Source organism: Microtus oregoni, unplaced genomic scaffold (genome assembly GCF_018167655.1).
Source record: "Microtus oregoni isolate MIOR12 unplaced genomic scaffold, Mior012 000063F_ref0000156, whole genome shotgun sequence".
Lineage (NCBI taxonomy): Eukaryota > Metazoa > Chordata > Mammalia > Rodentia > Cricetidae > Microtus > Microtus oregoni.
Genome location: NW_024543873.1, coordinates 5,448,753 through 5,520,841, shown reverse-complemented (window position 1 = coordinate 5,520,841; position 72,089 = coordinate 5,448,753).

The window sequence follows — 72,089 nt, the reverse complement described above, 5'->3', positions numbered from 1 at the left end:
GGTCTTCCAAGCAGAAGCACAAGAGGACTGTGACACGTAAACTCACAGAGACTGTGGCAGCATGCACAGGCCCTACACATATCCAAACCAGGTAGGGTCCCAGCACTGAGGTGGGAGTGCACACAAGCCTCCATTACTATTTCTCATTGTTAGCCACTCTCAAAATGAAAAAAATAGTTTTCTCCAACAGAGTCTCACTGGGGTATATAAGACACAATAAGGGTAGGCCCTGTGCCCATCAGGAGACACCCAATACAAAAAGAAATCAGTGGTATTTTTGGTCTCATACTGCCTTTTCTGGGCTTTAGTATTTGTCTTACAAGTTTTTTGCTTTTGTTTTTGTATTATGGCTTCCAATTTTGTGCTTTTGTGGAATTTCTGTGTGTGTAAATATATGTGTCTCTACATCTGCATGTGTTTCTTGTTTTTCTTTGGCTCTTTTTAATATTTGTTGGTTTGTTTTTATTTTTAGAGGTTGGCATGATTTCTAAATAAGAGAGAAAAAGAAAGTCTGCATATTTCTAGAGGTCAGATGGAGGGATGTGGGAGGAGCCAAGGCAGGAAAAACTATTGTCTAAATATATTGTATTAAAAGAAATCATTTTAAATTTTAAGAAATGGTTTCAGGACCAAATGGGCTCCCACATCATCATTTAGGTACCAAAATAGTTGCTCTCCCAGACCCGTTTCTGACCGGCCTCAGCTGACATAGCGAGAAGGTCTTTGGACACTCATGTTGCTAAACTACCACTTAGGCAAATTTCTAAAGGACTGTTTGACCCTTCACAAAGCTACATGTGCCTTCTGGGTTCCTTTGCCCATTTGATATTTACTATGTGAAGAAACACCAGGCACTGTGCTAGACGTTATAGAAACAAAGAGACATATGGCATTTCTCATTCCAAAATTGGGCCCAGTAGGGAGGTAAAGAAAGGAACAGATAATTAGAACAGAGAGGAATTACCATGAGAGCATAAAAGAGAGCCAGGGCAAAACCTACGGAGTGTAGGTCTGCTGTGACAAGGAGCTGGGCTTGACAACATACTAAACAAATAGTCACCAACCATTCTCATATGGCCTCCTCACAACAAATTGGTGCCCATGTGGCCAACTAAAATCCACTTAAAACCTGAGAGAGTCTAGGAAGGAATTCTAGGCACACACACACACACAAAAACAAAACAAAAAAAAAAACAAAAAAAACAGAGTTAAGCACAGCTTAATGCCGTAACTCCTTTAAGAGAGTTTTTCCTGATTCAGCGGTAGCAGAAAAAAAAAGGCATGGTTTTGAAATGCTAGCTTTCTGGATCATGCTGCCAGTGCAAATTCTGACTCTTTCTAGAGGTCCGGCTATGACGCATTTAAATGGGGTTTCTGAACAGAGTGCTACAGCTTGCTTAATGGCTCACTTAATAGATCCTCTGCATACTTAGAACTGGGATGGTGTATGTGGCTCAGAGGCAGTGAATGGACCTTTTCCACCATGTTGGACTGGGTGAAGCAAGTGCACAAGGCCATTTTTGTCCTGGCAATGCTGCAGCTTAAGTTTTTAAGAAGCACTTAGCATTTTAAGAAGCGCTCCTGAACAGTAAATAATTACAGATATACAATAGGACAGATTTAGACATAAAAGACCACTAAATAGGACAGTGATAGATTAAAGGAGTAAAGATAATAAAATAAATATTAAAAAATAATAGGGTAAAACCAAATAAGCCACATAAAAATAGAAAATTTACAGTCTGGATTATGTATATTATTGTGTTTTCTTTGAATTTTTTGACTGTGAGGAGTAATCAACATATATACTTTAAAGGTATTTTGTCTTCAAAATTTCGGTCAAGAATATGTTGCTTTGGAAAAGAGGTTCTTTTTCGGTTTCTGAAAGGATGCGAACCTGTGGGTTCATTCCAGACTAATGTGGTTTGATGGACCAAGACCTCATGAAAGGTCACCTTGAACACCCCCCAAAAAGAAAATACTTAACGCAACAAAAAGCAGGAAACAGTTTGGAGAGAACTATGCCCATAGTCCCAAATATTATTTATAAATGTCTGTTTACATTTAGAAGGGGATATGCTATAGAGATTTGTATTGATGTGGATCTTGGCTTATTGATACAGATTTAAGGTCAATTTTGTTATATGTGTATTTCTGCACTTGATTAAGGTATTGTGTTTATCCACATCATTTAAAAATTTAATGTATAATTAAGAAATACAGGCTAATAGACAAGCTTGTAGTAATGTTAGTTAGGTTTTCTAGATATATAGAGAGATATTTCAGATGGATAGATAATCTTCAAATCTTACAGAGACATTCAAAATATGTCATTGAAAATATTTTAAGAAGTTTGAACTTTTCATGACACGAGACACATCTGCTCCAGGCTGCACCAATCTATTTCAAGAGGATGAAGGATATTGAAGAGGCTCCTTATGGTGTTGTTTAGCCATTTGGACAAAAAACTGCTCTTGCCTGAACTGTTTGTTAAACTGGACTTGCAGGATCCACAGAAAAATGACTAATGTACTTGCCGAAAGGTGAGCAAGAGCCTTCGGGGTTCCTGCTTCCTGAAAAATTCTGCCAGACATTTTACAGGACACAGAAGTAAGTGACTGAAAAACTGCCAATATAGGCAGAACTGCCTTTGAAATTTTCTGCTTTATGAAATAGTCTGCTAGATACTATGGGCCTGTAGGCTGAAGATGGATGTCCCAACAGTACAGAAGAACTTTGGGTGACTGTCCAAGAAGCAAGATGTCTCTGTCATTTCTACAGTTTTGGAAGTAGATTACAATGCATTTCCTGTTTTCTTAGGTAATATTATATCCTTCTGGAGTCTTTGATGAAGTTGAAGAGTGCATAGTAATATAGTTTCCCTTAGTTATGATAAAAAATAAAGTTGATATAAATATTGTAACTATAATTCTTAATTGATACCTGTTTTGTTACATATAATTTTACTATATTAGAGTTAAAACCTTCCTTTTAACTTAAATAGAAACGGGAGGTGATGAGGGATTTCCCTCTGTATGTTGTGATTACTATTAATGAATAAAGAAAACTGGCTTGGCCTGATAGGGTAGAACAGAACTAGGCAGGGAAAGCTAAACTGAATGCTGAGAGGAAAAGGTAGAGTGGTAGGGAAGCCATATAGCTCCTCCAAAGACAGATAGCAGAACTTTAACTGATAAACCACAGCCACATGGTGATACACAGATTACTAGAAATGGGTTAAATTAAGATATAAATGTTAACCAATTAGAAGTTAGAGCTAATGGACCAAGCAGTGGTTTAAATAATATGGTTTCTGTGTGATTATTTCAGGTCCAAGCTGCTGGGCAGAAGGAAAATGAACAAGTGGTCTCCTCACAACACTCCTCTTACATAGTTCTGAGCTCTTTCATTTGAAGGGATTTCTAATAACTCTCTGGAACCTATTTCTAAGGAAGTTTCACTTTACGTATTTAAATCCTTTTAATACTGTGTCCCTATCAGGTGTTGTAAGGAGGCCACTTTTTTGTTTCCCAGCCACCCGGCAGCTAAGACTTGAAATAATCACACAAAAACCATATTATTTAAATCACTGCTTAGCCTATTAGCTCTGGCTTCTTATTGGCTAATTCTTACATCTTAATTTAACACATCTCAATTAATCTGTGCATCACCATGAGGTCATGACCTACTAACAAAGTTTCAGCATGTCTGTCTCCAGTAGTAGCTCTATGGCTTCTACCAAAACTCTGCTTTCCTTCTCCCAGCATTCAGCCTAGCTTTCCCTGCCTAAATTCTACCTTACTATAGGCCAAGCCAGGTTGTTTATTCATTAATGGTAATCATAGCTTACAGAGGGTAATTCCACATCAATTGGGTATGATTTTACCCTTCCTTTTTACTTTATTTTACATTTTATTAATATATAACTTCATATACTGATGCTGTATGTAATATTTTAATAAATATGTACACTGCACAAAAATCAAATAAGGGTAATTATTATGTCAATCATCTTAGACATATGTTATGTCCTGGGATGGAAAGCTCCAGTGCAATCACTTTTAGATAATTTGAAGCATGCATGAGTAAAAGATAGACTTTAAAAGTGTACTTCTTCAAGCAGAGAGGGAAATCACAGAAGCATCACCTTTCACGATAGCCACAAATAGCATAAAATATCTTGGGGTAACTCTGACCAAGGATGTGAAAGATCTATTTGACAAGAACTTTAAGTCTTTGAAGAAAGAAATTGAAGAGGACACCAGAAAATGGAAGGATCTCCATTGCTCCTGGATTGGGAGGATCAACATAGTAAAAATGGCAATTCTACCAAAAGCAATCTATAGATTCAATGCAATCCCCATCAAAATCCCATCAAAATTCTTCACAGATCTGGAGAAGACAATAATCAACTTTATATGGAAAAACAAAAAACCCAGGATAGACAAAACAATCTTATACAGTAAAGGATTGTCTGGAGGCATTACCATCCCTGACTTCAAACTCTATCACAAAGCTACAGTATTGAAAACAGCTTGGTATTGGCATAAAAACAGAGAAGTCGACCAATGGAATCGAATAGAAGACCCTGACATTAACCCACAAACCTATGAACACCTGATTTTCGATAAAGGAGCTAAAAGTATACAATGGAAAAAAGAGAGCATCTTCAACAAATTGTGCTGGCAAAACTGGATGTCAATCTGTAGAAGAATGAAAATAGATTCATATCTATCACCATGCACAAAACTCAAGTCCAAATGATTGAAATACCTCAATATCAGTTCGAACACACTGAACCTGATAGAAGAGAAAGTGGGAAGTAATCTACAGCACATGGGCACAGGAGACCACTTCCTACGTATAACCCCAAGCAGCACAGACACTAAGGGCATCATTGAATAAATGGGACCTCCTGAGGCTGAGAAGCTTCTGTAAAGCAAAGGACACCGTCACTAAGACAAAAAGGCAACCCACTGACTGGGAGAAGATCTTCACCAACCCTGCAACTGACAAAGGTCTGATCTCCAAAATATATAAAGAACTCAAGAAACTAGACCGCAAAAGGCTAATCAACCCAATTATAAAATGGGGCACTGAGCTGAACAGAGAATTCTCAACAGAAGAACTTCAAATGGCCAAAAGACACTTAAGGTCATACTCAACTTCCTTAGTGATCAGGGAAATGCAAATCAAGACAACTTTAAGATACCATCTTACACCTGTCAGAATGGCTAAAATAAAAAACACCAATGATAGCCTTTGCTGGAGAGGTTGTGGAGAAAGGGGTACACTCACCCATTGCTGGTGGGAATGCAAACTTGTGCAACCACTTTGGAAAGCAGTATGGCGGTTTCTCAGGAAATTCGGGATCAACTTACCCCTGGACCCAGCAATACCACTCTTGGGAATATACCCAAGAGAGGCCTTATCATACAACAAAAGTATATGCTCAACTATGTTCATGGCAGCATTGTTTGTAATATCCAGAACCTGGAAACAACCTAGATGCCCTTCAACAGAAGAATGGATGAAGAAAGTATGGAATATATACATATTAGAGTATTACTCAGCAGTCAAAAACAAGGACTTCTTGAATTTTGCATGCAAATGGATGGAAATAGCAAACACTATCCTGAGTGAGGTAAGCCAGACCCAAAAAGAGGAACATGGGATGTACTCACTCATATTTGTTTTCTAGTCATAAATAAAGGACATTGAGCTTATAATTCATGTTCTAGAGAAGCTAAATAAGAAGGTGAATCCAAAGACAAACACATCCTCATGAATATTAACCTTCATCAGGCGATGAAAGGAGACAGAGTCAGAGACCCCCAAGGGAGCACCGGACAGAAATCTCAAGGTCCAAATCAGGAGCAGAAGGAGAGGGAGCACGAGCAAGGAACTCAGGACCGCGAGGGGTGCACCCACACACTGAGACAATGGGGATGTTCTATCGGGAACTCACCAAGGCCAGCTGGCCTAGGTCTAAAAAAGCATGGGATAAATCCGGACTAGCTGAACATAGCGGACAATGAGGAATAATGAGAGCTCAAGAATAATCGCAGTGGGGTTCTTGGTCCTACTGCACATACTGGCTTTGTGGGAGCCTAGGCAGTTTGGATGCTCACCTTAGGAGACCTGGATAGAGGTGGGCAGTCCTTGGGCTTCCCACAGGTCAGGGAACCCTGATTGCTCTTCGAGCAGATGAGGGAGGGGGACTTGATCGGGGGAGGGGGAGGGAAATGGGAAGCGGGTGCGGGGAGGAGACAGAAATCCTAAATAAATAAATAAATAAATAAATAAATAAATAAATAAAGTGTACCTCTTCTCATTTAGTGGAGGGAAGGTCTGTTTGACTTTCTTTTTTTCTTTCTTTTTTTATTATTATTTATTTATTAAAGATTTCTGTCTCCTCCCTGCTACCGCCTCCCATTTCCCTCCCCCTCCCCTGAAGGCACAAGTCACAAACAATCCCACACCAGTTTGGAATTATGATTAATAGGGTGGTATTTATTTAAAGGGGAAAAACTTACAGATCACCATCCCAGACAACAGCCCTCTGCACAATCAGGAAGGAGTCTAGTCGCCCAGAAACGGAGCAGGAAGCAAAGAGAGAGAGAGGAGGGAAGTGGCCGCTTTTTTAAAGAGAGAGACCATGCCCCAATGGGCTGGTATCTCAGCGGCTATTGGCTGGAGGAGCAGAAGGACCTCCCGCAACACTCCCCCAATCAACTGCCCCTCCCTCATCAGCCAGAAGAGCAGTCAGGGTTCCCTGTCCTGTGGGGAGTCCAAGGACCTCCCACCTCCTTCCAGGTCTAGTAAGGTGAGCATCTTTGTAATTCCCTGGAATGGAAACCCTACTCTCTACCTGGAGCTGATGTGAGATACTGCTCAGTGCACAGACTCCTTCTTGGAATGGAATGTCCAGTGGAGCATCGCTCAAGTCAATGAAAGATGGAAATTCCTATCAGACAAATGCTTTATATGTGGTGGGTGCTTATTCAGTATTTGACCAATGCCCAAACTTCCAGTATTGTTTTATTGAGCTCTCAAAACTGTTTTATTAGGATATAAAGCCTGCCACAATTTATCCTCAAAGGCAATTATCTTCATTCTTTCCCATATGGCACCAATATTTTTCATTAACTTACCAAGTGTTAAAATGTACACTCTGAACTGCTTAATCAGAGGATCTTTGGGGGGGTTAGATTTTATATTTGTTCATCTGCAGTAATTTGTCAAGAAAACTGTTATTTGTCCTTAATCCATCTTATGCTTCTCTAGGTGAGAAAGAAATAGAAAAACCTGGCCTTATATTGATCTTTATGTTTTCCTTCTTTCTCTTTTTGTTTTAAACCAGGATCTTATTCTATAGTCTAAGCTGGTTGGAACTCAATATGTAGCCCAGGCCAGCTTTGAATTTATTCCCACAAGCACTGGTACTGCACGTATATACCTCCATGCCCTGCTGAACAATTGGATTCATGCTATGATTAAATAACATCTCAAAAGGTAAATTTTAAAAAGGTAAATAAAAGATTGCATTTACTCTTTCTAAGTCTACAGTAACTTGAATTAATTGCATGCCTATTACATTTAATTCACATTAAAAGTTTTAAATTGTGTTGTTGGCATAAATATAATTTACCATGATTTCTGATTACCTTAGAAGAAAAACCAAACATATATAAAACCATAGAACTGGAAGAATCGTTAATAATTTTGTGCTGTTAGGAAAATCCCCTTGAGTGGGAAAGCAAGTCACAACACATTTTGCAATGTAACATAATTACTGTGAACATGTGCACAGGAAAAGAAAAAAAGCACAAACATTGTTTATGGTCTTGAATGAAAGCTGGTATTTTTGTGGGTTTTGTTCCATTTGCTATAGTTTTCTGTGACTTTCATATATTGTGTTGCAGACAGAGATTAAACTGTTTGGGCAAGTGACTGACACTGTGTCTAAGTATGAATTGGTTTCACTGAAGGAAATCTGAACTTTTGACATGATGGGTGTTAATTCCTGCTAACTGCTAACACCTCATAATTAGATTGCAAAAGTTTTTCTTCAGACTCAGGGGATACAAAAAACTGGCAGGCTTCTGTAAAGGCAGTATTCTCAGAAGACTCAGAGACTTGAGGTTGTAGAATATAAAGCTGTTTCCACACCTTAACTCTGTGAGGAATTCAGAAGCCACAGTGGGTCATAAAAGAGCGTGCTTTAATATAGGCCAGAAGACCTGTGGGTAACTTAATAGCTACAGTTTCCAAAGTCCTTAACATTATGGGAAGTCTACAATTAAAAATGCAAAATATAAACACAAGGAAATATTCAGATTACAGAATATGATTTAGAGAATATTCATACATTGACATCTACTTTAAACCAGCAGTTTGCAAACTACAACACATGGTTTAGTACAACCCACTGCCTATTTTATAGATGAAGTCTTATTACAATAGCAGAGATCAATGCTTGGAAGAAATGACTATGAGTTGTAAAACAAACAATCAAAAATTACAGATTACAGAGAAACTGAACCAACAATTGCTCAAGATCATAAAGGAGAAGGGTTAGAAGAATGTATTCTGAAAGGAAGCCAGGATTTAAAAGAAGTTAAAGAACTCCCACCCAGGAGTGAAAGGACAGATAACACCTATAATATGAAAGTAGAGGGATGAGAAAACCAGAGACTAAAGATTTAAATGGAAGCTTAGGATAGGGAATTGGGAAGAGGAGAGGAAGGTAATAGTCAAAACAAAGAATTCATGAAAAAAGATTTATGGAAACCCACTACTCCATAAAATAATAAAAAAAAATTTAAAGAAGAGGGGCTGGAGAAATGGCTCAGTACTTAAAAACACTTGCTGCTCTTCCAAAGGACCTGAGTTGAGTTCCAAACACCCATGTCAACTGGCTCACAACTGCCTAGAACTCCAGCTCCAAGGGATCAAATGTCCTCTTCAAGACTTCATAACCGATCCTACAGGGGCTATACTGCCCAAACCGCCTCTCTCTTCCTATCCCATTCAGCTTACATCCAGATCCCCACACCCCCTGTCTCCCTCCCTCCCTCCCTCCTTTGGGGCATAGCGCCTCCCTGCCCAGTCTGCTAGGGTGCTGGGACCGAATCCGAACCGGGAGGACAAAGGGGTGGCCAGTAGCTCCTTTGTTCCCATAGCCTGCCAGCAGCGAGCGGGGTGGGCCCTTTGTTCGCGAGCTAACCAAGCAGCGCAGAGTTCCCATCCGGGCACCGAGTGAAACATCATTGTGCCTACCCGCAGCGAGCGGGGTGGGCCCTTTGTTCGCGAGCTAACCAAGCAGCGCAGAGTTCCGATCCGGGCTCCGAGTGAAACATCATTGTGGTGAGTGAGTGCTGCGGCAGCTGGGATCATACCTCAGCCCGCCCACACTTCCTGGCCATCCTACAGGGGCTATACTGCCCAAACCACCTCTCTATTACTATCGCATTCAGCTTACATCCAGATCCCCACACCCCCTGTCTCCCTCCCTCCCTCCTTTGGGGCATAGCGCCTCCCTGCCCAGCCTGCTAGGGTGCTGGGACCGAATCCGAACCGGGAGGACAAAGGGGTGGCCAGTAGCTCCTTTGATCCCATAGCCTGCCTGCAGCGAGCAGGGTGGGCCCTTTGTTCGCGAGCTAACCAAGCAGCGCAGAGTTCCGATCAGGGCAAGAAGTGAAACATCATTGTGGTGAGTGAGTGCTGCGGCAGCTGGGATCATACCTCAGCCCGCCCACACTTCCTGGCCATCCTACAGGGGCTATACTGCCAAAACCGCATCTCTCTTACTATCGCATTCAGCTTACATCCAGATCCCCACACCCCCTGTCTCCCTCCCTCCCTCCCTCCTTTGGGGCATAGCGCCTCCCTGCCCAGCCTGCTAGGGTGCTGGGACCGAATCCGAACCAGGAGGACAAAGGGGTGGCCAGTAGCTCCTTTGATCCCATAGCCTGCCTGCAGCGAGCAGGGTGGGCCCTTTGTTCGCTAGCTAACCAAGCAGCGCAGAGTTCCGATCAGGGCAAGAAGTGAAACATCATTGTGGTGAGTGAGTGCTGTGGCAGCTGGGATCATACCTCAGCCCGCCCACACTTCCTGGCCATCCTACAGGGGCTATACTGCCAAAACCGCCTCTCTCTTACTATCGCATTCAGCTTACATCCAGATCACCACACCCACTGTCTCCCTCCCTCCCTCCTTTGGGGCATAGCGCCTCCCTGCCCAACCTGCTAGGGTGCTGGGACCGAATCCGAACCGGGAGGACAAAGGGGTGGCCAGTAGCTCCTTTGTTCCCATAGCCTGCCCGCAGCGAGCGGGGTGGGCCCTTTGTTCGTGAGCTAACCAAGCAGCGCAGAGTTTCGATCTGGGCTCCGAGTGAAACCTCATTGTGGAGAAACATCTCTGGGGAGTGACATCACTGGGAAGGTACATCAGTGGGCAAGAAGACCTGATCCTATAAAAGAAGATCCAAAGGGGAGTATTGGGAGGAAGAGATGGGCAGACGCCAATGCAGGAATTCTCCCAACAATCTGAAAAACAACACGAAACAACCAGAAGCCAGTGACACCACAACAGGAGGACATGAATACCTTAATCAAGAAGAAGTAGAAAAAACTGACTTCATGAAAGTGATTGACACCCTTAAACAGCATATAAAAAAAACGCCCTTATAGAAATGGATGAGAAGTATAATAGAAAGTTCGAGGAATTGAGTAAATCAGTGAATGATATCCTAGGAAACCAAGGAAAAACAATCAAGCAGATAAAGGAAACAGTTCATGACTTGGAAACTGAAATGGAGGCAAAGAAGAAAACACAAACAGAGGGCCGACTGGACATGGAAAATCTAGGTAAACGAATAGAAACTACAGAATCAAGTATAACCAGCAGAATACAAGAGATAGAAGAAAGAATCTCAGATTCTGAGGATAACATAGAGAAAATAAACACTCTGATCAAAGAAAACAGCAAGTCCAACAAACTCTCATCACAAAACATTCAGGAAATATGGGACACAATAAAAAGACCAAACCTAAGAATAATTGGAGTAGAAGAAGGAGAAGAAGTGCAGCTCAACGGTACAGAAAATATACTTAATAAAATTATAGAAGAAAACTTTCCCAACCTGAAGACAGATGTACCTATGAAGGTTCAAGAAGCATACAGAACACCAAATAGGCTGGATCAAAAGAAAACATCCCCTCGCCATATAATAATCAAGACACAAAATATACAGAATAAAGAAAGAATATTAAGAGCCGCAAAGGAAAAAGGCCAAGTTACTTATAAAGGTAAACCTATCAGACTTACACCTGACTTCTCTATGGAAACCATGAAAGCCAGAAGGTCCTGGATAGATGTTCTCCAAAAACTAAGAGACCACGGATGCAAGCCCAGACTACTATATCCAGCCAAACTTTCATTCACTATAAATGGAGAAAACAAAATTTTCCAGGATAAAAACAAATTTAAACAATACGTAGCCACAAATCCAGCCTTACAGAAAATAATAGAAGGAAAATCACTAACCAAGGAGTCCAACAATGACCACAATAACTCAGACATCTAGAGACTCTTCACCAGCGCAAATCAAAGAAGGAAAACACACAAACCCTACTACTTAAAACGTGACCGGAGTTAACAACCACTGGTCATTAATATCACTTAATATCAATGGGCTCAACTCACCTATAAAAAGGCACAGGGTAAGAGATTGGATAAGAAAACAGGATCCAAAATTCTGCTGTCTGCAAGAAACACACCTCAACCACAAAGACAGGCACCTACTCAGAGTAAAGGGCTGGGAAAAGGCTTATCAAGCAAATGGACCTAAGAAACAAGCAGGTGTGGCCATACTAATTTCTAACAAAGTTGACTTCAAACTTAAATCAATCAGAAGAGATGGAGAGGGACATTTTATACTCATAACAGGAACAATTCATCAGGAAGAAGTCTCAATCCTGAATATCTATGCCTCTAATATAAAAGCACCCACGTACTTAAAAGAAACATTACTAAAACTCACGGCAGCCATCAAACCGCACACACTAATAGTAGGAGACTTCAACACTCCTCTCACCAATGGACAGGTCAATCAGACAGAAACCTAACAGAGAAATTAGAGAATTAATGGAGGTAATGAAGCAAATGGACTTAACAGACATCTATAGATTATTCCACCCAAAGGGGAAAGAATATACCTTCTTCTCTGCAGCTCATGGAACCTTCTCGAAAATTGACCACATACTTGGTAACAAAGCGAACTTACACAGTTACAAAAAAATATTAGTAACCAACTGTGTCTTATCAGATCACCATGGATTAAAGTTAGAATTCAACAACAATGCTACCCCCAGAAAGCCTACAAACTCATGGAAACTGAACAGTCAACTACTGAACCATACCTGGATTAAGGAAGAAATAAAGAAAGAAATTAAAGTCTTCCTTGAATTCAATGAAAATAAAGAAACAACATACTCGAACTTATGGGACACTATGAAAGCAGTCCTGAGAGGAAAGTTCATAGCACTAAGTGCCCACCTAAAGAAAACAGAGAAAGCACATATTGGAGACTTAACAGCCCACTTGAAAGCTCTAGAAAAAAAGAAGCAGACTCACCTAGGAGGAGTAGAAGACTGGAAATAATCAAATTGAGGGCTGAAATCAACAAAATAGAAACACAGAAAACAATCCAAAGAATCAATGAAACAAAAAGCTGGTTCCTGGAGAAAATCAACAAGATTGATAAACCCCTATCCAAACTAATCAAACGACAGAGAGAGAACACGCAAATAAATAAGATCAGAAATGAAAAGGGGGACATAACCACAGACACAGAGGAAATTCAGAGAGTCATTAGATCTTACTACAAAAGCCTTTATGCCACAAAACTGGAAAATGTAAAAGAAATGGACGCTTTTTTAGATAAATACCATTTACCAAACTAAACCAGGACCAGGTGAACAATCTAAACAGACCTGTAAGTCGCGAAGAATTAGAAGCTGTTATCAAAAACCTCCCTACCAAAAAAAGCCCAGGAGCAGATGGTTTCAATGCAGAATTCTACCAGAACTTCCAAGAAGACCTAATACCTATACTCCTTAATGTATTTCACAATATAGAAACAGAAGGGTCATTACCAAATTCCTTTTATGAAGCCACAATTACTCTGATACCAAAACCACTCAAAGACTCAACCAGGAAAGAGAACTACAAGCCAATCTCACTCATGAATATCGACGCAAAAATCCTCAACAAAATACTGGCAAATCGAATCCAAGAACACATCCGAAAAATTATCCATTATGATCAAGTAGGTTTCAGTCCTCAGATGCAGGGCTGGTTCAACATACGAAAATCTATCAATGTAATCCAGCATATAAATAAACTGAAAGAAAAAAACCATATGATCATTTCATTAGATGCTGAAAAAGCATTTGAAAAAATTCAACATCCATTTATGTTAAAAGTCTTGGAGAGATTAGGGATACAAGGGTCATACCTAAATATAATAAAAGCTATAGAGACGCACAGAGGTGCAGCGGCAGCGGCGCCAGACGCACAGAGGCGCAGCGGCTGTGGCGCCAGATGCACAGAGGTGCAGCGGCTGCGGCGCCAGACGCACAGAGGCACAGTGGCTGAGGCGCCAGATGCAGCGCAGCTGCAGCGGCGCCAGACTCAGCACAGCTGCGGCCAGACCCAAGCAGCTGGGACAGGCGTGCAATAAGGAGAGCAGATCGCCATACTACAATTGAATCAAAGAGGTAGGCCTTTGGTTGGCCAGGTCACTGGCACAAGGGGAGCCTGGTCCTGTCCTGAAGATCCTTCGGAAGGGTGAGAGGGTTCTTGGCCTGCAGCAGGAACCACGAAAGAGAGTGAGGGCATTTTGTAAGCGGAGCCCTTGGCCAGCAGGGAAACCTGAACCAGTTTTAACAGACCCCTTAGATAGCATCGATAGGAGGAGATGGGCAGGCGCCAAGGCAAGAACTCACCCAATAATCCGAAAAACAACATGAAACATCAGAACCCAATGATCTTACAACAGAAGTATTTGAACAACCTAACACAGAAGAAGTGGAAAAAATCGACTTTATGAAGATAATAGAGTCCCTTAAACAACATGTAAAAAATGCCCTTATACAAATGGATGAGAAGTATAACAAAAAGTTTGAAGAAATGAGTAAACACGTACATGATACCCTGGGAAACCAAGAAAAAACCATCAAACAGGTAATGGAAACAGTTCAAGAATTGAAAACTGAAATGAAGGCAAAGAAGAAAATACAAACTGAGGACCAGCTGGATATGGAAAATCTAGGCCAACGAGCAGAGTCTACAGAAACAAGCATAATCAATAGAATACAAGAGCTAGAAGAAAGACTCTCAGATGCTGAGGACACCATAGAGAAAATAAACGAACAGATCAAAGAAAACAGCAAAGCCAACAAATTCTCAACACAAAACATTCAGGAACTATGGGACACAATAAAAAAACCAAACCTAAGAATAATAGGAATAGAAGAAGAGAAGAGTCACAGCTCAAAGGCTCAGAAAATATTTTCAACAAAATTATGGAAGAAAACTTTCCCAACTTAAAGAAAGATATTCATTTAAATATTCAAGAAGCATACAGAACACCAAACAGACTGGATCAAAGAAAAACATCTCCTCGCCATATAATAATCAAAACACAAAATATACAGGTTAAAGAAAGAATATTAAGAGCTGCAAAAGAAAAAGGCCAAGTAACTTATAAAGGTAAACCGATCAGACTTACACCTGACTTCTCGATGGAAACTATGAAAGCCAGAAGGTCCTGGATAGAGGTTCTGCAGAAGCTAAGAGACCATGGATGCAAACCCAAACTACTATACCCAGCCAAGCTATCGTTCACTATCAACGGAGAAAACAAGACATTCCAGGATAAGAACAAATTTAAACAATACATAGCCACAAATCCAGCCCTACAGAAAGTAATAGAAGGAAAATCGCAACCCAAGGAATCCAACACTGCCAACACTGCCTACAATAACCCAGGCATCTAATGACCCTTCACGAGCACAACTCAAAGAAAGGAGACACACAATCTCTACTACCAAAAGTAATAAGAATAACCGGAGTAAACAACCACTGGTCATTAATATCACTTAATATTAATGGGCTCAATTCACCTATAAAAAGGCACAGGCTAAAAGATTGGATACGAAAACAGGATCCAACATTCTGCTGTTTGCAAGAAACACATCTCAACCACAAAGACAGGCAGCTACTCAGAGTAAAGGGTTGGGAAAAGGTGTTTCAAGCAAATGGTCCTAAAAAAAAGCAGGTGTGGCCATACTAATTTCTAACAAAACTGACTTCAAACTAAAATCAATCAGAAGAGACCGAGACGGTCACTTTATACTCATAACAGGAACAAATCATCAGGAGGACATCTCAATCCTGAATATATACGCCCCCAATATAAAAGCACCTACTTACGTAAAAGAAATATTACTAGAACTCAAGGCAGACATCAAACCACACACACTAGTAGTAGGAGACTTCAACACACCTCTCTCTCCAAGGGACAGGTCAATCAGACAGAAACCTAATAGAGAATTAAGAGAATTATTGGAGGTAATGAAGCAAATGGACTTAACAGACATCTATAGAACATTCCACCCAAATAATAAAGAATATACATTCTTCTCTGCAGCTCATGGAACCTTCTCAAAAATTGACCACATACTCGGAAACAAAGGAAACCTCCACAGATACAAAAAAATATCAGTGTCCACCTGTGTCTTATCAGATCATCACGGATTAAAGTTAGAAGGCAACAACCACGCTGCCCCCAAAAAACCGACAAACTCATGGAAACTGAACAGTCAACTACTGAACCACACCTGGGTCAAGGAAGAAATAAAGAAAGAAATTAAAGTCTTCCTTGAATATAATGAAAATAAAGGGACAACATACTCAAACCTATGGGACACAATGAAAGCAGTGCTAAGAGGAAAGTTCATAGCACTAAGTGCCCACTTAAAGAAAACGGAGAATGCATACATTGGGGACTTAAAAACACACCTGAAAGCTCTAGAGAAAAAAGAAGCAGAATCGCCCAGGAGAAGTAGAAGACTGGAAATAATAAAACTGAGGGCTGAAATCAACAAAATAGAAACACAGAAAACAGTCCAAAGAATCAATGAAACAAAAAGCTGGTTCTTGGAGAAAATCAACAAGATCGACAAACCCCTATCCAAACTAATTAAACGACAGAGAGAGAACATGCAAATAAATAAGATCAGAAATGAAAAGGGGGACATAACCACAGACACAGAGGAAATTCAGAGAATCATTAGATCTTACTACAAAAGCCTGTATGCCACAAAACTGGAAAATACAAAAGAAATGGACATTTTTTTAAATAAGTAACATATACCAAAACTAAACCAAGACCAGGTGAATGATCTAAATAGACCGGTTTCTCGCGAAGAATTAGAAATGGTTATCAAAAATCTCCCTTCGAAAAAAAGCCCAGGACCAGATGGTTTCAATGCAGAATTCTACCAGAACTTCCAAGAAGAATTAATACCTATACTCCTTAAGGTATTTCACAATATAGAATCAGAAGAGTCATTGCCAAATTCCTTTTATGAAGCTACAGTTACCCTGATACCAAAACCACAAAAAGACCCAACCAAGAAAGAGAATTACAGACCGATCTCACTCATAAACATCGACGCAAAAATCTTCAATAAAATACTGGCAAACCAAATCCAAGAACACATAAGAAAAATTATCCATTATGACCAAGTAGGCTTCATCCCAGAGATGCAGGGCTGGTTCAACATACGCAAATCTATCAATGTAATCCACCATATAAATAAACTGAAAGAAAAAAACCATATGATCATTTCACTAGATGCGGAAAAAGCATTCGACAAAATTCAACACCCCTTTATGATAAAGGTCTTGGAGAGAATAGGGATACAAGGGTCCTACCTAAATATAATAAAAGCTATTTGCAGCAAGCCAACAGCTAACATTAAATTAAACGGAGAAAAACTCAAAGCCATCCCACTAAAATCAGGAACACGACAAGAATGTCCACTCTCGCCATACCTCTTCAATATAGTGCTTGAAATTCTAGCAATAGCAATAAGACAACATAAGGAGATCAAGGGGATTCGTATTGGAAAGGAAGAAGTTAAGCTTTCGTTATTTGCAGATGATATGATAGTGTACATAAGCGACCCCAAAAATTCTACCAAAGAACTCCTACAGCTGATAAACACCTTTAGTAATGTGGCAGGATACAAGATCAACTCCAAAAAATCAGTGGCCTTCCTATACACTAAGGATAAGGAAACAGAGAGGGAAATTAGAGAAGCATCACCTTTCACGATAGCCACAAATAGCATAAAATACCTTGGGGTAACCCTGACCAAGGAAGTGAAAGATCTATTTGACAAGAACTATAAGGCATTGAAGAAAGAAATTGAAGAAGACACCAGAAAATGGAAAGACCTCCCTTGCTCTTGGTTTGGGAGGACCAACATAGTAAAAATGGCAATTCTACCAAAAGCAATCTATAGATTCAATGCAATCCCCATCAAAATCCCATCAAAATTCTTCACAGATCTGGAGAAGACAATAATCAACTTTATATGGAAAAACAAAAAACCCAGGATAGCCAAAATAATATTATACAATAAAGGTTTGTCTGGAGGCATTACCATCCCTAACTTCAAACTCTATTACAGAGCTACAGTATTGAAAACAGCTTGGTATTCGCATAAAAACAGAGAAGTCGACCAATGGAATCGAATAGAAGACCCTGACATTAACCCACAAACCTATGAACACCTGATCTTCGATAAAGGAGCTAAAAGTATACAATGGAAAAAAGAGAGCATCTTCAACATATGGTGCTGGCAAAACTGGATGTCAATCTGTAGAAGAATGAAAATAGATCCATATCTATCACCATGCACAAAACTCAAATCCAAATGGATTAAAGACCTCAATATCAGTCCGAACACACTGAACCTGATAGAAGAGAAAGTGGGAAGTACTCTACAGCACATGGGCACAGGAGACCACTTCCTATGTATAACCCCAGCAGCACAGACACTAATGGGCATCATTGAATAAATGGGCCTTCCTGAGGCTGAGAAGCTTCTGTAAAGCAAAGGACACTGTCACTAAGACAAAAAGACAACCCACTGACTGGGAGAAGATTTTCACCAACCCTGCAACTGACAAAGGTTTGAACTCCAAAATATATAAAGAACTCAAGAAACTAGACCATAAAAGGCTAATCAACCCAATTATAAAATGGGGCACTGATCTGAACAGAGAATTCTCAACAGAAGAACTTCAAATGGCCAAAAGACACTTAAGGTCATGCTCAACTTCCTTAGCGATCAGGGAAATGCAAATCAAGACAACTTTAAGATACCACCTTACACCTGTCAGAATGGCTAAAATAAAAAACACCAATGATAACCTTTGCTGGAGAGGTTGTGGAGAAACGGGTACACTCACCCATTGCTGGTGGGAATGCAAACTTGTGCAACCACTCTGGAAAGCAGTGTTTCGGTTTATCAGGAAATTCAGGATCAACCTACCCCTGGATCCAGCAATACCACTCTTGGGAATATACCCAAGAGAGGCCCTATCATACAACAAAAGTATATGCTCAACTATGTTCATGGCAGCATTGTTTGTAATAGCCAGAACCTGGAAACAACCTAGATGCCCTTCAACGGAAGAATGGATGAAGAAAGTATGGAATATATACATATTAGAGTATTACTCAGCAGTCAAAAACAAGGACTTCTTGAATTTTGCATACAAATGGATGGAAATAGAAAACACTATCCTGAGTGAGGTAAGCCAGACCCAAAAAGAGGAACATGGGATGTACTCACTCATATTTGGTTTCTAGCCATAAATAAAGGACATTGAGCCTATAATTCATGTTCCTAGAGAAGCTAAATAAGGTGAATCCAAAGACAAACACATAGGCATCCTCAGGAATATTAACCTTCATCAGGCGATGAAAGGAGACAGAGACAGAGACCCACACGGGAGCACCGGACAGAAATCTCAAGGTCCAAATCAGGAGCAGAAGGAGACGGAGCACGAGCAAGGAACTCAGGACCACGAGGGGTGCACCCACACACTAAGACAATGGGGATGTTCTATTGGGATCTCACCAAGGCCAGCTGGCCTAGGTCTGAAAAAGCATGGGATAAATCCGGACTCTCTGAACATAGCGGACAATGAGGAATACTGAGAATTCAAGAACAATTGCAGTGGGTTTTTGATCCTACTGCACGTACTGGCTTTGTGGGAGCCTAGGCAGTTTGAATGCTCACCTTACGAGACCTGGATAGAAGTGGGCAGTCCTTGGGCTTCCCACAGGTCAGGGAACCCTGATTGCTCTTCGAGCAGATGAGGGGGGGGGGACTTGATCGGGGGAGGGGGAGGGAAATGGGAAGCGGTTGTGGGGACGAGGCAGAAATCCTTAATAAATAAATAAATTAAAAAAAAATAAAAAAAAATAAAAGCTATATACAGCAAGCCGACAGCTAACATCAAATTAAACGGAGAGAAACTCAAAGCCATCCCACTTAACTCAGGAACACGGCAAGGCTGTCCACTCTCACCATACCTCTTCAATATAGTGCTTGAAGTTCTAGCAATAGCAATAAGACAACATAATGGGATCAAGGGGATTCGAATTGGAAAGGAAGAAGTTAAACTTTCATTATTTGCAGATGATATGATAGTGTACATAAGCGACCCCCAAAACTTCACCAAAGAACTTATACAGCTGATAAACAGCTTTAGTAATGTGGCAGGATACAAGATCAACTCCAAAAAATCAGTCGCCCTCTTATACACAAAGGATATGGAAGCAGAGAGGGAAATCAGGGAAGCTTCACCATTCACGATAGCCACAAACAGCATAAAATATCTTGGGGTAAATCTAACCAAGGAAGTGAAAGATCTATTTGACAAGAACTTTAAGGCATTGAAGAAAAAAATTGAAGAGGATACCAAAAAATGGATGGACCTCCCTTGCTCTTGGATTGTGAGGATCAACATAGTAAAAATGGCAATTCTACCAAAGGCAATTTATAGATTCAATGCAATCCCCATCAAGATCCCATCAAAATTCTTCACAGATCTGGAGAAGACAATAATCAACTTTATATGGAAAAACAAAAAACCCAGGATAGCCAAAACAATCCTATACAATAAAGGATCTTCTGGAGGCATTACCATCCCTGACTTCAAACTCTATTACAGAGCTACAGTAATGAAAACAGTGTGGTACTGGCATAAAAACAGAGAAGTCGACCAATGGAATCGTATAGAAGACCCGGATTTTATCCCACAAACCTATGAACACCTCATTTTCGATAAAGGAGCTAAAAGTATACAATGGAAGAAAGAAAGCATCTTCAACAAATGGTGCTGGCACAACTGGATTTCAACCTGTAGAAGAATGAAAATAGATTCATATCTCTCACCGTGCACAAAACTCAAGTCCAAATGGATTAAAGACCTCAATATCAGTCCGAACACACTGAACCTGACAGAAGAGAAAGTGGGAAATACCCTACAACAGATGGGCACAGGAGTTCACTTCCTATGTATAACCCCAGAAGCACAGACATTAAGGGCAACATTGAATAAATGGGACCTACTTAAACTGAGAAGCTTCTGTAAAGCAAAGGACATGGTCACTTAGACACAAAGGCAACCTACTGACTGGGAGAAGATCTTCACCAACCCCGCAACAGACAAAGGTCTGATCTCCAAAATATACAGAGAACTCAAGAAACTAGACTTTAAAATGCTAATTAACCCAATTAAAAAATGGGGCACTGAACTGAACAGAGAATTCTCAACAGAAGAAGTTCAAATGGCCAAAAGACACTTAAGGTCATGCTCAACTTCCTTAGCAATCAGGGAAATGCAAATCAAAACAACTTTGAGATATCATCTTACACCTGTCAGAATGGCTAAAGTCAAAAACACCAAGGATAACCTTTGCTGGAGAGGCTGTGGAAGAACGGGTACCCTCATCCATTGCTGGTGGGAATGCAATCTTGTGCAACCACTGTGGAAGTCAGTGTTTCGGTTTCTCAGGAAATTCGGGATCAACTTACCCCTGGACCCAGCAATACCACTCTTGGGAATATACCCAAGAGATGCTCTATCATATGACAAAAGCATTTGTTCAACTATGTTCATAGCAGTATTATTTGTAATAGCCAGAACCTGGAAACAACCTAGATGCCCTTCAATGGAAGAATGGATGAAGAAAGTATGGAATATATACACGCTAGAGTACTACGCTGAGGTAAAAAACAATGACTTCTCGAATTTTGCATGCAAATGGATGGAAATAGAAAACACTATCCTGAGTGAGGTGTCCCAGACCCAAAAAGATGAATATGGCATGTACTCACTCATAATTGGTTTCTAGCCATAAATAAGGACCACGGAGTCTACAATAGGTGAACCTAAAGAAGCTAAGGAAGAAGGTGAACCCAAGGAAAAACATATAGTTGTCCTCTTGGCTAAGAATCTTCATCTGGTGATGGATAGAGATAGAGACAGAGACCCACATAGGAGCACTGGACTGAGCTCCCAAGGTCCCAAGGAGGAGCAGAAGGAGGGAGAACATGAGCAAAGAATTCGGGACCACGAGGCATGCATCCACCCACTGAGACAGTGGAGCTGATCTATGGGGAGCTCACCAAGGCCAGCTGGTCTGTCACCGAGGAAGCATGGGATAAAACCGGACTCTCTGAACATGGCGAACAATGAGGGCTGATGAGACACCAAGGACAATGGCAGGGGGTTTTGATCCTACTTAATGTGCTGGCTTTGTGGGAGCCTAGCCAGTTTGGATGTTCACCTTCCTAGATATGGACGGAGGGGGGAGAACCTAGGACTTAACACAGGGCAGGGAACCAGGACTGCTCTGTGGACTGGAAAGGGAGGGGGAGAGGAGTGGGGGGAGGGGGAGAAGGGTGGGAGGAGGGGGAGAATTGTGGGAAGAGGGGAAGGGAAATGGGAGGCTGGGAGGAGGTGGAAACTTGTTTTTTGTTTATGTTTTTTTTTCTTCTTTTCGCAATAAAAAAAAACAAATTGAAAACACATTTTTTTTCATACACCACCATAATAAAAAACCAAAGCTGAAAAAAAAAAGACTTCATAACCATGTATATACACAAGTAGCATCAGTCACTCAGATATACACACATACACACAATAAAAATAATATTTTAATAGAAGAAATTTTGTTTTTACAGAATGGATGAGGAAGAGGAAGAAAAGGAGTCTGAACCTTATATGGGTGAACAACGCTTTTCCCAAATAACATGAGTTATCGAATAATAATCTCAATACCAAGTATGGAATACCTCCCTACAAGTTATTGTAGCCTCAGAAGCCCCAGTCATCTTGGTTACCCATCATCTGCTATTTGATAAGACACTTTATTTTAAGGACACAACACAGTTCGATAGCAGTAAATAATGAAGTCCCTCTGGAGCTGACTTAGAACAGTCCTACCTCTGACTAACATTCACAGTGCCTAAAGGTGCTGTGCAATCCTCTCTAAGAGAACAGTCCTGTGTGGACTTACATGGCACTGGACTGTGCATGCTATAATACCAACCTTCGAGACAAGATGTGTTCACTGGTACAAGAGTATAGTCAGTGTTTGGGACAGGGGGTTAATGAATCACTTTGTGATTGTATGTGAGGTATGCTGCACAAGAGGGAACCCATGTCTGGTACTATAAACCTGATCAAAAACCCACGGTTCAGAACATTAGAGAACTCATGAAGGAAGCTACTACAGTCGTTTTGAAAAATGACTATTTCCTAATTTTCTGAGAAATCGTCATACTGATTTCAAAAGGGCTATACAAGTTTGCACTCGCACCAGCAATGGAAGACTTTTCCCTTATCCAACATTCTCTCCAGCATAAACTACCATCAGTGTTTTTGATCTTGGCCATTCTGACAAGTATAAGATGGAATCTCATAGTCATTTTGATCTGAAATTCTCTGATGGCTAAGGATGTTGACCATTCCGTTAAATGCCTTTTAATCATTTGAGATTCATCTGTTAAGAGTTCTTTGTTTAGATCTGTACCCCATTTTTATTGGATTATTTGTTCTTTTGATGTCAACTTTCTTGAGTTCTTTGTATATTTTGGAGATCAGTCCTCTATTCAATGTGGTGTTGATGAAGCTCTTTCCTCAATCTGTAGGTTGCCATTTTGTCTTGTTGACCATGTCCTTTGCTTTACAAAAGTTTTTCAGTTTCAGGAGGTCCCATTTATTAATTCTTGTTCTCAGTGTCTATGTTGCTGGAGTTATATTTAGGAAGGGGTCTCCTGTGCCAAAGAGTTCAAGTATACTTCCCACTTTCTCTTCTATGAGGTTCAGAGTGGTTAGTTTTATGTTGAGGTCTTTGATCCATGTGGACCTGAGTTTTGTGCATGATGATAAATATGGATCTATTTTCACTCTTCCACATGTTGATATTCAGTTATGCCAGCACCATTTGTTGTATATTTCTCAGAAAATTAGGAAACAGTCTTCCTCAAGACCCAGCAATACTGCTTTTGGCTATATACCCAAAGGATGCTCAATCATACTTCAAGGACATGTGCTCAACTCTGCTCATAGCAGCATTATTTGTAAAGCCAGAACCTGGAAACAACCTAGATGCCGCTCAATTGAAGAATGGGTAAAGAAAATGTGGTGCATTTTTACAATGGAGTACTACATGGTGGTAAAAAAAAAATGACATCTTGAAATTTGCGGACAAATGAATGGATCTAGAAAAAGCCATATTGAGTGAGGTAACCCAAACCCAGAAAGACAAATATAATATATATTCACTCATAAGTGACTTTTAGTTATAAAGCAAAGAGAAACCAACCTACAGTCCACAACTCCAGAGAATCTAGACAACAAAGAGGACCCTAAGAGAGACATACAAAGACCTACATAGGAAGGACAAAAGACACAATCTCCTGAGTTAATTGGGAGTATGGGGACACAAGAGAGGGTAGAAAGGGAGCGGAAGGAAGGGAGGAGAGCAGAAAAAAATGTATACCTCAATAAAAACAACAAAAAATAAATTTGTTGATCCATAGTCAAAAAAATAAAAATAGAGGACGCCCAGCGCAGCCGGCAGGGACCGACTGGGACAGGCTGGAAACGGCTGGGACCAGAGCAGCAGAAGAGGACACAGGCTGCTGGCCGCGGGAACAGACCCAGCAGCAGAAGCAGGCAGCAGGCACCACGCGCAACACCGAGAACAGATCGCCCCACTACAATTAAACCAAATAGGTAGGCCTTCAGTTGGGGAAGTCCCTGGCAAAGGAGGAGCCGGGTCCTATTCCTGAAGACCCTTCTGAGGGGTGAGAGAGATCTAGGCCCCCAGCAGGAACCAGGAAACAGAGCAAGGGCATTTTGTAAGAGGAGCCCCTGGCCAGCAGGGAAACCTGAACCAGTTTTAACAGACCCCTTAGATAGCATCGATAGGAGGAGATGGGCAGGCGCCAAGGACAGAATTCACCCAATAATCTGAAATACAACATGAAAAAACAAGAACACTATGATCTTACTACAGAAGGTCTCCAACACCCTAACACAGAAGAAGTGGAAAAAATTGACTTAACAAAGTAGTAGAATCCCTTAAACAACATGTGAAAAATGCCCTTATAGAAATGGATGAGAAGTATAACCAAAAATTTGAAGAAATGAGTAAATACGTACATAATACCCTGGGAAACCAAGAAAGAACGATCAAACAAGTAATGGAAACAGTTCAAGAATTGAAAACTGAAATGGAAGCAAGGAAGAAAACACAAACTGAGGACCAGCTGGATATGGAAAATCTAGGTCAACGAGCAGAGCCTACAGAAACAAGCATAATCAATAGAATACAAGAAATAGAAGAAAGAATCTCAGATTCTGAGGACACCATAGAGAAAATAAATGCTCTGATCAAAGAAAACTGCAAAGCCAAAAAATTCTCATCACAAAACATTCAGGAATTATGGGACACAAAAAAAAGACCAAATCAAAGAATAATAGGAATAGAAGAAGGAGAAGAGTCACAGCTCAAAGGCCCAGAAAATATTTTGAACAAAATTATGGAAGAAAACTTTCCCAACATAAAGAAAGATATTCCTTTGAATATTCAAGAAGCATACAGAACACCAAACAGACTGGATCAAAGGAAAACATCCCCTCGCCATATAATAATCAAAACACAAAATATACAGTTAAAGAAAGAATACTAGGAGCTGCAAAGGAAAAAGGCCAAGTAACTTATAAAGGTAAACCGATCAGACTTACACCTGATTTCTCTATGGAAACAATGAAAGCCAGAAGGTCCTGGATAGAAGTACTGCAGAAGCTAAGAGACCATGGATGCAAGCCCAGACTACTATACCCAGCCAAGCTTTCGTTCACTATAAATGGGGAAATCAAGACATTCCAGGATAAGAACAAATTTAAACAATATGTAGCCATGAACCCAGCCCTACAAAAAGTAATAGAAGGAAAACCGCAACCCAAGGAATCCAACATTGAAACCACTGCCTACAATGACTCGGGCATCTAGCGACCCTTCACTAGCACAACTCAAAGAAGGGAGACACACAAATTCTACTTCCAAAAACAATAAGAATATACAGCATAAACAACCACTGGTCATTAATATCACTTAATATTAATGGTCTCAATTCACCTATAAAAAGGCACAGGCTAAGAGATTGGATACGAAAACAGGATCCAACATTCTGCTGTTTGCAAGAAACACATCTCAACCACAAAGACGGGCATCTACTCAGAGTAAAGGGTTGGGAAAAGGTCTTTCAAGCAAATGGTCCTAAGAAAAAAGCAGGTGTGGCCATATTAATTTCTAACAAAACTGACTTCAAACTAAAATCAATCAGAAGAGATCGAGAGGGACACTTTATACTCATAACAGGAACAATTTGTCAGGATGACGTCTCAATCCTGAATATTTACTCCCCTAATATAAAAGCACCCACGTATGTAAAAGAAATATTACTAAAACACAAGGCAGACATCAAACCACACAACCTAGTAGTAGGAGACTTCAATACACCTCTCTCAGCAATGGACAGGTCAATCAGACAGAAACCTAATAGAGAAGTAAGAGAACTACTGGAGGTAATGAAGCAAATGGACTTAACAGACATCTATAGAACATTCCACACAAATAGGAAAGAATATACCTTCTTCTCTGCAGCCCATGGAACCTTCTCGAAAATTGACCACATACTCGGAAACAAAGGAAACCTCCACAGATACAAAAAAAAAAAATATCAGTGTCCACCTGTGTCCTATCAGATCACCACGGATTAAAGTTAGAATTCAACAACAATCCTACCTCCAGAAAGCCTACAAACTCATGGAAACTGAACAGTCAACTACTGAACCACACCTGGGTCAAGGAAGAAATCAAGAAAGAAATTAAAGTCGTCCTTGAATTTAATGAAAATAAAGGGACAACTTACTCAAACCTATGGGACACTATTAAAGCAGTCCTAAGAGGAAAGTTCATAGCACTAAGTGCCCACTTAAAGAAAACAGAGAAAGCATACATCGGAGACTTAACAGCACACCTGAAAGCTTTAGGAATAAAAAGAAGCAGATGCGCCCAGGAGGAGTAGAAGACTGGAAATAATCAAAATGAGGGCTGAAATCAACAAAATAGAAACACAGAAAACAGTCCAAAGAATCAATGAAACAAAAACTTGTTTCTTGGAGAAAATCAACAAAATCAACAAACCCCTATCCAAACTAATTAAACGACAGAGAGAGAACACACAAATAAATAAGATCAGAAATGAAAAGGGGGACATAACCACAGACACAGAGGAAATTCAGAGACTCATTAGATCTTACTACAAAAGCCTGTATGCCACAAAACTAGAAAATGCAAAAGAAATGGAAATTTTTTTAGATAAGTGCCACATACCAAAGCTAAACCAAAACCAGGTGAACGATCTAAATAGACCTGTTAGTCGCAAAGAACTAGAAACCGTTCTCAAAAATCTACCTTCCAAAAAAAGCCCAGGACCAGATGGTTGCAATGCAGAATTCTACCAGAACTTAAAAGAAGAGCTAATACCTATACTCCTTAATGTATTTCACAATATAGAAACAGAAGAGTCATTGCCAAATTCCTTTTATGAAGCTACAGTTACCCTGATACCAAAACCACACAAAGACCCAACCAAGAAAGAAAATTACAGGCCTATCTCACTCATGAATATCGACGCAAAAATTCTCAATAAAGTACTGGCAAACCGAATCCAAAAAAACATTAGAAAAATTATCCATTATGATCAAGTAGTCTTCATCCCAGAGATGCAGGGCTTCTTCAAAATACGAAAATCTATCAATGTAATCCAGCATATAAATAAACTGAAAGAAAAAACCATATGATCATTTCTTTAGATGCTGAAAAAGCATTTGACAAAATTCAACAAACCTTTATGATAAAAGTCTTGGAGAGATTAGGGATACAAGGATCATACCTAAATATAATAAAAGCTATTTACTGCAAGCCGTCAAGCTAACATTAAATTAAATGGAGAAAAACTCAAAGCCATCCCACTAAAATCAGGAACACGACAAGGATGTCCACTCTCGCCATACCTCTTCAATATAGTGCTTGAAGTTCTAGCAATAGCAGTAAGACAACATAAATGGATCAAGGGGATTCGTATCGGAAAAGAAGAAGTTAAGCTCTCGTTATTTGCAGATGATATGATAGTATACATAAGCGACCCCAAAAACTCTACCAAAGAACTCCTACAGCTGATAAACACCTTTAGTAATGTGGCAGGATACAAGATCAACTCCAAAAAATCAGTGGCCTTCCTATACACTAAGGATAAGGAAACAGAGAGGGAAATTAGAGAAGCATCACCTTTCACGATAGCCATAAATAGCATAAAATATCTTGGGGTAACTCTGACCAAGGATGTGAAAGATCTATTTGACAAGAACTTTAAGTCTTTGAAGAAAGAAATTGAAGAAGACACCAGAAAATGGAAAGATCTTTCTTGCTCCTGGATTGTGAGGATCAACATAGTAAAAATGGCAATTCTACCAAAAGCAATCTATAGATTCAATGCAATCCCCATCAAAATCCCATCAAAATTCTTCACAGATCTGGAGAAGACAATAATCAACTTTATATGGAAAAACAAAAAACCCAGGATAGCCAAAACAATCTTACACAACAAAGGAGCATCTGGAGGCATTACCATCCCTGACTTCAAACACGACTACAGAGCTACAGTATTGAAAACAGCTTGGTATTGGCATAAAAACAGAGAAGTCAACCAATGGAATCAAATAGAAGACCCTGACATTAACCCACAAACCTATGAACACCTGATTTTCGATAAAGGAGCTAAAAGTATACAATGGAAAAAAGAGAGTATCTTCAACAAATTCTGCTGGCAAAACTGGATGTCAACCTGTAAAAGAATGAAAATAAATCCATATCTATCACCATGCACAAAACTCAAGTCCAAATGGATTAAAGACCTCAATATCAGTCCGAACACACTGAACCTGATAGAAGAGAAAGTGGGAAGTACTCTACAACACATGGGCACAGGAGACCACTTCCTACGTATAACCCCAGTAACACAGACATTAAGGACCTCATTGAATAAATGGGACCTCCTGAGACTGAGAAGCTTCTGTAAAGCAAAGGACACTGTCGCTAAGACACAAAGGCAACCCACTAACTGGGAGAAGATCTTCACCAACCCCACAACTGACAAAGGTCTGATCTCCAAAATATATAAAGATCTCAGGAAACTAGACCGTAAAAGGCTAACCAACCCAATTTTAAAATGGGGCACTGAGCTGAACAGAGAATTCTCAACAGAAGAACGTCAAATGGCCAAAAGACACTTAAGGTCATGCTCAACTTCCTTAGTGATCAGGGAAATGCAAATCAAGACAATTTTAAGATACCATCTTACACCTGTCAGAATGGCTAAAATAAAAAACACCAATGATAGCCTTTGCTGGAGAGGTTGTGGAGAAAGGGGTAAACTCATCCTTTGCTGGTAGGAATGCAAACGTGTGCAACCACTTTGGAAAGCAGTATGGCGGTTTCTCAGGAAATTCGGGATCAACTTACCCCTGGACCCAGCAATACCACTCTTGGGAATATACCCAAGAGAGGCCTTATCATACAACAAAAGTATATGCTCTACGATGTTCATAGCAACATTGTTTGTGATAGCCAGAACCTGGAAACAACCTAGATGCCCTTCAATGGAAGAATGGATGAAGAAAGTATGGAATATATACATATTAGAGTACTACTCAGCAATAAAAAACAAGGACTTCTTGAATTTTGCATGCAAATGGATGGAAATAGCAAACACTATCCTGAGTGAGGTAAGCCAGACCCAAAAAGAGGAACATGGGATGTACTCACTCATATTTGGTTTCTAGCCATAAACCAAGGACATTGAGCCTATAATTAGTGATCCTAGAGAAGCTAAATAAGGAGAACCCAAAGATAAACATATAGGCATCCTCCTGAATATTAACCTTCAGCAAGCGATGAAAGGAGACAGAGACAGAGACCCACATTGGAGCACCAGACAGAAATCTCAAGGTCCAAATCAGGAGCAGAAGGGGAGAGAGCACTAGCAAGGAGCTCAGGACCGCGAGGGGTGCACCCACACACTGAGACAATGGGGATGTTCTACTGGGAACTCACCAAGACCAGCTGGCCTGGGTCTGGAAAAGCCTGGAATAAAACCGGACTCTCTGAACATAGCGGACAATGAGGACTACTGAGAACTCAAGAACAATGGCAATGGGTTTCTGATCCTACTGCACACACTGGCTTTGTGGGAGCCTAGGCAGTTTGGATGCTCAACTTACTAGACCTGGATGGAGGTGGGGGTTCCTTGGACTTCCCACAGGACAGGGAATCCTGATTGCTTTTCGGGCTGAGGGGGGGGACTTAATTGGGGGAGGGGGAGGGAAATGGGAGGCGGTGGCGGGGAAGAGACAGAAATCTTTAATAAATAAATAAATTAAAAAAAGAAAAAAATAAATAAAAATGACATGAAAAAAGAATGAAATTGTCAAAGAAGTACTAACAATATTCTTTATAAACTATCAAACTGCATTTGAAATATTTACGTTTATACCCAAAGATTCATGCTGCTCTCAACCTGCTAGAGAAGCCTGTGTCTGTGGTGGGCAGCAGTCAGTGCAGAGATGCATCACTAAGCGCTAAGGAGAAGTGACTGAGCTCTCAGCCCTAAATGAAACAGCTATATCCCCTCCCCCAAGGTTCAAGGAACATAACAGAAAGATGGCAGGCAAAAAATGATTAGAAAATGGGGAGGAGTGCTGTGAAATGCTGTCTTTCAGGCTGGACAAGACCATAGCACTCATAAACTTGCAGCAGTCTTGGTTACCCACAAGTACAAGATTGAATCAGTCAACACTCTCCCTTGGATAAGGGAGGGGTTCATGTATTTTAAAAGATTACTCAATCTAGAGTGAGGAAATTTATTTATCATGGTGCTTGACTTGTAGAAAGAAGCCAAGGGACACCATAGCTCTACAGTAAATTAGAGATGTCAGCATATGCTTCTATAAGGACAATTCTGAAACATGTAAAGCTATTGTTCCTAAACTATAGCATGCCAATTAAAACATGACTACCATTTATGTTTGTAATTCAGTTTGCATTCACACCCATTCATTTCCATCTCTTCTATGACTGCAGGCTTATTCTACATGACTTTAATGGGAAACTACAATGTTGAATTCTTCATTTTCCTCAAGCCCCTTCATCTTTCAGTCTTCTTCAAATTGTAGGACCTGTGAATCACTTTTCCAAATCCTTTTTCTCTCTTAGATTTTTATAATGTTTTCGACCCATTCCAGCTACAATTCCAGTTTTACTATCAATTCTCCACCAGAGGAAATGATAAGAAATAAGCAATAATCTGGCCTCGTGATTGCATGTCATAGCCCAAATTAAGGGTACATAAAACAAGCTTAAATTTTTAAGATTTATTGTATATTAAGAACTTCTCTCATTGATTAATGGATGGATGTTATATTGGAAGAATGTTCCTAGTTACATGTCCATGATCCCAGTTCTATTTAACATTTTTATCAAATAACTTCAGTAAAAAGCCAAATGTGAAATTTGTCAAATTCTTGGTAACACAAATGAAACAAGAAGTTAAAGGTAACGATTTGGGTGGCAGAATTAGCATTTAAAAATACCTCAGTGGAATGAATTGCTGAGTCAAGCTTCAAAAGATGGAGCATTGTTGGGCAAAGGGTAAAACTGAGCCCTGAGGTTAAAAGAAAATCAACTGTACTGTCATAGGGAGTATACTAAATGATTTGCAAGAAGCTCACTTAAGAAAAACTGTCTCCGTAGTCTCACACTGCAAAGCATATTACTAAGAATAACTGTCTATCCTAGATGACTTACCACGGGAATACTGGTACAGTCCATCTCAGGAGTTGATCTGGGATTGTGGTTGAGATGGCATGCAATTCTATCATCTGAGATGAGAGAAAGAAGACCACAGCATCCCTAATATAGAGGAAGACATTCTGACTATGAAGTTCATGCTGTAATGTGTTTCTGTGGTAGTCCCAAATCCCGCAAAGTGATTTTTAGAAATTTCTAGAACATAAGATTTCAAGTGTTAAAATGACAACATTTCTCAACAGACCACAAGGATTGGACACAAGTACCTCCCTTTAACCAACAAGGATTTGTGCTTCCTATGCTGTCAGGCTAACCCTGTCTCAAGTATTCTTTCCCTGTTCTTTAGCATGGATGTTTTCTTTGTGTCCTTTGGTCTTACCACAAGTGTCTCCTTCCTAGAAACCACAGCCCAATGATAACAATTTTATTTCATAACTTTCTTTTGACCCTGTTTTATTTTCCATATTTAAATCGTTAATAACAAACTATAATGATGCATGCTACTGTTCAGCTAACCCCAGTAGAACATAAGCCTATTCCTTTGTTGTTGTTCATTGCTACATCCTTACCAACTACACTAAAACTTGATACATAGGAAAAATTCAATAAATGTTTACATAACTTTCCACCTTCTCTTTTCTCCCTCTAGCCTCTCCCCAGGTACCTTTTCTCTAACCCCCCCCCATGTACCCCACTCAAATTGATAGCCTCTTTTTCTTAGATTATTTATTTACTTAATTAATTCATTTTACATACCAACCATATGTCCTCCTCCCTCCCCTCTTCAACCTCCTCCACCTCCCCTACCCCCACCCACTCCTTAAAGAGGGTAAAACCTCTCATGGAGAGTCAGCTAAGTCTGGCATATGGAGCTGAGGAAAGACCAAGTCCCTCCCCACTGCATCAAGGCTGCACAAGATATCCCACCATAAGGAATAGGCTCCAAAAAGTCAGTTCATGCACCAGGAATAAATCCTGGTCCCACTGCCAAGAGAACCACAAATAGACTAAGCCACACAACTGTCACTCACATTCAGAGGGCCTAGTTTGGTCTCATGCAGGCTCCCCAGCTGTCAATCCAGAGTCCATGAGCTCCCACCAGCTCTGTTCAGCTGTCTTTGTAGGTTTCCCCATCATTATCTTGCACCCCTTGTTTTTCTTAGATTATTATTTTACACACATACATAGAGATGTGTGTATATACCTAAATATATAAGTACAACCTGGCACGTCCCTTTTTGTTGTTGGCAAACATGGGTTCAAGGCTGACCACTCTTCACTGGACAGCCGATAAGGGGACTCATTTCTGGAAGAGACTTATTCTCCTCCCAGCAGTCATTAGTTGCCTGTAGTTAAGTGGTGAACCCCCACAACCCAACCTTCCACATTAATATGTGCACTGGTATTGTCATGGCTCCAGTTTTGTTTATGCAACCACTTTTAGCAGATTGTTTCGCAGCGCACATCCTGGTATGCTGGCTCTTACAATTTTTCTATCGTTCTGCTCCCTCTGCAGTGGTGCTCCCTAAGATGTAAAATCAGGAACTATGGTATAGATATATCCATTGAGGCTGGGCTCCCCATGGCCCACTGGTCTCTCCATAGTGGCCAGTTGTGCTTTTCTATAGTGGTCTCTCTTTGCTGTTAACAGAAGCTTTGTTGATAATGGGTGGTAGCTTCACTTATCCAGAAAAGGTGACCCATGCCGGGCGGTGGTGGCGCACGCCTTTAATCCCAGTACTCGGGAGGCAGAGGCAGGTATCTCTCTGTGAGTGTGAGGCCAACCTGGTCTACAAAGGGAGTTCCAGGACAGGCTCCAAAGCTACAGAGAAACCCTGTCTCGAACAACCAAAAAAAAAAAAAGGAAAAGGAAAAAGGAAAGGTGACCCATGCACAAAGACGGTTGGCAGGCACAAGGGTGAAACTAGACTTGTAGATTTACAGATGCCAGTGGGTTGTAGTAGAGCAAGGAATGCTTGGTGTTTTTTAAGTGGATGGGCAAATAGATAAATTAATGATGTCTCATAACCATGAAACATATATTGAATTCTCTCCTATAAAAAAAAACACTCTGAGAAAACCATCATGAGAAAATAAAAAGCCCACGTAGCTGTACATTTTCAGATGAGAATACACAAGCCAGCATGAGGATGGGTCTAGAAAGCTGTCAAGGTTACAATGTAGGAAAGCTGCCGCCAATTGGAAATTATGAAACTGCCGGGTAAGTACTGTCCACGCCAAGGATAGCTGAGATTGGGTTGCATGCATACCTTGGGCACTGCTCTTAAAGTGATAAGGTTCTCTTTTTTTATCATAAAGTTTGGAGATTCTCTGATTCTGGTTTAAAAAAAATACCATCGTATACTTTAAAAATTGAAAAATGAGAAAATAGAAAAACATCTGTGAACTCACAGCCAACTCCCTTTCCCAAAGATCGGCCCCAGCATTTCGTTCTATTAGGAACTACTAATTCCTAATGCAGTAATTTTTCTCCCAAGATTCCATCCATATCATTATAATTAAGTCCACAGGATCATTTCCCTTCAATGTTTCTTTAGAGCTCTGAAGAATTGTCAGCAAGGCAAATCCCCAGTTTATAAGATGCCTCGCTTTTAGCAGAATGAGACTTTCATCGGGTGCCCAGAGAGCAGAAGCCTTCCATCTCTCCAGTAGCTGGTCTCTGTGCCAGTTTTGCCATCTTCATTAGGGAAGCATCAACCATGTCCTCTCCACAATATATCCTTAATGGCACTGCAATGTCTCGAAATTCGTGTGCCTCTGCCAATATTCAGCAATTTATTCGCTTTCAGATTTTTGACAATTTCCATGAAAATTTAAGATATTTTGAATCTACCAGGTGAGAACGGATAGAAGCAAAAATTATTGTGAGGACATGTAGAAGTGACCCATAAGCTGCGGTGTAAAAAGTCTACTAGCTCTCTGAAAATACTCTTTTTGCTACATATTCTTTGTATTAAGAAGCTAAAGTTTAAATTTTTGTGAAAAAAAAATTGTATAGCACAAAACCTGCCACAAATTAAGGCCCTCTCTACATTTCATCATGTACAGAAAGAGGAGCCCATGACAGACTACTAGTAACTAGTGTATTGTGGGAGGGAGTGCCATTTTCCTCAGTGGGATAGCCATTGACAAATTGCCTCAATGTAGTCAATGGCAGCCCCATTAAAAAACAGTTTATAATTATATTATGTGGACAAATGTTTTACCTCCATGTATATAATGCACAGCATCTATGCCTGGTACACGCAGGAGATGCAAGAAAGAGTCAGATCCCTTGGAGCTGTAATTACAGATGGCTGTGAGCCACCATGCGGCTGCTAGCAATCATACCTGGGCCCTCTACAAGAATATCAAATGCTCTTAACCCCTGAACCATTACTCCAGGCCTGCAATTACAAATTCTTTTTTTTAGAATATGAAAATTTGTTACTGTGTTTCCATTCTCAAAATTTATGATCTTTGTCTTTCCTTCTTGCCTTTGTATGGGGCCAAAAGCTCCATTGGCTACTTTAACAAATTTAAAGCAGACTCCAGGAATATCACCTTTTCATGACATTTTCAACCAAATTCAACAACCAGAACTTAATGGTTTTCCTCAATGAAGGTCAATCAGCCATCACTACACACGAAAGTTGTGGTGTTCTTGTCCTTCCTGATGAGCTGCACCCTGACACACTTCCTGATAGCAGAATTTGGCTGCTTGGCTTCAAACCCCACTTTTTCTAGAACAATACCCTTTGCATGAGACACAACTTTAAAAAGATTGGCCTTTCGGGGCTGTGCCCAAGTGGGCTTTCTTGTGTTGCTTACCATGATCCCTTTGGTGACTATGTAGCTTCCAAGCAGTACAGAGACCATGACACTTGCCCATCTTTCCAGTACCACTGGTTCTAGAGAAAACCATTTATAAATTCTTCTTTTTTTTTTTCGAGACAGGGTTTCTCTGTGGCTTTGGAGCCTGTCCTGAAACTAGCTCTGTAGACCAGGCTGGTCTCGAACTCACAGAGATCCGCCTGCCTCTGCCTCCAGAGTGTTGGGATTAAAGGTGTGCGCCCGCATCACCCGGCTCATTTATAAATTCTTAAACCACTCAAAGAGTATTGAAATTTCAAAAACTCACTCTTATATTTGAATTACGACTTTTCATAACTATGCTGAAATATGTGTGATCTGTAAAGATTTGGACAAACACCAATATTTTAAAAGAATCTTGATGTATACAGAAAAGACATCTCTATTTTTTATGTGGCTGTGAACAGAGTGACAGAATTTTTGGACACTCCAAGAAAAAATATCATTTAATATTTGCTCAGATAAAGAAAAACTGCATATCACGAACTGGCATTTATACTATTATTATGTATGCTGGAAAATTATTTTATTGTTTGTTGGAGACCAACCTTTTTTGATAGCTTGATTATGAGCCGCCTTTGTGTAAATGAAAGAAAAGATATTCAAACGAGTAAAAATAAATGTGCATGATTCACCAGCACAGCTAACTCGAGATTTTCCAGCTTCATAACCACAACTGATACGAAGATTTATCGTCACAGCTGCCTGCGTTCTTCTTTTCCTTGGAGCCAAAGGAATCAAATTTCTTTCTGGAGATTAGTCATGTGTGGGGGTGTTGCCAACTGCAAAATATTTGTTATGAATGAGGTGCACTTCTCTGCTCCTGTCCTCCAGCCCCAAGTCAGTGAGTAATTTTCATCTCTTTGTGTGTCTTTCCCGCCTACCATCAGGAACGAATTTTAACGACTTACGCAGTCAAACTTTCTTTAGTTGTTACTCTAACCTCAAACTTCAGATTGTACTGTTTCTGCAACATGATAAGCTCCCAGAGAAAGGGAAGACAAAATGGCATTTGGACACATGCTTACGAGAATGAGATTGAAGCTGAAGGAACACCATATATAGGCATTGAAAGCAGAAAAGGGGTGAAAGCATCTTAGGTGACTAGGAATGTGCCAAGTACTCTCTTGAGTTCCCTTTCTACACAAATTGAACACTTCAAACGAGTAACTAATAATGTCACAGAGTGTCAGCATGGTTTCTTTTTTCTTATGGACTGTTTTGTGGAAACTCTATCATTCTCATAACAGTCCTACCAGGGGTTAAGTCATAGTTCCATTTCGCATAGGAAACAAGTAAATTTTTCAAAATTACACAATTTATTAGTGGCTAAAAGCATTTATGCTTAGATCTAGCTGGCTCCCTAGCTTGTTCTCTGTTTTTCAATATTCTGTCTTGTTTATAAAGAATTACCCAATTATATAAGCACTAATGTAAGTACACAGTTTGAGAAAATCGATGCTGTGCCTACATAAGAAATGCATAAAACCAAAAGGGACTTCCATTGGTCATTTCTTTCATGTAAAATTAATGAAGCCTTTTCCTTTTTAACACCTTTGGAAATATGCATTTGAAGTTTGGCTTGTACCTAATCACAATCTGGCAACCGTTGTCTCATGGGATTCTTCTATTCTTTAAACCATATGGTGCTAGTAGGATGGAACTTACTATGCTATGTTCAATTAAAGAAAAAATACTAAAATAATCGAGAATGAGAGTTCAATAACTCCACCAATGGCTGTGTTTCTATCATGTCACTTTGGGTAGGACTGTTTTGCCATTGAATTTAATGGTTGCTTTACCTACACATGTTGTAATTTAGAATGCCAGGTTTTTTAATATGACATGTAAAAAGAATAATAGCAAAATGGTGAAGTAGTAGAGAAGTTCCCAGCATTAAAAGGGAGATACTGGAGTTTGTGTGTTTGGTTTTTTGGGGTTTTTTTTGTTTGTGTGTTTGGTTGGTTGGTTGGTTTGTTGTTTTTTTTTTTTTTTTTTTTACATTTTTGGAAAGGAGGCATAGTATATTTAGCTCTGTAATAAATATAAAGTCAATCATTTAGCTAAGATCATTTATGACAGTAATTATTGTTCAAATCAATACTAATGATTGACGAATTTGCTCAAATACAAGCACCCTTATTTGGTCTCTAACAGGGCAAAAACTTAATCAGTTATTCATAGTCATTTAAATTTTTATAAGGCCAAAAGGCAAAGAGAAGATACATTTCCAACACTGAGCACTTGAACAGCTGAGCCTAACCCAGTAAACAAATGACACAAAATAATTCGAGCCCCAGAACACGAATTTCAACAGCTTATTAAAATACCTTCTCCATCCCCCTATAGATAACATTTAGTTTTGTCTCCTTTCCCCGGCACTTGAGCAAATAGGAAGTTTCGAAGGAGACATGCCTCTTTGGTGAATAAACTCATTTCCCCGGCAACCTTGAACTAAAGTTGCCTTTCTGTGTGACTGCTGGTTTTTCTCCCTGGTCACAATAGTTAGGGAACAGCCTTATTGTTGTTGCAATGAGATGGGATTCGCCACAGGCTCATCCATTTTCTTTTTAGTAATCTAGCCTTCCTTGACCTTTGATGGGACTATTGTGTACTGATCTGATGCGTCAGAGACTTGCCCACTGTCACCCCTACCAGCTGCTATGCCCAGATGACAGCCTCCCTCTTTCTAAGAATGAGTGGCTCCTTGCAGTTGTGGCTTATGGCTCATCTCCAGACCCCCTATTCCACCCTCATTGTGAATAATCAAATCTTCACGTTCATTGGCCTTGGGAACCTGAACCAGTGCCTTCTTAGTAGCAATCAGAGATTTCCTGCCCACCTATGTGGGACTGATGTCATAGTCATCTTACCCATGACCATGTTTGTCAGCATGATTCTGGGTTTACTTCTCAGCGTTTTCACTTTGCCTCTGCCCTTCCCCCTCATTTCCTGCTTCCACATTGAGGTTTCCATATGCTGAAGATCTGCTGTGTGGAGGCCAGGCTCAAAGCTTTCTCTACCTGTGAAAACCACCTACCCCTTGTCACCCATTCATGTGTACTAGAAACCTCAGTCAAAAGAACAAGCTTACTCAGTGGTATGCATTACTTACCGCCATGTTAAATCCCCCACCTTAGATCCTGGAAGACAGGCATGTAAAACTTGTGCTTAAGCAGTTAGGCACTGGGAATCAAAAGAATCCTAATTGTTCTTTTCTAACTTCTCCGGAGACCAGAAAAAGAACAGAAAATTAACCCATTATTTCAGTGCATTCGTTAAAGATTTCTGTTTATTTTATGAATATAAATGTTTTGCTTACATAGATGTATGTGTAACAAATACATGGAGTGCCCTCAGAGGCCAACAGAAGGGAGTCAGAGCCCCTGAACCTGGAGGTGTTAGTGTTTGTGATCTACCGTGTGGGTTCTGGGAACTGAATCCAGGACCTGCACAAGAGCAGCAAGTGATCTTATCCATTGAGCCATCACTCCAGCCCCTCAATGTATTTTTTATGTAAATATCATGAAAACTATTAGTGAACATCCACTTTATGGTTATCACTAGGCATCCGTTAACAAGTTGACCATAGGTATTAAATGTAGTTTTAAGGTACATTATGATCTAAAGCCATTAATATGACCAGAACGGTTCACAAAGAGAATAATAGTATAGGTTTATGAAAGTGGACACTATTCATAGTAGCCCATCACAGAGATCTTGTTTATGTCTTTAAAAATTGTGTTACTCTCATTCTTGACATTTTAATATTTTTTATGCTCTCAGTGGCTTTAAATGTTCATTTAGATATTTTTTAATTTAGTGTTGGAGAATTTCATAGATAATATATTTGAATCCAGCCCATCCCCAACTCCCTCCCCATTTACACCCTTAACTACCATTAGTTTGCATACCCAACTTCATGTATTGAGTTTTAAGCCCTCTGAGTCTATTTAATGCTGCCAGGATGAATTTCTTCTGAAATATAAACTATAGGATTTCTAAGGCATGGTATTTTTATAATCAGATATCTTTGAACTTGTCACACCAGATAGATATACAAGATGGTGCCTATAGACAACAGCATTTGTCCTTATAGAACGTTTTCTAGACAGCTGCTCCAATTTGATACTAAAGGAGAACTAGCCACTGAATTCTCATCTTTAAGTGATAATATCTGATACTAAGAAGTATCTATTGTATATACCAAAATATATCTTTTCATAAGTGGTTTTAAATAAATTACTGTAGCACTTATTAGAAATTCTTATATTAAAGTAGTTTGCATATTGTAAATATTAATGAATGTTTCACAACCAATGCTGTTTTGGCAAATATTTAATTTCTGTCGTATCAATTTCTTATAAAAATATCTAAACTGAAAATGTCATTCTTTTGCCTTCTTCTGTTTCTCTGCCTTCTCTTCCATGATGTGCCTTAGCGACCCTCTGGCCATTTCAGCTCTCACTTCTCATACAAATTTATGAGTTTTAGCATTTCTGCTCTTCCCAAGAGTCCTCATGGCCAAGGCTACAATTATCTTTCTCCTTTTTTCCATATTTAATAAGATGCAGTATGCATGTTCAAATTGTTGACAAGCAGCATTTATTTTAAAAAAAATTCTATCATGGTGACTTGTAGATTTTTCCCATTTTAACTTTGAACAACTAACTCGAGTTCCTCTGTCGAGGCAAATGGTAGATGGGTCTTGTTTCTAAAACTTCTCTTCCTCTCCCAGTATTTTCTTGGGGAGACGGCTCATTGGTTTCAACATCTTCTATCTTACCTTTTTATTTACTTTCCAAAAGTTGACCACTCGTGAGACTAAGATAACAAAATCATCAAAAGAAATGAGCACCTATAATCCTAGTACTAGGAGGTCTAACGCAGAGGAATTGAGTTGAAGTCCGGTTTGGGATATGCAGCTATGCCAGGTTCAGCCTCAGCTTATATAAAAAGAGAAACCAAGAGCAGTGGGTGGAGCTAGGTTGTAAAATGTTTTTATCACCTTTTGTCACTCCCTTGGGCAAGTGGGGTGTGACATCTGTTCTCTGAGTACTTGCTGCCCAAAGATGATGAGATGAAGTAATTAGAAAGCTATCCATTGAGCCATCCAGTCTCTTTCATTATGCATTTTCCCTTGGGCCATTTATTTACAGGTACTAAGTGGTCAGTAGAATGTCCCTGACACTTTTAAATCATACGTTGTTGGAAGCACCACATATAGAGCCAAAACTATTCGGTGGTGGATAGTGAAATCCCAAGAGTTGGGTTCAAATTCTTGCACTCCATTTATTTGCTATGGCATCTTAGGCAAATAAATTAATTGCTCTGTGTGCTGCTTCCCCTGCTAGTGGGATGAAGACAGCAATGGTACTTGGCTTATGGTAGTGTTGTTCTGATGGAATTGGCAGTCCCTAGGAAGTGCTTTGCTTCATTCTGACACATAGTAAGCTTTTAATCAACATGAAGTACTATGCTATTTTTCTGAAATCTTCCAAATATCCATATTATTTATTATCTGGTCTATTTCCTTTATGCATCTTCCACTCAAGAATGTACAGTGAGAAGACTTTCTGTCCCCTTCTCTAATTTTAGAACACAGTAATATCATATTTCCTTTTGGCTCACAATTTTATGGTTTTGCTCTTAATCTGTTTGACTCCTATTCCAGTACCTCTGACCTATGCTTGATGTATTTTAAGTAGAGACTGCCTCAAACTTAGGAATGAGTTAGGTCCCAAAGCTACTCATAAGTCATCAGCTTGGAACTTGGAGCACGTTTTCCCAGTGAGATGAGGCAGTTATATTCCAAGGGCAGTTCTCTAACGCTTATTAAAGTCACCAACCTTTCACTAACAACGTGAAGACTCTAAAACTATCAATTAAAATATAGTTATTGAAAGACAGGTTTTATGTTCCTATGTAGGATGATAATAAGTGAAGTTAGATGGGATTGCTCCTCCAAAAATATAATAATAATCTGTATTGCTGGGCATGGAAGCTCATGACTGTAATACTAGTCTTTTGGAGGCTGATGCAAGATCTGAAATTCAAGGCCAGTCAATTCTGCATAGGGAATTCCAGGATAACTAGGCTAACATAGCAACATAGCATCGTTTTAAAAACATAGCCATTATACATAGTCGGGGGCTACATAAAGTCAACTTCACACAAGTATATCAGGTACTTTGACCGTGTTTACCGTCCACTTCCTTCTACCACCTTCCCTTCCCATGATAGCCATTCATTCTCCCAGACAGTTTTGCTTCCACTCTTCATGTCCTTAGATAGATAAGATTTTATGAACCTGGATAAAATCTAATATCCAAAAATGACAGAAAATATATGATATTTACTTTTCAGAGTCTGACTATGTACTTGCTATAAAATGTCTCATTTGCAAGTGGGAAAAAATTATTCAAGGTCATAACGCTAGTCAAACATAGAGTCATAACGAATATCCATGTTTGCAGTTTCAATTGAAGAGATCCTTCAAATAACCCTTATCCAGTAGGCTAATCTGCCGTGAGGGGCTCTAGTGAGCTTAAACAGAAAACTGAAAAAATGCAACAATGAGAATCGGAGAGCGATTTCTCTACAGACTAAAAAAATAACTTGCCTGGTGCCAGGTGTGGTGGCACACACCTGTAATCACAGAAGTCAGGAGGCTGAGTCAGAGAAACTGGGAATTTGAGAGAATTCTAGGGTCCAAACCAGTTTCCAAGTCATCCTGAGTTACCAAATGATACCTTGTCACAGAAAAAAAAAATAGAGACAAAATACCTTCCTTCTGAGGACCAGTTATTTGCAATGGCAGTTCAGAGGACTGCTGATTTCTTTCTTTTTATTCTGTTGCTGCTGTTGGATAACTGGATAACTCTCCATTTTTTTTGTCCTGGAACTCTCTCCACAGACTACAATGGCCTTGAACTCACAGGGATCCACCTGCCTCTGCCTCCCACATACTGGGATTAAAGGCATGAGCACTACTATACCAAGCACAATTTTCTATTTCCATATCTGGAATCACTTATGTCTTAAATATTTACTAAACAGCTACTGTATGTTAAAAATTCAAATATAAATAAAATATCTGCTTGAGAGAGGCGGGGGAAAGAGAGAAAAAGAGAGAGAGGAGAGAACACAAATAAGCTCAGGAAAATAGTCAAGAAACAAAGAGCCACGTTTGTTGAAAACCAGAGACCAATTCTAATGGAGGCAGTCAGGAAACCTTTAATGGAAGAAATGACAGTTTTAGTGGAGTCTTTTGGAGTTTCCAGTTGGATAAAGAAAGACAGTTTTAGTGATGTGTTAAACAAGCAAAAACCCATTTGGTGTTCTGCTAGACACTGCCACCAATTCGACATAACTACAGCAAAGGGCATAGAAAGTTTCCTTGGTAATATACGTCTTGAAAACCATCAGCGAGCCAGAATCTGAGGGCACTGTTAACTGTAGTACGGAACTTGCATTTGTTTATTCTATAGGTCAGCAAACTGCAACCTGAAACACCAAATCTAGTTCTTGTACAGTTTATACAGCCCAAAAGCTACAACTGCTTTTCAAAATTTTAAGCAATAAATAAAAAGAGCCAAGGAACATTCTATAACAATTTAATGTGTTCTAAAATGTCTAAGCTACTTACTATCTGACCTTTATATAAAGAGAAACAGCTAACTCCTCCGATAGGTCACCACTGAAGGTTTTTGAAGAAGCCAGTAAAATGTTCGTCATCTTCTTTTAGAAAGATTACTTTGGCAAACAATTGTGAGTAACTAGTTGAGAATGTCTAAGACTTGCACCACACCCATTAGAAGGCACCCACAATAATCTGAGAACTCCTGCCGACTTGAACTAGACTATAACAATAAGGATTTGGCAAAGACCTGAAATGGAGCACTGTTTCCTTCCATTTTTTTTCATTTTACATGCAAATACACTCACATTCAACATGTAGGTTCTCAAAAGCTGAGTCTTTATCACAGATATAAACAGGGGGCCCAAAAGATAAAAGATCTTGCACTGAACACCCTTCATTTCTTTCCAACATTCCATGAACAAAGACAGATACAGACAGCACAGCATTCAAGGGCTCATTGTTGTCTTTCAGTCTTATGCCACAGGCCCTTCTCTGACCAGAATAGAACTCGGTGGTACATGAAATTGCATTTTGTTCAAACAAAATGCTTTTATTTAAAGATGCTAAATATCCCCTGCCTTCTTGCGTGATCTCCGAGGTTCACTGATCACCTGCCACTCCTTTCGACAGCCTTTAGATGTGTCTCATGCATCATGAATCATGCTATCATGAGACCTAACAGGAAGAGTTTGAAACACATTGCTTATAAATATCAGTGACATCAGTTTCTATATTAGAACAGATAAATGTTCACTCAGCCCATCCCTAAAACATCCTAGAATAATATTATCTATATTCTGTCCAAGAGATTTCGTGAACGTATTTTCATTTGAGCTTCACAGAAATGTAAACGTCACTTTACAGATGAGAAATTCAAGGATCCAGAGGCTAAAATAGGTAGTGCAGTTTCATGGCTGGTTAAATAGTAGAGGGAGGACTAAATCCTAGCTGTACCCTGAAGCTGGGAGATTTTCCACCGTGCTGTGGCCACAAAGGACAAAGATCCAGATATTCTCATTAACACCTTGCTCTTGCTATTCCCTCCCATTCTGAGCTGTGAAGCCTGTTGCTGAGTCACTCTCAATTTTCTGTCGGCTTTGGCATACCCTGTATTAGCCTGAATCCTTTCCTGTCTTATAGCTTCATAAAGAACTCGACTAACTGACGTGGAGGGACTACAGCCTACGTGCCTGTAATCTCTGGAGCACACAGCCACCTTCCTCTCTTCCTGGCTATGAGACAGTGGCATTTGCCTTTGCCTCCTCCTCCTATTACCCTGACTCAAGCGATTAGAGACATTTGTCTTTTGTACTTTGATTGGTTCTCTATTTCAATTCTAACTTCTTTATTCTTTTTCTGTGCTTCCCACTAGTTGGTTCTAAAATGGAAAATATCTATTTTTCTCATCAAAGCATTTGGCTTCATTTCTTTCCTTGAGAGCTTTCTTTAAATTATTTTTTAACCGTACCATATCTCTCAGACAGCTTAAAATGATAGCTGGACTTCTCCTCCCTTGACCATTTCTCATTGTTTTCAGTCCCTTCTCTTATAGGAACTTGCTCATCATCTTCTGGTTCCTTCTGCCAAATTTCCAAGCTTTTAAGAAATTAATTTCAGCTATTACCATTTCATGGCTAGAAGTGCTAGCTTTCATTTTATATGCTGGGCCTCGACTCTCTCTTGCATATAAATCCTGTCAGTTCTACTGGATGGCTTCTTTTTTATGTAAGGCTATTGCAAAATGTCAGCATATGCATCTAAATAATCTAATTTCAAGTGTCCATTTGTGCACACAGTTTTCTAAGTATTCAGCTTTGCTGCTCCGTTTCCAACATTCTCTGGCTCTGCTCCCTTCTCTGAAATGTAATTGAACTGTCCCTTTACTCCAAGCCCACTTTATTTTATGTATTTTATGAAGAATGTAAAAAGGGCATCGCCTCCAAGTTTACAAAGCCAAAGCTGTACTCCCCCCTTATTGGTATCTTTGAGTGTGTCTTCCCGTTCAGATATCCTACCTTTAATATACTGGTAAGATAATGTTAAAGCACAGATTCCACCCCTCTTTGGAAGTCTCTTCATCTTCTTTAATAACAAGAACCTGAAGTCCAGTCACTAAATAAGGGCAACTGACAAGTATTATAAGCAAGCGGCTCTGAGTGCTGATGTAGAGAAAATAGATGAAGTCCTCGTGGGTGAAGGATATGTGGACTGTTTCTGTTTCTTTAAGCTAGGTATGGTGAGAACACATTGCAATTGCTAATTTAAGGGCCTTAGCTCCTTGGAAGTTTTAAAAGCAAGAACAACATTGCAGCTCTCGAAATCGGCAGTGAAAGACTGAAGATAAAAAACGTACTGCTCTCAGAAGAGGGAAGAAGCAAAAGAAGAAGGGAGGAGAAAGGGGGAAAGAGGCAGGGAAGGAATGAGAGAAGAGTACATAATGCCTTTGGCTGAAAGCCAATAGATTCCATTTTAGATAGAGCTGAATATGAGGCGTTTGATTGAAAACCACCTGGGATGCTCATCAAATACTCAGATACATGAGTCTGTTCTGAGAGGCTGGACAGAGGTGCAGATAAATATTGGAAATAAATTGTGATGGGATTGTGGGATGACCATCCAGAAAATTGGGGGCAAAAAGCAGAAGGAACATTCATGCAGAAGATGCACCCTTGCGTGGTAGACAAAGAAATAAATAGGTTATAGAAAGAATCGTTTGTAGTGACAGCAGTGGAAGAATACAAAGGCTAACGCAGATTCAGGATTCTGACATAATTTAAAGGATATGTCAGATATATGGAAGAAAATGGTTTCTGACGATACCTAACTATTCAGTTTGCTCAGAAGAAACCTTCAAACATGATGTTACAGTAGATTGTAGTTGCAGAAGCTATATAGTAGAGAGTGAGGAATAAAAGGCATCAGTGTACACTACGTTTTTAGTGAAGCCTGAGATGAAAAGGAGGAAGGCAATGAATTCACCAGGACTATAGAACAGCAGCCTTTAAGATTAGAGGCTCTTCTGCGTGACTGTAAACACAGGGAAAGGATATTGGTACAAGTAGGAAATAAATGTGTGTTTCCATTAGAAAAGGGATGTGGGAAGCAAGAAAGAGAGATAAAGAAGAAAGGAGAAGAAAAGGCCAGAAGGACGTGAAAGTACCAGGTAAAATTGAAATGCTCTGTTGCAGTGCAAACCTGACAAATCACCAAAAGGTAGAATTACCTAGCCATGCTCTTGCTGTGGTCAGTTCTGGCATGAAAGAACGGAGGTACTTCTTCCTTAGAGGTAAAAGAAAGCTGGGGTCCAGGGGCAGAAAAGAATTAAAGTTAGAAAGGAGAGAAAGAAAGAGAAAACAAATAAAAGGAGTCTTATTCCTCTGATGGGTGTGAATTACCCACGTCTCTGTTCCTAGTTCTGGGACTAGGGCTCCATCTGTAGGAAGCCTTGGTAATTACGCTTATGTTTGGCAGATGTTCTGCACAGAAGCCTCTTGTTTCTTTCAGTAAACACCACCTTTATCCCCAGCTGTTTGTTTCTTGTGGCCCTTACAAGCTTTTTATTTTCCATTTGTCTCCTTACCTGAAAGATACTTTTAATTCATTCCCTCAATTCAAACCTCTCATTCCCACACACTTTCTCAATCTTTAATGCCTTTTTATACAAACTTTTCCTCATTACTGAAGACTCTACCTAAATATTACTGCAGATTCAGTGAGAGTCATGGAAGAGATAGTAAAAGAGAAATCCTTGAACACTGGACTTCTTTCCACTGGCAGTGATGATACTGGTTGTTGTCATGGTCAAACTAGATGGAATGAACAACAGCAACAGCAACGGGACAGGAGGTATACATGGGGGCATTTAGGAAGCCTGTCCCCTAATAAGCTCATATGAAATATCACTTGAGAAGGACTAAAATACATTTTGAAGTCTTAATAACCCAGAGTGTGTGGCAAAGTCTGGGGTTTTTTTTCTAGTCACTTAAGTAAACTGGAGACTAACTCGGTCTCTCAGAGCTGGATATGAGAAAATTCCACTCGTCAGTCCTCCACCGTCATTGTGCAGTCTCTAGCGGCTGGACAAAGTGTACCAGCGTGGAGTGCTAAAAGAAAAGCTGGCAAGCCCCCGCTGTAGCTTCTTGTTAGTCCATTTTGTGTTCTAAAGAACAGCTCTGGGGGAAATAGATAAAAAGAAAGACATTCAACAAAAGGTCACCAATTGCAGGTGCATTAAAGACCTTGAGTCAAATGAGTTTAGGTACTGACTGAGAACAAGGAGAACAAGAGACAGAAAACACGAGCAGCTTAGCAATGCCTCTACTTATTCTCTGAGATAAAGGTCTCTGCATGATAATTGCTCCCAGAACAGGGAGAGACAAAGCAGTGAACAATTACAATGCTACGTGGGAAATGCTGTAAGAGAGGAAAACAGGACACTGACGCATTTCTTTCACATTTCCTAGGCTTAGAGGATAAAGGGAAGAGGGGAGGGCTTCCTGGAAGGGGCAAATTCTGAAGTGAGTTTTGAAAGGTGAATGAAACTTCCCCTGGTAGAAACGCTGTAACTGGAATTGCACGTAGGCAAAAAAAGAGCCTGACCAAAGAAAGAGATGTGTCTGCAAGCTTGAAGTGTCTCAGCCTGGCCGAGTTGTGGTCTAAAGGGCTTGTGGGGAACAGATAGGGAGGAGGGGGCGTGGAGAAGAACAATAGAGCAGGAAGCAGGAAACAGGAAGCACAGTGAAAGGCCTTCTGCGATATTATTATTCTATATGCACTGATCCTAGTAGTTATGTTCCGTGAAAGCCCAGAATATGTATGTTTCATTCATAGGCTCACCCCCAATTCTCTAAAGTGGTACATAACGCAGAAACAGATACCCTAAAAGGAGCATAAATAAATCCCTTAAGAAGGGATTTGAAAATCATTCTGAAAGCTATTACTTCTATCTTGAAAATTTTTAGTTTCATTTAGAGATTTATCTAGTAGTCAGTTGAATATACACCTGAGTCTCAAAAGGAAATGTCAAAAATCTATATTTGGAAGTCTCCATATAGATGATACAGATATATAGCTCTGTTTTGCTTGTTACATTAATAAGTCCTCTTATATTTATTACTTAGCGACATTTGCCTAGGCCACGGTAGTCTTGTTCCCAATGTTCCCGATCACAGCCCAGTCTCTAGAAGCAATGCCTGAGAAACCCAACCAAAATGGGCAAAATTCTCTGTATTTTATACTTTGCTTCAAAGCAATCAACTTCTAACAGTATAAGGGTGCCCTCTGGTGTTCATCTTGGGTATATCCAGACTAATAAGCATAAATTCTTATATGTAAAAATCCATACATATAACTGTATTGCATAAATTATATACGTGTGTATGAATTTTAACCTTTTTGGCTTTTATATCCCAACCAAAGTTTCCCCTCGTTCCCCTCTTCCTAATTCCTCCCCCGTACCTCTTCTCTGCACTCCCCCATCCACTCCACTACTGGTGTTGCTTCAAATACAAGCGAGTCTCCTACGGATATCAGCAAGCCAAGGTATATCAAGTCTCAAGGAGGCTAGACTCCTTCTCTTCTACTAAGGCTGGATTAGGCAATCCAGTAGGAGGAATAGGTCCCAAGAGCAAGCAACAGAGTCAGAGACAGCCCCTGCTCTCACTGTTAGGAATCCCACAAGAAGACCACACTACACAACTGTGGCATGTATGCAGAGCGCCTGGGTTATTCCCATACAAGCTTCCTGGTTGTCACTTCAGTCTCTGTGAGCCCCTATGAGCCAAGTTTAGTTGGTTTTGTGGGCTTTCTTGTGGTGTCCTTGACCCCTCTGGCTCCTATAATCCTTCCTCCCCTCCCACTCTTCCACGGGATTGCCCAAGATCCACCTAATGTTTGGCTTTGGGTCTCTGCATCAGTTCCCACCGATTGCTAGCTGAAGTCTCTCCGGTAATGATTGGACTAGGCACTGATCTATGAGTATAGCAGCCTATCGTTAAGCATCACTTAATTGACTTTTTCGCCAATCTGGTTAGGTTCTATCCCAGTCTCTCGATTATCCCGCCTCTGGTTCCTGGCCCTCAGAGGTGAACTCCCTCTCAGGACATGGGTATCAAGCTGAACCAGTTATTGGTTGGCCACTCCTACAAGTAAGTTCTTCCCCAGCTTTATCTCAGTATGTCTTGTAGGCCAGGCAAATTGTAGGTCAAGGGTTATGTGGCTGTGTTTGTGTCCCGGTTCTTCCACTGGAAGCCTTGATCAGTCAAGGCTCCATATCCCCCACTGCCAGTAGTCTTAGCTAGGGTCAATCTCATAGATTCCTAGGAGTTCCCATTGCTCTGGGTTTCTAGCTGGTCCCAGAGAAACTCGATTCCAGTTGTCTGTCCCAGTGCTCTCTCCCTTCGTCCCCTCGCCTGATCCATCCTGTTCCTATACCCAGATGATACATGAGCTATATACCTCTACGTTGCTTGTCCCTTTAATAACTCCTTTAATATTTATGGCTAAGTGACCTCTGCCTAGGCCACTGTAGGCTGAATTCATAAAGAGTAGAGTTCTTCCTAATGTTCCCTATCACAGCCCAGATTCCAGAAGCAACACCTGGTAAATCTCCCAGGAATGGGCAAATTTCTCTGTATTTCATAATCACTTCGGTTTGTACTTTGATGCAAAGCAATCAGCTTCTAACGGTATAAAGGTGCCTTCTGGTGGTCATCATGGGGATATCCAGACAATCCCTACAGTGATCAGGCTACATTCTTATGTGTAAAACTACATGCATATAATTGCATCGCATATGTGTATGTGCATATATACCTTTTAATAGCCCAACCGATTAGTTACACAGAGGCCTGTAATGCCATTTGCTGAATGGAAAAACTAATTCCTGTGATCTGGGTTCTGAAGAAGCCTCATGGAGCAACGACAAGACAAATTGATCAGATTCTTATTGTAGTACAAATACCAAAGCCCTAAGCTATGAATGTAGAATGGGTGCAAAAAGAGAGAAATAAAGTCAGTCCCTGTCTTCGGACTACAGTAGCCACCTCGTCCACACGTGCAAGGACCATCACAGAAAGTCACTTTGCATTCAAATAATGGACCCATGCAAAGACACATTTATATCCTGCTACTATTCAAAATTCTGATTCAAGTTTTAGGACTTGTTCCTTCGATTATTTCTTCTATTTATGAGATTATAATATAATTCTATAATTTCTCACTTCCCTTGTCCCTTTCCAAGCCCTCTCTCTGCTCTCTTTCAAATTCATGGCCTCTGTTTTCATGAACTGTTGCTACATACGCGTAGTCAGGTTTCTCTTTGGGGCATCAACTCACAGAAAACCAACCACAGACTTCTTATTATGGAAGTTTGGCCTTTAGTTTAGGCTTGTCCCTCTTAGAACTCAAATGAACCCATTTATATTAATCTGTGCTCTATCATGTGGCGTTACCTCCTGGCTTCTCCTGTGTACCTAAATTCCTCCTTCTCTCCCTCCATGGAAGTCCCATCTATACCTGCTGCCTAGCTATTGGTCATCCAGCTTTTTATTACACCAATCACAACAATATATCTTCACACAGTTCACAAACATCCCACAACAATGTATATATGTCTATGCATGTATATTCATGTGTGTGCATATATTGTGCTTATATACATGATTGTTCCTAAATATAACCTTTTCAATCTGAATAATGTTACTCACATGTACGTTTTCTGAGCTGATCATTTGGAATTGGATAACTAACTGCTGTGTTATTCCCTAGAGAAGACTCTTCCTCCTACTCTCAGTATTCCTTTGCTACCTCTAGTTCTTTGTGTAGGGTTGAGGTCCCTTGGGCTCCTGTCCACTTGGCATGTCTACTGCTGATGTCCTTATTTGACTCACGTTAGCGTAGTCATGTTGGAGGGGCTTTATGAATGTCATTTCTGACATTACTGGAATATAAAATCTCATAGCAGACTTCCCAGTCTCTGGCTCTTACAGTCTTCCTACCCCCATTCTGAAATGGTCCCTGAGCCTTTAATAGAGGAGTGTTTTGTTCATGTGTCCATTAGCATTGTGCTTCACAACTCTGCATTTTGATTGGTTGTGGTTTTCTGTAACAATCTCCTTCTGATACAAAGAGAAGTTTCTTTGATGAGGGTGAGGACTGAACTTATCTGTATATATAAAGACAAATGTTAAGAATGGAGTTAGAAATTATGCTGGTTTAGTAGAGTATTGTTGGTTGTAGGTTCTCTTTCAAGATCCATGATTTCACTGCCCCTTAATACTTGGCTAGGTTTCCAGTATCAGGAAAAGCTCATATGTTCTATACAATCCTTCAATATAGTAGCACGTAGGAAATTAGTAGCCAAAACAGGAAATACCTTTGGTAACTCAAGGAAACAATAAACCACCCATAGCCACTGTAGGTGTCACCATCATTTAGTAATAGAATTGACCTCATCTTGCTCCCTTTTCCCTTTCATAATTTCAAACTGGAGGCACTGTAATTCTTTCTGTATGCTAATTCTCAATTATTCCATAAATCATTGTATTTAAATAAAGGAGCTTTTTTTCTAGGATCTCTGGTGTTTCTGATATGACATGAACTTTGAAGGGTAATATTCAAGGCCTTCTGCAACCATGCCTAACATTACCTGTTCATGGGTAAGCAGAGTGCAAGCAAGGTTTTTGAGGAATACTTCTTACATGTTCTGCCTTCTGTCAACTCAATAATTCAACCCATTTAAAGGAAATGGCTCCAACATAAAACATTCTTTTACATAAAAAAAGCCTCATTTCAAGAACTCAAAATTATATTTGAAAACTTTTTCTCAGGAAAACAGTAACAGAAGAATGCTTCCTTAGCTTGATAAAGAGTATCATAACAACAATAAAAACTGGCATTATTATTCTTAAAATTGAGAGATGGAAAACTTTGTGTCTGAGGGTGGGAACAAAGCAAGGATATCCATTCTTCCCATATGTTTTCAACATAGTCTTACAAAACTTAGCTAACACCATGAAGCGGTATTTGAAAAGAAATATATGTGTGATAGCAGAAAGAAACAAAACAACATATTTGCAGATGACATGATTGTTTACATCCTATATGAACACATAGAACTGATATGAGATACAAAAGTGAAGAAAAAGATCAACACACAAAGAAAAACTGTCTATTTATATTCTAGCAAGAATGAGTTGACACTAAAATTCAATAATGTAATACAAATAGCAATTACCTAAATAGTGAAGGTCTTGGGCAGGTAAGATGGCTCAGCTGGGAAAGAAACTTGCGATCAAGCCTGAAAGCCTTTGTTCAACTCCCAAACCTACATGATGGAGGGAAAGGATGCCTCCTGCAGGTCTTCTTCATGCCTATACACACAACACAACACAAAATGGTTTTGTGAAGGATTTAAGTAGAAACCTAACAAAATATAGAAATCATATGCTTGAAACTGCATAATGTTAATGATAGAAATAAAAGGCACCTAAATAAATGCAGTAACATAGGTTGTTTGTGAATTGGGAAATGATACATCTGGCAAAAATTTGAATTCTCAATAGTAAAGAGGTTAAGCTTACTAGTATAAATATACATACTTAATACAATGTCTACATAATATATACAATACATTATATAGAATTAATACAATATATACAATATAACATGTAGTTCATACTATATGCAACACATATCTGCAAAATAAACAGATATAAGTAGATTTTAAAAGATATAAATATGATATAGAAAAATTGTGCCCAGAATTCGACAGCTGTTACTTTAAAGTTATATGAAGAGTCAAAGGAAATAGAAGGCCTACAAGCAGTCTGAAAAAGTACAAGGTAAGAAGAATCAATCTACCTAATTTCAAGTTTTATCATCTAACTACAGCACAGTAATCAAAAGTGTGTGATACTGGCAGAGTGATAGACATATGGATCAATAGAACACAACACAAAACCCAGAAAAAGACACACAGAAATCTGCTCATTGATTTGCTGAGGGCAAAGGTGCAAAATCAATTTAGCAGACGAAAAACATCACTTTAAAAAATAGAGCAATTGGAAATTCATAAAAATTGAACTTTCACCAATGATTGACAATGTATACACACATGCACCCCCAAGTGTAATCGAGAACATATACATAAAACGTTATAACTTTTAGGGAGAAACATGTAAGAAAAATATTCAAGATGTATGGTTACACAGAGTTCTCAGATTTACTTGATACAAAACAAAAATTTGATAAATTACATTTTTCAATATTAAAATAATTTATTTTGTGAAAGAGTCCATTTAGTAAGTATAAATACAATGAGTTCACAGAGGGAGAAAAAATATTTGTAAATGGTTTATCTGATAAAAAATTTAATAACTATAATATACAACAAACTTACAAACTCAGTAGTGAAAAGACATATATAATCCCAAAACATACACAATCTGATTAGAAGATACACCTGAGCAGACAGTTCACAAAAGAGGTCAAACTATCATAAAACCTACATCCAGTAACTGATGGAAGCAGATGAAGTGATCCACAGCCAAGCACCAGGCCGAGCTCTAGGAGTCCTGTCGAAGAGATGGAGGAGAGAATATATGAACAAGGCGGGGGGCGGGGGGCGGGGGGCAAGCTCATGACTGGGAAACCCACAGAGACAACTGATCAAAGCTAGTCCGGAGCTCCCAGACTCTGGACTGACAGCTGGGGAACCTTCATGGAACCGAAATAATCCCTCTGAATGTGAGTGGCAGTCATGTGACTTGATCTGTTTGGGGAAACCCTGACAGTGGAATCAGGATTTATCCCTATTGCATGAACTGACTTTTTGGAGTCAATTCCCTATGGAGAGAATACTTGCTCAGCCTTGGCACAGTGGGGAGTGATTTGGTCCTGCCTCACATGGTATACCAGACTTTGTTAAGTCCCCAAGAGAGGTTTTACCCACTCTGAGGAGTGGATGGGGGATGGGATGGGGGAGGTAGGAGACAGGAGAAAAGGAGGGAGGAGGAACTGATGTGGGAGTCTTCTGTTTTGTGTTGATTTCATTGGTTAAATAAAGAAATTGCCTTGGCCTTTTAATAGGACAGAAAATTAGGTAGGTGGAGTAGACAGAACAGAATGCTGGGAGAAAGAAGCCGAGTCAGGCAGTCGCCATGATTCTCCCACCCAACACAGACACAGTTTAAGATCTTTCCTGGTAAGCCACACCTCGTGGTGCAACACAGATTATTAAATATGGGTTAAAGCAAGATGTGAGAGTTAGCCAATAAGACGCTAGAACTAATGGGCCAGGCAATGTTCAAAAGAATACAGTTTCCGTGTAACTATTTCGGGTAAAGCTAGCCTTGAGGAGCTGGGCGGGAACGCAGCCCACTGCTGCTCCTACTACAAGGAACTGGGATTGGCATGTAAAATGAAAAAATAGATAAACAGGGCTGGAGAGATGATGGCTCAGAGGTTAAGAGCATTGCCTCCTCTTTCAAAGGTCCTGAGTTCAATTCCCAGCAACCACATGGTGGCTCACAACCATCTGTAATAGGGTCTGGTGCCCTCTTCTGGCCTGCAGGTATGCACACAGACAGAATATTGTATACATAATAAATAAATAAATAAATATTTAAAAAAATAGATAAACACAAAAGAGGACAAACAATGGCAAGTAAGCCCGTAAAAGGATAAAAATCATGAAGGATGCACAAATCAAAACCCGAGTGAGAGATCACTAACACTCAAAACACAAAAAATAAAAAGTAATTCCACGATCAAAAGCCAACAAACACGTAAGGAAAGAGCAGATTTCTCATACATTTTCACCAGGGGATGCAAATGGTAGAGTCAGCCTGAAGAGAGCTTTGATCCTACTTAATGTGCTGGCTTTGTGGGAGCCTAGCCAGTTTGGATGTTCACCTTCCTAGATATGGACGGAGGGGGGAGGACCTAGGACTTACCACAGGCAGGGAACCCGGACTGCTCTCTGAACTGGAGAGGGAGGGGGAGAGGAGTGGGGGAGGGGGAGAAGGGTGGGAGGAGGGAGAGAAGGGTGGGAGGAGGGGGAGGGAAATGGGAGGCTGGGAGGAGGTGGAAACTTGTTTTTTTGTTTATGTTTTTTTTTCTTCTTTTCTCAATAAAAAAAAAAGAAAAAAAGAAAAAAAATGAAACACAACTCCTGCAGTCTCATCTGTCCGTTGTGGACCTTGCTTCATGGACAATAGGAGTCTTATTCAGCAATCCGTTGCCTGTTGCCTCTATGTTGAAGTGTAGGCACTGCTTTTTCCTCTAGTAGCTGCAGAATTTCGTGTCTAACACTGAGATCTTTGATTTGTCTTAAGATGATTCTAGTTCGGGGTGGGAGGTGAGAATCTAATTTCAGTTGTCTGCATGTACATATCCGGTTTTCTCAATGCTGAAGATGCTGTCTGTTCTTCAATGAATACTTTTGGCAACATTGTCAAAAATCAGGCAACAAAAGTTGTGCCATCTGGGACCTTCTTTCTATTCCATTGATCCCCGTATCTGCTTTTGTGCCAATATTATGCTGTGAGAAAACAATAGAAAATAAAGCTTTTCTATCCATGGCATCAGAGTCTCATTGTAAGCCATGGGCCACCTCAAGAATTACTAGTGACTTGCAAGGCTTCCTGTGTTCTCTCTTCCCTCTGTGAGGGCATGTTAATGGGTACATTTTTTTGAGGGTCTCATGTGTGTAATCACAACTTCTCTCATTTCAAGACAGCAGTGGTCATTTTATGTCTAGAGAACAGTGTTCTGCAACAAACATGACGCCCTTTGCCATGTTATAGTATGTCCAGAATAACTTCACCAGATATCGCCCTTAACTTGAACTTTCCAGCTTCCAGAAATGGAAGAAATAAACCTCTATTCATCAAACACTACCGGTCTGTGGTATTCCATTATATCAGCATGAAACAGTCTGAAATAGGCAACAAGGCAAGGAAAGTTTGGACAGCTCTGTCAATTGGAAATAGCATGGTAAGCTAAAACAGCTCAGGATCCCCTTTGATTGTTGGCTGGGGAGAAGTCTTCCCTTCCAGAACTTAGCCTGTATCACTTTCTATGACTCATTTTTACCTGTGTTGTTCAGTGTGAAAAAAATAATAGGCCACAGGGACTTGACCTTAAACTTCTCAAAATGCATAGCCTTTATGGTTTCCATGGAGATGGTTGCAGGGAAGTCAGCATAGGTCTTGCACATGACTGTGACTAGGGAGTGTGTCAGAGCTGTTTCTATGACCAATCCCACTCCACTTTCAGGAAAGTACACAGAGTACTATTCACCAGTGCTACACAATAGTCAAGGTCAGAGAAAAGGCCAACGAGCATGTCTCCATCTTTGAAGCAGCCAAGCCTACGCTGATTTGAACGAAAGCAGCAGTCACGATACAAAAATCAAGTGAAAAGACTGAGAGCTGAAAAGCCAAGTAAACTCTGTGATAAATTGGAAAAGCTAAGCAGGAGATTGGCCACAGTCCGAGGAATGGGGCAGGCAGTTCAAGTCCCCAGGTACTTGGGGAGTGAGGGCTCACCTAAATAAATTGTCTCAGCCCCACCTGATGCTCAGGTGATGCTCAGGAAAGGGAAATTTACAATTCCTTGGTCAAGATATGTTAATGATGATTACTCTTAATTGACAGTTCAATCAGGCCTAGAATTACATAGAAGATGAACCCCTGGCAATGTGTGTGAAGCAGTTTCTACTATGGCTGAATTAAGGTAGGGCGATCCACTCCAAATGTAAAGAGCACGTCTCATCTGACCTCTGTGCCAGCATCCTCATTCGCTCTACTTACAGCATTCCACTGATTTTTAATTGGCATTACATCTCCTCTCGTTATACTGGCTAGGGTGTCCTGCTGAATATGAAAAGAGGTCATGAAGATGCTGCAGAGGGGGCTCAGCAGTTAAGAGCATGCTCTACTCTTCCAGAGTACCTGGATTTGGTTTCCAGCGCACACACTGGGCAGTATGCAACCACATCCACCTCCAGCTCCAGGGGATCTTGTCAACAACTCTTATGGCCTCTGTGGGTACCTGCATTCATGTGTACAAACACCCACGACACATAAATGCATAGAGTTGAAAGTGAAACAACATTAAAGAAGACCACCTGCCTGAAAGAGGCCATGCTGGCCTCCAGAAGTCCAGGTAGGCTGCCTGCCCATAGACCTTCCCAACTCTCTTGATGTCTTCCCAGACTATCCCTAGTCCTCCCCACCCCCTTTTCTCCTTATCACTGTGTTCCAGCTCCTAACTCAGGTAGTGACTCCTTGTTCTAGAAGAAGTTATGATGACCTCCAAAAGTCAAGGTAGGCTGATCAACAGCAGACCTTCCCAACTCTCTCAGTGGTCTCCTCCACCTACCCCCAATGACCATCACCACTTCTCTTTACCATTTTATAGCCCCCAACTTGAGTGGAGATCCTCTCTTCAACAACAGGCCATAGTAGCCAAAAGACCAAAGAAGAAACAGAAACCAAACAACAAAACACATCCCGCCACAAAGAAAAACCCTAAAGTTGGGACCTAGAAATATAATCACCCCAACCCCAGATGCCTAGATGCAAGCATAAGAATCAAGAACAGCAGGGCATTCAAGGCTACCCTGGTCTACAAAGGGAGTTCCAGGACTGCCAAGACAGTTACACAGAGAAATCCTGCACCAAGCCAAACTAATGGAAGCAGAGACAGAGATCCACAGTGGAGCACTGGGCTGAGTTCCCTAAGTCCGGTCGAAGAATGGGAAGAGTGAGAATTCAAACAAAGAGGTCAAGACCATGATGGGAACACCCACTGAGACAGTTTACCTGAACTAATGGGAGCCCACTAACGCTGGCCTGACAGCAAGGGAACTGGCATAGGACCAAACTAGGTCCTCTGAATGTGGGTGACAGTTGTATGGCTGGGACAAACTGTGGGGTCACTGGGAGTGAGACCAGGATTTATCCCTACTGCTTTTACTGACTTTTTCGAAACCATTCTCGTTGAAGGGACACTTTGCTCAGCCTAGATATAGTGGGGAGGGCCTTGGTCCTATTTCAAAGCAATGTGCTAGATTTTGCTGACTCGCTGTGGGAAACCATACCTTCTCTGAAAAGTGGATGGCGATGGGACAGGCGGGGGAGGTGAAAGGAAGAGGAGGAGGAGAGTGAGTAGGAACTGGGATTGGAATGCAAAATGAGAAAAGATAGTTTTTTTAATAAATAAAGGAAAGAAAAACAAATAAATGCATAAATGGATGAATAAATAAACTATAAATAAATAAATTGTAAAAATTTAAACAAATAAATAAATAAATACATAAATAAATAGAACAGCCAGGGCAATATGTCACCACCAGAGCTAAGTCATCCTACTAGAGCAAACCCTGAATACTGCAACACAGCTCAAGCAAAATCAAGACAAAACAAAAATAAAAAACAAAACCTTAAAACCAACTTTATGAAGATGACAGAGCTCTTTAATGAGGACGTGAATGAAGCCCTTAAAGAAATAGAGAAAAAAGTCAGGCACTGGTGGCCCACATCTTTAGTCCCAGCACTCAGGAAGCAGAGGCAGGCGGATCTCTGAGTTTAAGGGCAGCCTGGTCTTACAGAGTGTGTTCTAGGGCAGCCAGAGCTACACCGAGAAACCCTGTCTTGAAAAAACAAACAAAGAAACAAACAAAAATAAAAGAAATAGAGAAAAAGACAAACAGAAAATTGGAGGAAATTAATGAATCCCACTAAAGAAAGCCAAGAGAAAAACAAACAAACATTTTAAAGCTGAATTTCTACAACAACTGAAATAACAGAAAGATTACAAACAGAAAGCATGGAAACTGAACAGCTCTCTACTGAACCACAACTGGATTAAGGTAGAAATAAAGGAGGAAACTGAAAACTTCTTAAATTCAGTGAATATGAATACACAATATACCCAAACTTATGGGACACAATGAAAGCGGTGCTGAGAAGAATGTTCATAGTGTTAAGTGCCCTCATAAAGAAACTGGAGAGATTTCACACTAGCAACTTAAAACCATGCCTGGCAGCTCTAGAACAAAAAGAAGCAAGCACATCCAAGAGGAGTAGACAGCAGGAAATAAACTGAGGGCTGAATTCAATAAGGTAGAAACAAAAAACGATACAAAGAGTCAGTGAAACAAAGAGTTGGTTCCTTGAGAAAATCAACAAAATAGACAAACCAATACAATGGGACAGGCACTAATGCCTATACTCCTCAAATTATTTCACAAAATAGAAACCGAATGATCATCAAATTCATTTATGAGGCCACAGTCACCCTGAACTCAAACCATGCAAATACTCAACAAAGAAAGATAATTACAGACCAATTTCCCTTATGAACAAATATGCACAAATACTAAATAAAATACTTGCCAACCAAACACAAGAACACATCAGAAAGATCATCCATAATGGCCAAGTGAGCTTCATTGCAGAGATGCAGGGATAACTAAACATACAAAAATTGTCTTAAGCCCCACATTGAGGGCCATTTGTCATATCCCAAGTCCGGACAACAACTATGGGGTCCTGTCCGGCTTTTTCGTCCAGAGTTGGGGGGAAACATGAGGATTAAGAAATAAATAGACAAGAGACAACTGATAGAGTTGGGAGGGCATCTAGTAGGTACTGGGATTCGCCTCATGTCTATTTCTCATAACCTTTATATACCCCAGCCCATAAAAGAGGGGGAAGGACAAAATACTTCCTTACCAGTATGCAAAGAACAAAGCAATTATCTTCTCAATACCCAAAATATCAAGTAACCACATGCTAGGTCAAAACAACCTGTTGGTAGCCACACCTTAGATTAAACCTCCTGTCATATAACTAACTGTGAAGGAACAAGAATAGGTCTGAAGTCTCTGACCTTTAGTCAAGGTGGAACAGATCCACTTCTGTAGGCTCCCAAAGAAAATCTGGTCATATATAATCAACCATAAAAACAAACCGAAAGAAAAAGTCACAATACCATCTCATTAGATGCTGAAAAGACTTTGACAAAATCCAGTACCCCTTCATCATAAAAGTCTTGGAAATATCAGAAATACAAGGAACACTTCTAAACATAATAAAGGCAATTTATAGCAAGCTTATAGCCAATATCAAATTAAATGAGGAGAAACTCAAAGCAATCCCATTAAAAACAGGAACAAGATAAAGCTGTCTACTCTCCCCATATATATTCAATATAGTTCTTGAAGTTCTAGCTAAAATAGTAAGGCAACTGAATGAGATCAAGGGGATACAAACTGTAAAGATGTCAAAATAGTATTATTTGCAAATTATATGATAATATACATAAGTGACCCAAAAAAAAATCTACCAGGGAATTTTTACAGCTGATAAACACCTTCAGCCAAGTGACTGGATACAAGATTAAAGAAAAAAAAATAATAGTCAGTAGCCCTCCTATATACAAATGATAAACAAACTGAAAAAAAAGCAGGGGAACAATACCCATTACAATAGCCACTAAATATAAATATCTTGGGGGTAACTTTAACCGAGCAAGTGAAAGAACTGTATGGCAAGAACTTCAAGTCTTTGAAGAAAGAAACTGAAGAAGACATCAGAAGATGGAAAGATGACCCTTGCTCATGGATCAGTAGGATTAATATAGTGAAAATGGCCATCTTAGCAAACACAATCTACAGATTCAATAAAATCCCTATTAAAATTCCAACACAATTTTATAGACCTTGAAAGGGCAATGCTCAACTTAATATGGACAACAAAAAATTCAGGATAGGTAAAGCAATCCTGAACAATAAAAGAACTCCCAGAGGTATCACCATTTCTGAATTCAAGATGTACTACAGAGTTACAGTAATAAAAACTATATGGTATTGGCATAAAAACAGAGAGGTTGATTAATGAAACCGAATGGAAGACACAGACATAAATTCACACATGTACGAACACCTTATTTTTGATAAAGAAGTCAGAAATGCACAATGGATAAAAGAAATGGTGCTGGTCTAACTGGATGTCAGCAGGTAGAAGAATGCAAATAGAACCATATCCATCCCCATACACAAAACACAAGTACAACAGGATCAAAGATCTCAGCATAAAAACAGATACACTGACCCTGAGAGAAGAGGAAATAGGGAAGAGCCTTGAACACATTGGCATGGAAGACAAATTCCTGAAAAAAAAAATACACCAATAATGCAGGCACTAAAATCAATAATTAATAAATGCAACATCATGAAACTGAAAAGCTTCTATAATACAAAGGACACTACCGATAGAACAAAATGGCACACTACGGAATGGGAAAAAATTTTCACCAACTCTTCATCTCAAATAGGGCTAATCTCCAAAATATATAAAGAACTCAAGAAACTAGATATCAACAAAAAAACCCAATTAAAAATGGAATACAGATATAAACAGAGAACTTCCTACAGAGGATTCTCAAACGACTGAGAAATGGTTATAGAAATGTTCAACATCCTTAGCCATCAAGGAAATGAAAACTAAAACTACTTTGAAATTCCATCTTATACCTGTCAGAATGGCTAAGATCAAAAACACTGATGATGGCTCATACTGGCAAGGATATGGATCAAGAGGAACATTCCTCCTTTGCTCTTGGGAGTGTGTTGTCTGAGGTTTCTATCCTTCCTGGTCACCACAGTTGTTAAGTCCTAAAGAAATCACACAGAAGCAGGGCAGTGGTGGCGCACGCCATTAATCCCAGCACTCGGGAGGCAGAGGCAGGCGGATATCTGGGAGTTCGAGGCCAGCCTGGTCTACAAGAGCTAGTTCCGGGACAGGCACCAAAGCTACAGAGAAACCCTGTCTTGAAAAGCCAAAAAAAAAAAAAAAGAAAAGAAAAAGAAAAGAAAAGAAATCACACAGAGGTCTATATTAGTTATAAACTGGCCCAGTATCTCAGGCTTCTTATTAACTCTTACAACTTATATTAGCCCACTATTCTGGTCTATATTAGCCATATGGTTCAGTACCTTTTTCGGCAAGGCAGTCACATCTTGCTTGCTCTGTTTCTGGGTCAGGACTTCAGACTAGGACTTCTTTCTTCCCAGAATTCTCCTGTTCTCATTGACCTGCCTCTATTTCCTGTCTGGTTGTCCCGCCTATACTTCCTGCTGGGCTACTGGCCAATCAGCGTTTTATTAAGTGAATATAAGTGACAAATCTTTACAGAGTACAAGAGCATTATCCCACAGCAAACTGGAGAGAATTTGGGGGAGGGGACTGACATAGAAACTTAGTACAGTGAGAACTCCCTGAAATCTATGTGAGTGTTTCTAGCAAGGGCTCTTAGTAATGGAGGATAAGATGTTTGATTTCCCCATCTTCTGTAACCAGACAAGACTTTCAGTTGTGAAACTGGACACCAACCCAGGCACAAAACCGTTCATCTACAAGCTACTTGCCTGCAAGATGTACTGGGGCAATAGCAGTACAGAATGCAGGATAATGGAGGGGAAGATCTTGCTACTGTGGCACAACAAACTAATGTCCCTGTAAGTTGAACAGTCCAGCTTGTTCTTTTTCTTGTGTATGGAAATTATGACTGAGTTCTTCCATTCCAAGAGAATCACTTCGTTCTCACATCTCTGAAGAGTCTGAGAAGCATCTTGGCGCCTGAGTATATTATAGCCACCTCCAGCTCCTCCACCCGTGATGTCATTCACTCCTGGTGCTTTTAGTATATTCCTGGAATTAATAATAGCAACAGCCCTGGAGGATGAGGAGATAGGCTTGCAGAAAGGTGGTGTGCGAATCAGTAACTTGCATTTCATTGATGATACAGCACTACTTGCTGAAAGACCAAATGAGCTTCAGGCCTGCCTAGACTGCACTGTAGCTGTGCCAAACCTGACTCAACACTCTCCAGCGAGTTCCTCTCTCTGCCCAACCAAAATTGCTCCTATATCCACCTCCCTGTGCTGGGATTAAAGGTGAGAGCCACCACCACCTGAATCTGTTTCTGGATCGATCTTGTAGGGTAGTCCTGAACTACCTGTAGATGTATCTCTACCTGTCTCCTGAGTCCTGGGATTAAAGGTGTGTGACACCAACCACTCCCTGGTCTCTAGTGGCTTAGCTTTGCACTCTGATCTTCAGGCAAGCTTTATTTATTAAAATACAAATAAAATATCATTGCTTTCCCCTTTTGTCTAAGATAAAAATAAAGCTATAAATAATGTAAGAAAACTATATACAATAAATATAGTGACTATATGAAGTATATACAGGCAATAAATAAATCAACAATGTCTAGTGCCTTGCATTTTACAAATTCAGAGAAAATACTCCATTATCTGTCCTATCTGGGTGAGTTTTTAAACTCTGGTACCTAATTTACTTTCTATCAAAACTTGCGTTCTGCGTCTGACAAACAAGGAAAACTATAACGATATAACTGCCCAGGGTCCTAGCTGGGGTCATCTCCGTGGACTCCTGGGAACCGCCAGTATTTTATTGAGTATTTTTGCATCAATGTTCATGAGGGAGATAGGTCTGTAATTATATCTTTCTTAGTTGCATCTTTGTGTGGTTGGGTACCAGGGTAACTGTTGCCGCGTAAAAAGAGTTTGGCAATGTACCTTCTGTTTCTATTGTGTGGAACAATTTCAGGAGTATTGGTATTCGCTTTTATTTCAAGTTCTGGTAGAATTGTGCGCTGAAACCATCAGGCTGTGGAGCCTTTTACTTTTTCCGTACGCGAAATTCACTCGCGCACTTTGCAGTACGACAGTTTTGCGATTAACCGGCATGCCATACGGCTACACCTTTGTGCCGTACGGCTTCCTAGGCATCTTGGACTATTCCCAGGACAAAGGTGATTCCTAGATAGGTGTGGGCCACAGCCCACCCGCTTGTGAAAAGAGCTTGCTGGAGGTCTGTATGTCTTCTTTTTTTTTGGGGGGGGGGTTGTCATTCTTACCTCTAAATGCCCACCAGTTTGTGTTTTAAATTTCGATAGCCACGTTTTTGGCATTCTTTGCTTGCTTTCAGGTCTCTGAAGGTCGTTTGAATTTTGACTATTTAGCTTGTTTTAAGTATTTTGTTCGTTTTAGGAAAATGAGCAGACAGACTAGATATGAACAGGCTGAGGATGTTTTGCTATAAAGGGGAGGGGCCTCAAACTACAGCATAATGAAGGGTGAGTGCATTTAGAGGAACTGGAGGGAAAGGCGAATCTACATATATGTGGGTAGCTACTGGGAAGTTAGAGCTGTTCGTGGGTGTGTGGTTTAACGGGGAGCAGGGTGAGTTGTTTTTGATGCTCGAGCATATTATTTCTGCAAGTGGAGCAGAATGGTCAGGCTTGGGCCAAACAATTCTTTATGGCTAAGAGCTCTTATTGTCTCTGTTGTCCTAGAGGATAATGGGTGCGACAGAGTCCCAACTGACCATCTCTTGTCACCAAATGAAACTTTCAGTACTGGCTTGAGTTACATCTAAATGAGTTGTTGGCCAAAGGGATCCCATGGGAATACCCAAACAACCATGGCTGTTGGCAAGACAACAGGCTGCTTTTCACAAACTGACAGCAAGGCCCATTGTTGGTGACAATACAAACACAACTTATTGAACATGAAGAAGTCCTCCACAGCCTTCATTCTCTTTGTTACAGGAAGGTACTCTGCATGACACCAGAAGACAAATAATGCAGAGCCAACCGAGCCAGGAGGTATGTCACTAGAAGTTTGGAAAGGCCATTCCCATTGTGTACTCTGTCTTGGTTTTAGACCCAGATATATGCTCTTAGCTGTGCTTGTAGCCATGGACTCTAACCCTCTGAACACCATAGAATGAAACATAAAACGTCTAAAAGGAATAACAATTTCATTTTTTTTACAAGCCAAGAGAAAAATCTGTAAAGCTGTGAGTTGGTCCCAGTAAAATAGGTAATATGGAGGCAGAAATTGTAACTGGCACTCTTGTATTCAGGTCAGTTTCTGCCCCCCCCCCCAGACAGAAAGGGCAGGTGCAATGATAGAAATATCTCTACCGCCATCATGAGGGAATGGGTTCTGTACATCCTTGCAATGGAAATTTCCTTCCCAGGAGACCTAGGGGTGGGGGAGAATCAGAAAAGCAGAGACTTTTAAGAAGCTTTAAGTTGGAACTACTTGCATTTTCCAAAGACCTGGAAATGGATTCTATTTTCCTGTACCACCACCTGAAGGATGAAATGCAGACAGAAATTGCTCCAGGCACTCTTGTGGTTTGTTTGTTCTTTTTTTTTTCCCCCAGACGCTATGGGCGGGTGCATTGCTCCAGCAGGTGTAGAAAGAACTCTACTGCCATCGCGCGGAAATGGGTTCTGTACCATACAGCCCATTGAAATTCCTTTACATGAGACCTGGAGGCGGGGGAGAATAAGAAAAGTCGAGAATTATTTAAGAAGCTCCAGGTGGGTCTCCTAGCATTCTCCAAAGACCCAGGCCCTAAGAACCTGGAAACTGATTCTCTTGTTGAGTACCAACCTGAAGAATGATGTTAACTAGGCAGAAATTGTTCATGTCATGTTTGTATTCAAATGAGATTGCTTTTTTTTTCAGAAGCAAAGGGCGGGTGCATTGCTCCAGCAGGTGTAGAAAGAACGCTACTGCCATCATGCAGAAATGGGTTCTGTACCATACAGCCCATTGAAATTCCTTTTCATGAGACCGGAGTTGGGGGAGAATCAGAAAAGTAGGGAATATAAGAAACTCCAAGGTGGGTCTCCTTGCATTCTGCAAAGACGCAGGCCGTAAGAACCTGGAAACTGATTCTCTTGTTGAGTACCGACCTGAAGAATGAGGATATCAAGGCAGAAATTGTTTGTGTCATGCTTGTATTCAAATGAGATTTCTTTTTTTTTCAGACGCGAAGGGCGGGTGCATTGCTCCAGCAGCTGGCCTGCCTCTGAAAAAGCATGGGATAAAACCAGACTTGCTGAACATAGTAGACAATGAGGACTACTGAGAAGTCAAGAACAATGGCAATGGTTTTTGATCCTACTGCAAGTACTGGCTTTGTGGGAGCCTAGGCAGTTTGAATGCTCACCTTACTAGACCTGGATGGAGGTGGGTGGTCCTTGGGCTTCCCACAGGACAGGGAACCCTGACCGCTCTTTGGACTGACGAGGGAGGTGGACTTGATCGGGGCAGGAGGAGGGAAATGGGAGGTGGTGGCGGGGAGGAGGCAGAAATCTTTAATAAATAAATAAATAAATTTAAAAAAAAAGAAAAAATAAAGTTCAAGAAATTAGCAAATCAAAAAAAAAAAAAAAAAGAAAAAAAGAACTCTACTGCCATTGCGCGGAAATGGGTTCTGTGCCATACAGCCCATTGATACTCCTTTTCATGAGACCTGGAGGTCAGGGAGAAATAGAAAAGTCGAGAATTATTTAAGAAGCTCCAAGGTGGGTCTCCTTGCATTCTGCAAAGACCCAGGCCCTAAGAACCTGGAAACTGATTCTCTTGTTGAGTACCAACCTGAAGAATGAGGATATCAAGGCAGAAATTGTTCTTGTCATGCTTGTATTCAAATGAGATTTCTTTTTTTTTTTCAGATGCAAAGGGCGGGTGCATTGCTCCAGCAGGTGTAGAAAGAATGCTACTGCCACCATGCGGAAATGGGTTCTGTACCATACAGCCCATTGAAATTTCTTTTCATGAGACCTGGAAACAGGGGAGAATTAGAAAAATAGAGAATTATAAGAAGTTCCAAGGTGGATCTCCTAGCATTCTGCAAAGACCCAGGCCCTAAGAACCTGGAAACTGATTCTCTTGTTGAGTACCGACCTGAAGAATGAGGATATCAAGGCAGAAACTGTTCTTGTCATGCTTGTATTCAAATGAGATTTCTTTTTTTTTTTTTCAGATGCGAAAGGCGGGTGCATTGCTCCAGCAGGTATAGAAAGAAATCTACTGCCATCGCGTGGAAATGGGTTCTGTACCATATAGCCCATTGAAATTCCTTTTCATGAGACCTGGAGGTCGGAGAAATTAGAAAAGTCGAGAATGGATGCTCAACTTTCTAGTCCTGGATGGAGGGGGGAGGACTTGGACTTCCACAGGGCAGGGAATCCTGATTACTCTTGGAACTGGAGAGGGAGGGGAAGGAGGATGGGGGGAGCAGGAAGGAAATGGGAGGAGGGGAGGAGGTGGAAATTTTCAATTAAATAATAAAAATAAATGAATGAATAAATAAATAAATAAATAAAAGAAGCTCCAAGGTGGGTCTCCTAGCATTCTCCAAAGACCCAGGCCCTAAGAACCTAGAAATTGATTCTCTTGTCAAGTACCGACCTGAAGAATGAGGATATCGAGGGAGAAATTGTTTGTGTCATGCTTATATTCAAATGAGTTTTTTTTTCAGACGCGATGGGTGGGTGCGTTGTTCCAGCAGGTATAGAAAGAACTCTACTGCCATCGTGCAGAAATGGGTTCTGTACCTTATAGCCCATTGAAATTCCTTTTCATGAGACCTGGAGACGGGGAAGAATTAAAAAAGTAGAGAATTTTAAGAAGCTCTAAGTTGGAACTACCTGCATTTTTCAAAGACCCAGGCCCTAAGAACCTGGAAATTGATTCTCTTCTTAAGAACCTCCACCTAAAGAAGGAGGTACTTAGAGGGAACCCTTGCTGACTAGCAGAAAACAAGAAAAAAAAATCCCACAGGGAAGTTCTTACGTTAAATTAATGGAACCAGAACCACAGGATTCGTTGATTCTGTGGTCCACGTACATCTGAGTCCTGTTTCTCGAACTTTCCTCGCTTTGCAGTACGACAGTTTTGCGATTTTTGGCATGTCTTACGGCTTTACGTTTGTGCTGTAAGGCTTCCTGGGCATCTTGGGATGTTACCTTGGGAGAAGGCAATCCCTAGATTTTGGCCACACCCACAACTCCATCCGCAGGGAGCTCAGCTTGCTAGAGGTCTATGTCTTTGGGAGTTTTCTCACATCTAAATGCCCACTGATTTGCGTTTTAAATTTCTTTAGCTACATTTTGATCATAACATTTGCTTCTATCCTAGAATGCCACTCTAAGAGGAATTTAGAGTGGACCCTCGCGGGCTGGAAGTCCTGATGTGTGACCATTAGGTGGTACCTGTGTGAACATGATCTGGTGGAAATACTCAGATAAGTACACATTTTTTTTTTTTTGGTTTTTCGAGACAGGGTTTCTCCACATTTTTAAGAATTCTTGCTTCCTGCTCCTACTCCTGCCCCTTGTGCCAAGAGTTAGGAGGTCTTTATGTAATGTAATTGTATCTGAAAAATCCAAGGTGAACCATTACAACATGGTTTGAGGTCTCAAGTATACCCAGAGGTCTGGAGCCTGGTTATGTCTTCTAGCAGAGTAGATGTGTCTAAAAACCAGTACCAAAATCCAGATGGTAATCTCAGCACTCTGTGGTTTAAAGAATTGTGACTTCACATCCCTCGTCATGATAAAGGAGTAGAGAAACAAAGTCTATTTAGAATGGCATCAAAATGAATAATGTATGTTGTTCATCTGGAAATGGGAAGAAAACATTCATATAAATGAAATATATGTATATAAGGAAAAGATTATGATACATGGTACACATGATGTTTGAAATTGGTATTTTTTCTCACTGGGCTTTGCTTACTGCATACTTTACTATTTTCTTAAGAGTCTTAAGAAGTTTCAACCATGGGAAAATATATTACTGATATGAATATATGCCAGCTGTGTAAGGTACTGATGAAGACTAAAGTGACTATTGCGTGCAGTTAGTTTTAATAAGAAATGTGTATAGATGTATGCATCTGTATGCATGTTCACATTTTTCAAGCTGTGTTTTTCTACTTAAATAGTATTTTTTCATTTATTTTACATACCAACCACAGTTTCCCCTCCCTCTTCTCATCTAAGGCCCCTTTTTTTCTCTCCTCCATCTCCATTCAGAAAGGGACAGGCCTCCCGTGGACTTTAGCAAAGCATGGGACATCAAGTTGAGGCAGGACCAAGCTTCTCCCCTTTCATCAAGGCTGGGCAAGGTAATCCAGCATGGGGAACAGGTCTCCAAAAGCCAACTAAGTACCAAGAACAGGTCCTGATCTCACTGCTATGTCCCTTACAAAAGAGACCAAGCTATACAACTCACACAGATGCAGAGGGCCTAACTTGGTCCCATGGGGGCTCCCTAACTGTTGATCCAGAGTCCATGAGCTTCTATAAGTGCAGGTCAAGCTGTGTTTTTTTTTTAATCATTGTCTCTATTAGTGTATATATGTGAAAGGGGACATTTTTAATAAGCATATTTAATTTGTTTGAGACAGAGTCTCACTATGTAGCTCTAGCTGACTTGAAAGTGTCTATGGAGATCTGGCTGGCCTTAAGTTTGCTGCAGTCCTGTTTCTGCCTCCTCAGGCTGGGACTACTGAACTGAGGCACTATATTTGGCTAGGTATTTATATTTGTGCTGATTTCTATTTAAATAGAGATAGATGTTCCTGGAAAGCTATACGTGCGTGGAAATAATGTAAATACATCAATCTTATTAAAGATTTCCCAGAGTACACAGTTGGGTGACTGAATTGGGAGATGACAGTTTCAACCATTATTATTATTGTTTTTTGTTTTTTTGGGTTTTTTTTTTTTGGCTTTTTCGAGACAGGGTTTCTCTGTAACTTTGGAGCCTGTCCTAGAACTAGCTCTTGTAGACCATGCTGGCCTTGAACTCACAGAGATCCGCCTGCCTCTGCCTCCTGGGTGCTGGGATTAAGGGCGTGCGCCACCACCGCCTGACTCAACCATTATTTTTTTAAATTTTGTATTTGAAGATAGATTTCCTCCTTTGAGAGGTGGCTGGGGCATGGTCTCCTGTTCATAGCTCTAGCTGAACTTGAATTTGCTAGAAATCTGATTCTCCTGCCTTAAAATTATTCACAGGTACTATATGACATGTCTAAAAGTATAATATTGAGACAAACAGCTCTTGGGGTTTTTTTTGTTTTTTGTTTTGTTTTGTGGCAGGGTTTCCCTGGGTAGCCTCGGCTATCCTGAAACTCACTCTGTAGATCAGGCTGGTTTTGAATTCATAGAGATCCGCCTGCCTCTACCTCCCTAGTACTGGGTTTAAAGGCATGTGCCACCATTGCCCAACTAAAACAAAACTTATCATCCAGATTTAAGAATTAAAAAGTCTTGATTTTCTATAGTATAAATATGGAATGGATGTGAATTTACATTCTACATTATATAATAATTTTTAGGTTTTTTAGGTCATATACAGCTTTATTCTCATCATTTTTTAAAATTGATATTTATTGAGCTCTATATTTTTCGCTGCTCCCCTCCCTGTCTCTTTGCTTCCCCCTTCAACCTTCCCCCAAGGTCCCCATGCCCCCAATTTACTCAGGAGATCTTGTCTTTTCCTACTTCTCTTGTAGATTAGATCTATGTATGTGTCTCTTAGTGTCCTCATTGTTGTGGATTCTCTGGGATTTTGGGTTGTAGGCTTGTTTTCTTTGCTTTATGTTTAAAAACCACCTATGAGTGAGTACATGCGATAATTGTCTTTCTGTGTCTAGGTTACCTCACTCAAATAATGTTTTCTAGCTCCATCCATTTTCCTGCAATGTAACATGAAGGGCCAGGCCTGCTTGTTTGTTGGGGTTTTTGTCCTGCCCGGTACCCCACAACTGTTTAGCCCCAAAGAAAATCACACATAGGTCTCCATAAATTATAAGCTGATTGGCCCATTAGCTCTAGCTTCTCACGGGCTAATTCTCACATCTTGATTAACCCATTTTTCTGATCTATGTTAGCCATGTGACTCAGTACCTTTTTCCGTGGGGCAGATCACAGCCTGCTGCTTCGGTGGTCTGAGCAAAAGTGGGAGGAATCAACTTCCTCCTTCCCAGAATTCTCCTGCTCTCATTACATCATTTCTACTTGCTGTCTGGTTTTCCCGCCTATACTTCCTGCCTGGGCAGTCAGCGTTTATTTAAAACATGATTGACAGATTACAGACGATTCTCCCTCACCACAGCAAACTTCAAGATGTCATTATTTTTTTCTGCTGTGTAGTACTCCATTATGTAAATGTACCAAATTTTCCTTATCCATTCTTCAGTTGAGGGGCATTTAGGTTGTTTCCAGGCTATGACAAAGAATGCTGCTATGAACATAGTTGAGCACATGTCCTTGTGGCACAATTGAGTATCCTTTGGATAAATAACCCAAAAGTGGTATTACTGGATCTTGAGGAAGGTTGTTTCCTAATTTTCTGAGATATCGCCACACTGACATCCAAAGTGGTTGTACCAGCTTGCATTCCCACCAGCAATGCAGAAGTGTTCCCTTTTCCCCACAACCTCTCCACCATAAGCTGTCATCAATGTTTTGATCTTGGCCATTCTTACATGTGTAAGATGGAATCTCAGAGTTGTTTTGATTTGCATTTCTCTGATGACTAAGGATGTTGAAAATAATGTGTGTTTTATGTACAAGTGTGAAAGAATTTATGTAAGTATGTTTTTCTATAGATGAATAGAATTTTCCCACTTTTCTTACATTTACTTAAAGTTTTTGAACTTTTTATTATTATCTTTTTGTATATGGATGTTTTGCCTGCATATCTGTCTGTCTGCACCATGTACATGCCTGGTACCTGTGTAAGTCATAAAAGAATATCAGATGTCCTGAAACTGGAGTAACAGAGGGTTTTGGGTGCTGAGACCCAAACTTGGTTCCTTTGGAAGTGCAGCAAATGCTTGTAACCACTGAATCACCTCCCTAGCTCCCTACATTTATTTATTGAGTGTTTATGTTTGTGGGAGTGGGAGTCCCACAGCTCTAATATGGAGGTAAGAAGTTGGTTCTTTCCTTCCACCATGTGGTTCCTGGGGCTTGAACTCAGGTTGTCAAGGATGGTGCCCAGTGACTTTACCCACTGAACCATCTTGCCAATCCAATTAATAGAGGTTTGTA